The sequence below is a fragment of the Dermacentor albipictus genome, chromosome 5, assembly GCF_038994185.2.
Source record: "Dermacentor albipictus isolate Rhodes 1998 colony chromosome 5, USDA_Dalb.pri_finalv2, whole genome shotgun sequence".
NCBI lineage: Eukaryota > Metazoa > Arthropoda > Arachnida > Ixodida > Ixodidae > Dermacentor > Dermacentor albipictus.
Genome location: NC_091825.1, coordinates 124,155,901 through 124,227,989, shown reverse-complemented (window position 1 = coordinate 124,227,989; position 72,089 = coordinate 124,155,901). Strand labels below are relative to the sequence as shown.

Genomic DNA, 72,089 nt, shown 5'->3' with positions numbered 1-72,089 from the left:
TATTTATCGCCCTATTTGGCATCTACGCATGCGCGGGGAGTGCTGTAGGAAGAGAACGAGCTATTTAGAGCGAAATTTCCGAACCTGCCTGAGATGATATTTCCCTGGGCTTGGTGTTTTTCCAATTTTTCCGAAATAATTATTCTTCGCCTATTCATTTATTTATCGCCTTATTTGGCATCTACGCATGCGCGGGGAGTGCTGCAGGAAGAGAACGAGCTATTTAGAGCGAAATTTCCAAACCTGCCTGAGACGATATTTCCCTGGGCTATAGGCTTGGTGTTTTTCCAATTTTTCCGAAATAAATATTCTTCGCCTATTCATTTATTTATCGCCTTATTTGGCATCTACGCATGCGCGGGGAGTGCTGTAGGAAGAGAACGAGCTATTTAGAGCGAACTTTCCGAACCTGCCTGAGACGATATTTCCCTGGGCTATAGGCTTGGTGTTTTTCCAATTTTTCCGAAATAATTATTCTTCGCCTATTCATTTATTTATCGCCTTATTTGGCATCTACGCATGCGCGGGGAGTGCTGTAGGAAGTGAACGAGCTATTTAGAGCGAAATTTCCGAACCTGCCTGAGACGATATTTCCCTGGGCTATAGGCTTGGTGTTTTTCCAATTTTTCCGAAATAATTATTCTTCGCCTATTCATTCATTTATCGCCTTATTTGGCATCTACGCAATGCGCGGGGAGTGCTGTGGGAAGAGAACGAGCTATTTAGAGCGAACTTTCCGAACCTGCCTGAGACGATATTTCCCTGGACTATAGGCTTGGTGTTTTTCCAATTTTTCCGAAATAATTATTCTTCGCCTATTCATTTATTTATCGCCTTATTTGGCATCTACGCATGCGCGGGGAGTGCTGTAGGAAGAGATCGAGCTATTTAGAGCGAAATTTCCGAACCTGCCTGAGACGATATTTCCCTGGGCTATAGGCTTGGTGATTTTCCAATTTTTCCGAAATAATTATTCTTCGCCTATTCATTTATTTATCGCCTTATTTGACATCTACGCATGCGCGGGGACTGCTGTAGGAAGAGAACGAGCTATTTAGAGCGAAATTTCCAAACCTGCCTGAGACGATATTTCCCTGGGCTATAGGCTTGGTGTTTTTCCAATTTTTCCGAAATAATTATTCTTCGCCTATTCATTTATTTATCGCCCTATTTGGCATCTACGCATGCGTGGGAAGTGCTGTAGAAAGAGAACGAGCTATTTAGAGCGAAATTTCCGAACCTGCCTGAGACGATATTTCCCTGGGCTATAGGCTTGGTGATTTTCCAATTTTACCGAAATAATTATTCTTCGCCTATTCATTTATTTATCGCCTTATTTGACATCTACGCATGCGCGGGGACTGCTGTAGGAAGAGAACGAGCTATTTAGAGCGAAATTTCCAAACCTGCCTGAGACGATATTTCCCTGGGCTATAGGCTTGGTGTTTTTCCAATTTTTCCGAAATAATTATTCTTCGCCAATTCATTTATTTATCGCCCTATTTGGCATCTACGCATGCGCGGGAAGTGCTGTAGAAAGAGAACGAGCTATTTAGAGCGAAATTTCCGAACCTGCCTGAGACGATATTTCCCTGGGCTATAGGCTTTTTGTTTTTCCAATTTTTCCGAAATAATTATTCTTCGCCTATTCATTTATTTATCGCCTTATTTGGCATCTACGCATGCGCGGGGAGTGCTGTAGGAAGGGAATGAGCTATTTAGAGCGAAATTTCCAAACCTGCCTGAGACGATATTTCCCTGGGCTATAGGCTTGGTGTTTTTCCAATTTTTCCGAAATAATTATTCTTCGCCTATTCATTTATTTATCGCCTTATTTGGCATCTACGCATGCGCGGGGAATGCTGTAGGACGAGAACGAGCTATTTAGAGCGAAATTTCCGAACCTGCCTGAGACGATATTTCCCTGGGCATATCGGCTTGGTGTTTTTCCAATTTTTCCGAAATAATTATTCTTCGCCTATTCATTTATTTATCGCCTTATTTGGCATCTACGCATGCGCGGGGAGTGCTGTAGGGACAGAACGAGCTATTTAGAGCGAACTTTCCGAACCTGCCTGAGACGATATTTCCCTGGGCTATAGGCTTGGTGTTTTTCCAATTTTTCCGAAATAATTATTCTTCGCCTATTCATTTATTTATCGCCTTATTTGGCATCTACGCATGCGCGGGGAGTGCTGTAGGAAGAGAACGAGCTATTTAGAGCGAAATTTCCGAACCTGCCTGAGACGATATTTCCCTGGGCTATAGGCTTGGTGTTTTTCCAATTTTTCCGAAATAATTATTCTTCGCCTATTCATTTATTTATCGCCCTATTTGGCATCTATGCATGCGCGGGGAGTGCTGTAGGAAGAGAACGAGCTATTTAGAGCGAACTTTCCGAACCTGCCTGAGACGATATTTCCCTGGGCTATAGGCTTGGTGTTTTTCCAATTTTTCCGAAATAATTATTCTTCGCCTATTCATTTATTTATCGCCCTATTTGGCATCTACGCATGCGCGGGAAGTGCTGTAGAAAGAGAACGAGCTATTTAGAGCGAAATTTCTGAACCTGCCTGAGACGATATTTCCCTGGGCTATAGGCTTGGTGTTTTTCCAATTTTTCCGAAATAATTATTCTTCGCCTATTCATTTATTTATCGCCTTATTTGACATCTACGCATGCGCGGGGAGTGCTGTAGGAAGAGAACGAGCTATTTAGAGCGAAATTTCCAAACCTGCCTGAGACGATATTTCCCTGGGCTATAGGCTTGGTGATTTTCCAATTTTTCCGAAATTATTATTCTTCGCCTATTCATTTATTTATCGCCCTATTTGGCATCTACGCATGCGCGGGGAGTGCTGTAGGAAGAGAACGAGCTATTTAGAGCGAAATTTCTGAACCTGCCTGAGACGATATTTCCCTGGGCTATAGGCTTGGTGTTTTTCCAATTTTTCCGAAATAATTATTCTTCGCCTATTCATTTATTTATCGCCTTATTTGACATCTACGCATGCGCGGGGAGTGCTGTAGGAAGAGAACGAGCTATTTAGAGCGAAATTTCCAAACCTGCCTAAGACGATATTTCCCTGGGCTATAGGCTTGGTGTTTTTCCAATTTTTCCGAAATAAATATTCTTCGCCTATTCATTTATTTATCGCCTTATTTGGCATCTACGCATGCGCGGGGAGTGCTGTAGGAAGAGAACGAGCTATTTAGAGCGATTTTTCCGAACCTGCCTGAGACGATATTTCCCTGGGCTATAGGCTTGGTGATTTTCCAATTTTTCCGAAATAATTATTCTTCGCCTATTCATTTATTTATCGCCTTATTTGACATCTACGCATGCGCGGGGACTGCTGTAGGAAGAGAACGAGCTATTTAGAGCGAAATTTCCAAACCTGCCTGAGACGATATTTCCCTGGGCTATAGGCTTGGTGTTTTTCCAATTTTTCCGAAATAATTATTCTTCGCCTATTCATTTGTTTATCGCCTTATTTGGCATCTACGCATGCGCGGGGAGTGCTGTAGGAACAGAACGAGCTGTTTAGAGCGAAATTTCCGAACCTGCCTGAGACGATATTTCCCTAGGCTATAGGCTTGGTGTTTGTCCAATTTTTCCGAAATAATTATTCTTCGCCTATTAATTTATTTATCGCCCTATTTGGCATCTATGCATGCGCGGGGAGTGCTGTAGGAAGAGAACGAGCTATTTAGTGCGAAATTTCCGAACCTGCCTGAGACGATATTTCCCTGGGCTAAAGGCTTGGTGTTTTTCCAATTTTTCCGAAATAAATATTCTTCGCCTATTCATTTATTTATCGCCTTATTTGGCATCTACGCATGCGCGGGGAGTGCTGTAGGAAGAGAACGAGCTATATAGAGCGAACTTTCCGAACCTGCCTGAGACGATATTTCCCTGGGCTATAGGCTTGGTGTTTTTCCAATTTTCCGAAATAATTATTCTTCGCCTATTCATTTATTTATCGCCCTATTTGGCATCTACGCATGCGCGGGGAGTGCTGTAGAAAGAGAACGAGCTATTTAGAGCGAAATTTCCGAACCTGCCTGAGACGATATTTCCCTGGGCTATAGGCTTGGTGTTTTTCCAATTTTTCCGAAATAATTATTCTTCGCCTATTCATTTATTTATCGCCCTATTTGGCATCTACGCATGCGCGGGGAGTGCTGTAGAAAGAGAACGAGCTATTTAGAGCGAAATTTCCGAACCTGCCTGAGACGATATTTCCCTGGCCTATAGGCTTGGTGTTTTTCCAATTTTTCCGAAATTATTATTCTTCGCCTATTCATTTATTTATCGCCCTATTTGGCATCTACGCATGCGCGGGGAGTTCTGTAGGAAGAGAACGAGCTATTTAGGGCTAAATTTCCGAACCTGCCTGAGACGATATTTCCCTGGGCTATAGGCTTGGTGTTTTTCCAATTTTTCCGAAATAATTATTCTTCGCCTATTCATTTATTTATCGCCTTTTTTGGCATCTACGCATGCGCGGGGAGTGCTGTAGGAAGAGAACGAGCTATTTAGAGCGAAATTTCCAAACCTGCCTGAGACGATATTTCCCTGGGCTATAGGCTTGGTGTTTTTCCAATTTTTCCGAAATAATTATTCTTCGCCTATTCATTTATTTATCGCCTTATTTGGCATCTACGCATGCGCGGGGAGTGCTGTAGGAAGAGAACGAGCTATTTAGAGCGAAATTTCCGAACCTGCCTGAGACGATATTTCCCTGGGCTATAGGCTTGGTGTTTTTCCAATTTTTCCGAAATAATTATTCTTCGCCTATTCATTTATTTATCGCCTTATTTGGCATCTACGCATGCGCGGGGAGTGCTGTAGGAAGAGAACGAGCTATTTAGAGCGAAATTTCCGAACCTGCCTGAGATGATATTTCCCTGGGCTATAGGCTTGGTGTTTTTCCAATTTTTCCGAAATAATTATTCTTCGCCTATTCATTTATTTATCGCCTTATTTGGCATCTACGCATGCGCGGGGAGTGCTGCAGGAAGAGAACGAGCTATTTAGAGCGAAATTTCCAAACCTGCCTGAGACGATATTTCCCTGGGCTATAGGCTTGGTGTTTTTCCAATTTTTCCGAAATAAATATTCTTCGCCTATTCATTTATTTATCGCCTTATTTGGCATCTACGCATGCGCGGGGAGTGCTGTAGGAAGAGAACGAGCTATTTAGAGCGAAATTTCCAAACCTGCCTGAGACGATATTTCCCTGGGCTATAGGCTTGGTGATTTTCCAATTTTTCCGAAATAATTATTCTTCGCCTATTCATTTATTTATCGCCTTATTTGGCATCTACGCATGCGCGGGGAGTGCTGTAGGAAGAGAACGAGCTATATAGAGCGAACTTTCCGAACCTGCCTGAGACGATATTTCCCTGGGCTATAGGCTTGGTGTTTTTCCAATTTTTCCGAAATAATTATTCTTCGCCTATTCATTTATTTATCGCCCTATTTGGCATCTACGCATGCGCGGGGAGTGCTGTAGAAAGAGAACGAGCTATTTAGAGCGAAATTTCCGAACCTGCCTGAGACGATATTTCCCTGGGCTATAGGCTTGGTGTTTTTCCAATTTTTCCGAAATAATTATTCTTCGCCTATTCATTTATTTATCGCCCTATTTTGCATCTACGCATGCGCGGGGAGTGCTGTAGAAAGAGAACGAGCTATTTAGAGCGAAATTTCCGAACCTGCCTGAGACGATATTTCCCTGGCCTATAGGCTTGGTGTTTTTCCAATTTTTCCGAAATTATTATTCTTCGCCTATTCATTTATTTATCGCCCTATTTGGCATCTACGCATGCGCGGGGAGTTCTGTAGGAAGAGAACGAGCTATTTAGAGCGAAATTTCCGAACCTGCCTGAGACGATATTTCCCTGGGCTATAGGCTTGGTGTTTTTCCAATTTTTCCGAAATAATTATTCTTCGCCTATTCATTTATTTATCGCCTTTTTTGGCATCTCCGCATGCGCGGGGAGTGCTGTAGGAAGAGAACGAGCTATTTAGAGCGAAATTTCCAAACCTGCCTGAGACGATATTTCCCTGGGCTATAGGCTTGGTGTTTTTCCAATTTTTCCGAAATAATTATTCTTCGCCTATTCATTTATTTATCGCCTTATTTGGCATCTACGCATGCGCGGGGAGTTCTGTAGGGACAGAACGAGCTATTTAGAGCGAACTTTCCGAACCTGCCTGAGACGATATTTCCCTGGGCTATAGGCTTGGTGTTTTTCCAATTTTTCCGAAATAATTATTCTTCGCCTATTCATTTATTTATCGCCTTATTTGGCATCTACGCATGCGCGGGGAGTGCTGTAGGGACAGAACGAGCTATTTAGAGCGAACTTTCCGAACCTGCCTGAGACGATATTTCCCTGGGCTATAGGCTTGGTGTTTTTCCAATTTTTCCGAAATAATTATTCTTCGCCTATTCATTTATTTATCGCCTTATTTGGCATCTACGCATGCGCGGGGAGTGCTGTAGAAAGAGAACGAGCTATTTAGAGCGAAATTTCCGAACCTGCCTGAGACGATATTTCCCTGGGCTATAGGCTTGGTGTTTTTCCAATTTTTCCGAAATAATTATTCTTCGCCTATTCATTTATTTATCGCCCTATTTGGCATCTATGCATGCGCGGGGAGTGCTGTAGGAAGAGAACGAGCTATTTAGTGCGAAATTTCCGAACCTGCCTGAGACGATATTTCCCTGGGCTAAAGGCTTGGTGTTTTTCCAATTTTTCCGAAATAAATATTCTTCGCCTATTCATTTATTTATCGCCTTATTTGGCATCTACGCATGCGCGGGGAGTGCTGTAGGAAGAGAACGAGCTATATAGAGCGAACTTTCCGAACCTGCCTGAGACGATATTTCCCTGGGCTATAGGCTTGGTGTTTTTCCAATTTTTCCGAAATAATTATTCTTCGCCTATTCATTTATTTATCGCCCTATTTGGCATCTACGCATGCGCGGGGAGTGCTGTAGAAAGAGAACGAGCTATTTAGAGCGAAATTTCCGAACCTGCCTGAGACGATATTTCCCTGGGCTATAGGCTTGGTGTTTTTCCAATTTTTCCGAAATAATTATTCTTCGCCTATTCATTTATTTATCGCCCTATTTGGCATCTACGCATGCGCGGGGAGTGCTGTAGAAAGAGAACGAGCTGTTTAGAGCGAAATTTCCGAACCTGCCTGAGACGATATTTCCCTGGCCTATAGGCTTGGTGTCTTTCCAATTTTTCCGAAATTATTATTCTTCGCCTATTCATTTATTTATCGCCCTATTTGGCATCTACGCATGCGCGGGGAGTGCTGTAGGAAGAGAACGAGCTATTTAGAGCGAAATTTCCGAACCTGCCTGAGATGATATTTCCCTGGGCTATAGGCTTGGTGTTTTTCCAATTTTTCCGAAATAATTATTCTTCGCCTATTCATTTATTTATCGCCTTATTTGGCATCTACGCATGCGCGGGGAGTGCTGCAGGAAGAGAACGAGCTATTTAGAGCGAAATTTCCAAACCTGCCTGAGACGATATTTCCCTGGGCTATAGGCTTGGTGTTTTTCCAATTTTTCCGAAATAAATATTCTTCGCCTATTCATTTATTTATCGCCTTATTTGGCATCTACGCATGCGCGGGGAGTGCTGTAGGAAGAGAACGAGCTATTTAGAGCGAAATTTCCAAACCTGCCTGAGACGATATTTCCCTGGGCTATAGGCTTGGTGATTTTCCAATTTTTCCGAAATAATTATTCTTCGCCTATTCATTTATTTATCGCCTTATTTGGCATCTACGCATGCGCGGGGAGTGCTGTAGGAAGAGAACGAGCTATATAGAGCGAACTTTCCGAACCTGCCTGAGACGATATTTCCCTGGGCTATAGGCTTGGTGTTTTTCCAATTTTTCCGAAATAATTATTCTTCGCCTATTCATTTATTTATCGCCCTATTTGGCATCTACGCATGCGCGGGGAGTGCTGTAGAAAGAGAACGAGCTATTTAGAGCGAAATTTCCGAACCTGCCTGAAACGATATTTCCCTGGCCTATAGGCTTGGTGTTTTTCCAATTTTTCCGAAATTATTATTCTTCGCCTATTCATTTATTTATCGCCCTATTTGGCATCTACGCATGCGCGGGGAGTGCTGTAGGAAGAGAACGAGCTATTTAGAGCGAAATTTCCGAACCTGCCTGAGACGATATTTCCCTGGGCTATAGGCTTGGTGTTTTTCCAATTTTTCCGAAATAATTATTCTTCGCCTATTCATTTATTTATCGCCTTATTTGGCATCTACGCATGCGCGGGGAGTGCTGTAGGAAGAGAACGAGCTATTTAGAGCGAAATTTCCAAACCTGCCTGAGACGATATTTCCCTGGGCTATAGGCTTGGTGTTTTTCCAATTGTTCCGAAATAATTATTCTTTGCCTATTCATTTATTTATCGCCTTATTTGGCATCTACGCATGCGCGGGGAGTGCTGTAGGAAGAGAACGAGCTATTTAGAGCGAAATTTCCGAACCTGCCTGAGACGATATTTCCCTGGGCTATAGGCTTGGTGTTTTTTCAATTTTTCCGAAATAATTATTCTTCGCCTATTCATTTATTTATCGCCTTATTTGGCATCTACGCATGCGCGGGGAGTGCTGTAGGGACAGAACGAGCTATTTAGAGCGAACTTTCCGAACCTGCCTGAGACGATATTTCCCTGGGCTATAGGCTTGGTGTTTTTCCAATTTTTCCGAAATAATTATTCTTCGCCTATTCATTTATTTATCGCCTTATTTGGCATCTACGCATGCGCGGGGAGTGCTGTAGGAAGAGAACGAGCTATTTAGAGCGAAATTTCCGAACCTGCCTGAGACGATATTTCCCTGGGCTATAGGCTTGGTGTTTTTCCAATTTTTCCGAAATAATTATTCTTCGCCTATTCATTTATTTATCGCCCTATTTGGCATCTATGCATGCGCGGGGAGTGCTGTAGGAAGAGAACGAGCTATTTAGTGCGAAATTTCCGAACCTGCCTGAGACGATATTTCCCTGGGCTAAAGGCTTGGTGTTTTTCCAATTTTTCCGAAATAAATATTCTTCGCCTATTCATTTATTTATCGCCTTATTTGGCATCTACGCATGCGCGGGGAGTGCTGTAGGAAGAGAACGAGCTATATAGAGCGAACTTTCCGAACCTGCCTGAGACGATATTTCCCTGGGCTATAGGCTTGGTGTTTTTCCAATTTTTCCGAAATAATTATTCTTCGCCTATTCATTTATTTATCGCCCTATTTGGCATCTACGCATGCGCGGGGAGTGCTGTAGAAAGAGAACGAGCTATTTAGAGCGAAATTTCCGAACCTGCCTGAGACGATATTTCCCTGGCCTATAGGCTTGGTGTTTTTCCAATTTTTCCGAAATTATTATTGTTCGCCTATTCATTTATTTATCGCCCTATTTGGCATCTACGCATGCGCGGGGAGTGCTGTAGGAAGAGAACGAGCTATTTAGAGCGAAATTTCCGAACCTGCCTGAGATGATATTTCCCTGGGCTTGGTGTTTTTCCAATTTTTCCGAAATAATTATTCTTCGCCTATTCATTTATTTATCGCCTTATTTGGCATCTACGCATGCGCGGGGAGTGCTGCAGGAAGAGAACGAGCTATTTAGAGCGAAATTTCCAAACCTGCCTGAGACGATATTTCCCTGGGCTATAGGCTTGGTGTTTTTCCAATTTTTCCGAAATAATTATTCTTCGCCTATTCATTTATTTATCGCCCTATTTGGCATCTATGCATGCGCGGGGAGTGCTGTAGGAAGAGAACGAGCTATTTAGTGCGAAATTTCCGAACCTGCCTGAGACGATATTTCCCTGGGCTAAAGGCTTGGTGTTTTTCCAATTTTTCCGAAATAAATATTCTTCGCCTATTCATTTATTTATCGCCTTATTTGGCATCTACGCATGCGCGGGGAGTGCTGTAGGAAGAGAACGAGCTATATAGAGCGAACTTTCCGAACCTGCCTGAGACGATATTTCCCTGGGCTATAGGCTTGGTGTTTTTCCAATTTTTCCGAAATAATTATTCTTCGCCTATTCATTTATTTATCGCCCTATTTGGCATCTACGCATGCGCGGGGAGTGCTGTAGAAAGAGAACGAGCTATTTAGAGCGAAATTTCCGAACCTGCCTGAGACGATATTTCCCTGGCCTATAGGCTTGGTGTTTTTCCAATTTTTCCGAAATTATTATTGTTCGCCTATTCATTTATTTATCGCCCTATTTGGCATCTACGCATGCGCGGGGAGTGCTGTAGGAAGAGAACGAGCTATTTAGAGCGAAATTTCCGAACCTGCCTGAGATGATATTTCCCTGGGCTTGGTGTTTTTCCAATTTTTCCGAAATAATTATTCTTCGCCTATTCATTTATTTATCGCCTTATTTGGCATCTACGCATGCGCGGGGAGTGCTGCAGGAAGAGAACGAGCTATTTAGAGCGAAATTTCCAAACCTGCCTGAGACGATATTTCCCTGGGCTATAGGCTTGGTGTTTTTCCAATTTTTCCGAAATAAATATTCTTCGCCTATTCATTTATTTATCGCCTTATTTGGCATCTACGCATGCGCGGGGAGTGCTGTAGGAAGAGAACGAGCTATTTAGAGCGAACTTTCCGAACCTGCCTGAGACGATATTTCCCTGGGCTATAGGCTTGGTGTTTTTCCAATTTTTCCGAAATAATTATTCTTCGCCTATTCATTTATTTATCGCCTTATTTGGCATCTACGCATGCGCGGGGAGTGCTGTAGGAAGTGAACGAGCTATTTAGAGCGAAATTTCCGAACCTGCCTGAGACGATATTTCCCTGGGCTATAGGCTTGGTGTTTTTCCAATTTTTCCGAAATAATTATTCTTCGCCTATTCATTCATTTATCGCCTTATTTGGCATCTACGCAATGCGCGGGGAGTGCTGTGGGAAGAGAACGAGCTATTTAGAGCGAACTTTCCGAACCTGCCTGAGACGATATTTCCCTGGACTATAGGCTTGGTGTTTTTCCAATTTTTCCGAAATAATTATTCTTCGCCTATTCATTTATTTATCGCCTTATTTGGCATCTACGCATGCGCGGGGAGTGCTGTAGGAAGAGATCGAGCTATTTAGAGCGAAATTTCCGAACCTGCCTGAGACGATATTTCCCTGGGCTATAGGCTTGGTGATTTTCCAATTTTTCCGAAATAATTATTCTTCGCCTATTCATTTATTTATCGCCTTATTTGACATCTACGCATGCGCGGGGACTGCTGTAGGAAGAGAACGAGCTATTTAGAGCGAAATTTCCAAACCTGCCTGAGACGATATTTCCCTGGGCTATAGGCTTGGTGTTTTTCCAATTTTTCCGAAATAATTATTCTTCGCCTATTCATTTATTTATCGCCCTATTTGGCATCTACGCATGCGTGGGAAGTGCTGTAGAAAGAGAACGAGCTATTTAGAGCGAAATTTCCGAACCTGCCTGAGACGATATTTCCCTGGGCTATAGGCTTGGTGATTTTCCAATTTTACCGAAATAATTATTCTTCGCCTATTCATTTATTTATCGCCTTATTTGACATCTACGCATGCGCGGGGACTGCTGTAGGAAGAGAACGAGCTATTTAGAGCGAAATTTCCAAACCTGCCTGAGACGATATTTCCCTGGGCTATAGGCTTGGTGTTTTTCCAATTTTTCCGAAATAATTATTCTTCGCCAATTCATTTATTTATCGCCCTATTTGGCATCTACGCATGCGCGGGAAGTGCTGTAGAAAGAGAACGAGCTATTTAGAGCGAAATTTCCGAACCTGCCTGAGACGATATTTCCCTGGGCTATAGGCTTTTTGTTTTTCCAATTTTTCCGAAATAATTATTCTTCGCCTATTCATTTATTTATCGCCTTATTTGGCATCTACGCATGCGCGGGGAGTGCTGTAGGAAGGGAATGAGCTATTTAGAGCGAAATTTCCAAACCTGCCTGAGACGATATTTCCCTGGGCTATAGGCTTGGTGTTTTTCCAATTTTTCCGAAATAATTATTCTTCGCCTATTCATTTATTTATCGCCTTATTTGGCATCTACGCATGCGCGGGGAATGCTGTAGGACGAGAACGAGCTATTTAGAGCGAAATTTCCGAACCTGCCTGAGACGATATTTCCCTGGGCATATCGGCTTGGTGTTTTTCCAATTTTTCCGAAATAATTATTCTTCGCCTATTCATTTATTTATCGCCTTATTTGGCATCTACGCATGCGCGGGGAGTGCTGTAGGGACAGAACGAGCTATTTAGAGCGAACTTTCCGAACCTGCCTGAGACGATATTTCCCTGGGCTATAGGCTTGGTGTTTTTCCAATTTTTCCGAAATAATTATTCTTCGCCTATTCATTTATTTATCGCCTTATTTGGCATCTACGCATGCGCGGGGAGTGCTGTAGGAAGAGAACGAGCTATTTAGAGCGAAATTTCCGAACCTGCCTGAGACGATATTTCCCTGGGCTATAGGCTTGGTGTTTTTCCAATTTTTCCGAAATAATTATTCTTCGCCTATTCATTTATTTATCGCCCTATTTGGCATCTATGCATGCGCGGGGAGTGCTGTAGGAAGAGAACGAGCTATTTAGAGCGAACTTTCCGAACCTGCCTGAGACGATATTTCCCTGGGCTATAGGCTTGGTGTTTTTCCAATTTTTCCGAAATAATTATTCTTCGCCTATTCATTTATTTATCGCCCTATTTGGCATCTACGCATGCGCGGGAAGTGCTGTAGAAAGAGAACGAGCTATTTAGAGCGAAATTTCTGAACCTGCCTGAGACGATATTTCCCTGGGCTATAGGCTTGGTGTTTTTCCAATTTTTCCGAAATAATTATTCTTCGCCTATTCATTTATTTATCGCCTTATTTGACATCTACGCATGCGCGGGGAGTGCTGTAGGAAGAGAACGAGCTATTTAGAGCGAAATTTCCAAACCTGCCTGAGACGATATTTCCCTGGGCTATAGGCTTGGTGATTTTCCAATTTTTCCGAAATTATTATTCTTCGCCTATTCATTTATTTATCGCCCTATTTGGCATCTACGCATGCGCGGGGAGTGCTGTAGGAAGAGAACGAGCTATTTAGAGCGAAATTTCTGAACCTGCCTGAGACGATATTTCCCTGGGCTATAGGCTTGGTGTTTTTCCAATTTTTCCGAAATAATTATTCTTCGCCTATTCATTTATTTATCGCCTTATTTGACATCTACGCATGCGCGGGGAGTGCTGTAGGAAGAGAACGAGCTATTTAGAGCGAAATTTCCAAACCTGCCTAAGACGATATTTCCCTGGGCTATAGGCTTGGTGTTTTTCCAATTTTTCCGAAATAAATATTCTTCGCCTATTCATTTATTTATCGCCTTATTTGGCATCTACGCATGCGCGGGGAGTGCTGTAGGAAGAGAACGAGCTATTTAGAGCGATTTTTCCGAACCTGCCTGAGACGATATTTCCCTGGGCTATAGGCTTGGTGATTTTCCAATTTTTCCGAAATAATTATTCTTCGCCTATTCATTTATTTATCGCCTTATTTGACATCTACGCATGCGCGGGGACTGCTGTAGGAAGAGAACGAGCTATTTAGAGCGAAATTTCCAAACCTGCCTGAGACGATATTTCCCTGGGCTATAGGCTTGGTGTTTTTCCAATTTTTCCGAAATAATTATTCTTCGCCTATTCATTTGTTTATCGCCTTATTTGGCATCTACGCATGCGCGGGGAGTGCTGTAGGAACAGAACGAGCTGTTTAGAGCGAAATTTCCGAACCTGCCTGAGACGATATTTCCCTAGGCTATAGGCTTGGTGTTTGTCCAATTTTTCCGAAATAATTACTCCTCGCCTATTCGTTTATTTATCGCCTTATTAGGCATCTACGAATGCGTGGGGAGTGGTGTAGGCAGAGAACGAGCAATTTAGAGCGAACTTTTCGAACCTGGCTGAGACGATGTTGCCCTTCGCTTAATGTTTTTTCTATATTCCCGATAAAATTATTATTCGCCTATTTATTTATTTATCGCGTATTTTGGCCTCTACGCATGAGTTTCAAGCTCATTTATTTATCGTGTTAATCCGCATCCGCCCCGGCGTTTGGTAATCCGTTCATTATTTGTATGAATAGGTGGAACTACTCCAATTGGATGGAAGTTGTGTATATGCCACGAACGAGCGTCTTCCAGGAAAGTCAAAGGACATCACCATTTCGTCATTTTTCTGGGCTACATGTAGGGTTACATTTTTTTTTCGGAATTGCCAATTTTGGCAATCCATTTATTTATCGCGTGAATAGGCGGAAACACTTACCATAGCATTAATATTGGTGTATATGCCACTAACAAGCGTTTTGCATATGTGTCAGTAGACATGGCGGTTTCGTTATTTTTATTCGGGCTTACCTGTCTTCCGGAAATGCCAATTTTCGCAGTCCATTCATTCATCGCGTGAATAGCCGGGAACAGTTCCAATAGGATGGAGATTTACTTGTACGCCAGGAACCAGCGTTTTCGAGAGAATTCAGTAGACGTGGCTGTTTCAATATTTTTATTGGGCATATCCTTACCTGTTTTTCGGAAATGCCAATTTTCGTAGCTTTTTTTATTTCCCGGTGCATAGACGGAAGCACTTTCACTAGTATGGAGGTTGGAGGTTAGTATGGAGTTATGGAGGAGCGCCACGAACCAGCGTTTTCCAGAGAAGTCAGTGGACATCTGCAGCTACTTGCAAGGTTCTTATTCGGGCACGTACTCTGTGGCCTTGGTTATTTGTTTGCTGAACAAGACAGCAGCCAGAACTTACTTAGTGGTCCAATATAGCACACAACTTTAGCTACCGGGTAACAGATGTTAGACACCGCAATGTTGATGAAGTTCCTAAAGAATGCTAATCGCAATTAATAGGCAATGTTTGCGTTCTGGCAAAACTCAGTTAATTCCTTATAGCATTGATTGAATGTCACTGAATAAACCAGTACTCCCAATTTTAGTAATCTATTTCGTTCGGTAGCGAATGCATGAAAGAGATCCTGATGTTCGCCTTATAGCGGATAACATTGTCTTCTCTGAAACACCTGGTGCTCTGCGATTCGCAGCTTCATATGAACAATTAGCACGGTTTCAGGCACTATCTTGCCGTTATTTGGTTCTCGGAAATTTAGACAATTCAATAACTCGACGCAGCCACTTTTCCACACGTGCAAGTTGCGTAAATTCTCTTTCTGATTCTACCTTAGAATCCCGCATGGGCGCCTACATTTCGTAAAGAATGGCTCACACACAATGAGCAGTTATTAACTATCCCCAATTGTTCGTATACGCCGTGGAATTCGGGTCACGCCACTTTGGAGTTGCTGAGGTGCAGAACGCACTGGTTCGAGGGTATGCAGCTGGTTGAGGTAGCCGCTCTTCTAACGCTTGTAACGGCAACTGTGGGCAAGAAGTTCACACGCTGCTCCTTGTCGAAAGAACTTGCCAGGAACGGTATACCCAGAGGGCAGATGGCCAACTGTAAGTTGCAATATGACGTTATGGAACCAGCGTTTTCGGAACCGAATTATTTTTAAAAATTTTACTCTACTCTAAAGACCAAAGTATTACAAAGGGGAGTGGGTAAAAAACAAACATAACAAGTGAATAACAGAGCAGCAAATAATGGTTAGTAATTACAGCAAAAAATCATTTGTTAATTGTATCTGGGAGTGATGATGTCTGATAAGGCTGAAGGAAACTTTGAGTTGTCCTTGAATGCGACAACTGCGCAGGGAAGGTGGTTCCATTCCTGAGAGGTGCTAGGAATAAATTATTCGTTACAGGTTCTGGTGCGGCATTGAATGATTCCAACCTTATGGCTATGATCAATGCGAGAGGAAATGTAGGTAGGAGATGATATAAGGTTATCGCGCAGATAGGAATAGTGGAAATATATTTTATGAAATAAAACAAGGCCAAAGCACTTACGCAGGGCTGAGAAAGGAGCAAGTAGCGAAGAGTTTTCCATGGCAGTTACGCTTGATGTGCGGTTGTAAAACCCGCTGCATTGTCTTGGATTAGTTCAAATGATTGAATAAGGGCTTAGAGGTGCGGGTCCCAAATGGATGAGGCGTACTCCATTTTAATCCTAATAAGCGTTCTGTATAGGATTAGTTTTAATGATGTAGGAGCAGAAGAAAAATTTCGGCGAAGATAACCTAGCTAGCATGTGGTTAGTATTGTTAATTACCTTATCGATGTCCAACGACCAGGAAAGTGACGAGGTTATGTGAACGCCTAGGTATTTATAGCAGGTTACGACCTCTAGGGAAGTATCAGTAAGGTAATAGATCGGCGGAGGAATATTGCTGCGAGTTACACGTATACATTTACATTTAGTTACGTTAAGTTGCATTAGGTGTTTGGCTCGACCTACAGTGCACCTCATCATACCAGGAATCAGGAAAAAATCTGAGCTGTCATCACCCGCTCTTAAACAACTAACTCTGCTCCTTTTGCACGAGAGGTACGCAGCGACCACGTACATATTTATACTGATGGATCGGCAACTCTCCAGTGTTCCTATGGAGCCGTGGTTTTCCCAGCGAAAGCCACCACCATCAGTTTCAAGACATGTCACCCAACGACAGCGATGGCTGCGGAAATTTCAGCTCTTCGCGCTGCACTTCGTCTCGTCAGCCAAGAACAACCTCGAAGATGGTCAATATTCAGTGACTCGAAGGCAGCACTGCAGTCTTTGCTATCAGCCCTGCGACGTGGACCACACGAACAGCTGGTATTCGAGATTAGAGAACTAATCCATACCTTGACTGAGAAAGGACACCACGTGACATTTCAGTGGCTTCCAAGTCACTGCGGTGTCAAAGGAAACGAACACGCCGATAACGCTGCTCTGTCTGCTCTTCAAGGCGACGACGAAGAGCCGATACCGTTATCAAGGACAGATGCCGCTAGAAAGCTTCGAATGCTCAGCCGTGATATCACGTTCTCCTTGTGGAATGCAGGAAGTTTTCACAACTACCGGCTGCACAACCTAGACTCTTCTCTACGCCTTTGGACTCCAGCGGGACTCTGCCGTCGCGAAGCTACCCTGCTTTGTCGAATATGGCTAGGGGTGGCGTTCACCAAGTCTTTTGCTTTCCTAATCGGATGAGCCGACGACGCCTCGTGTGATGACTGTGGTGACGAGGAGACTCTTCAGCACCTTCTCTGTGACTGTCCTCGCTATAATTTACAGAGACGATCACTCGCAAACGCGATAGCGCCCCTTGACCGAAGACTAACTTATTTTAAAATGCCGTCGTCACAAGCCATCGCAGCAGAGGGCGACGAGGGCACTGTTGCAGTTTTTATGGGCAACAAAATAGCATGAACAGATGGTTCATAGTGCTGCAAGTGCTACTGTGCTGTGCGGCGACATTATACGGTGACAGTGACCGACTGTGATTGTATGTCTGTGCTCCTTTCTTTTTTTATCTCTTTGTTATCACTATACCTCTCCCTCCCCTCTTTCCCCAGCGTAGGGTAGCAAACCGGATCTTTCCCTCTGGTTAACCTCCATGCCTTTCGCTTTTCCTCTGTCTGTCTCTCTCTCTAAGTTGCATTAACCATACGTCACACCAGTTAGAGATAGCGTTTATATCGCCTTGCAAGAATTTGTTATCAGATTTGTCCGAGATTTCACGGAGGATAACACAGTCATCTGCGAAAACGTAAATATTAGAAAAAAGACGTCATTGGGTAAACCGTTAATGTAAATTAAGAATAGAAGAGGCTCTATAACTGATCCTTGGAGCACACCAGAGTCTACGGAATTAGGTGGGGACATATGAAACTTTTGCAACATATTTTGCGTTTGTAAGCCTTAAAACTGCTGATGAACACCGGTTTGAGTTTGATAAGCTACACATACAAGGGCATAGTGAGCTCTCTCAAACTCGACTTTCCTGTATTGGTGGAGACATACTGCCGAGCTACGCCTCTCCGAACGCAGCGTGCGCGGCTAGATTTAGCTCCGATTGCGTCATGAATGGCGACACAACTGCACCATCTGCGCACGTGACACATGCACGGTCGAGTAATTGCTTCTTTCCTCTACACAACGATAACAAAGTAAGGTCCGTGGGTAGTATGGTTGTAAATATTTAAGTGATGATGGTGTACAACATGTTTTCGTTACATCGGTTTCGACAAGTGAGGCCCCTGTGATCCCTTTTAATGACGCTTCACGCAAAATTACAAATTAATTATTAGACGCAATTCACTACCACCAAGTCTGGCCGAAATCGAAATTTTGCTTTCAATGCTGCTTTTCAGCCCGTGAACTGTGATAGACGTCACGTTTTTTTTAAAAAAATTTCAGTGTATTACCGACCGAATGTGCACTGGGTTCCCGAAGGACAAAAGCAAGAAAAAAAAGCAATTCCAGCTTGACAAACTAGCTTACAGAGAAGGTCAAAATAAATAAATGTCCAAGACAATGTCCTCCTTCGTGCTTCTATCGACTTAAGCCTGGCTTCTTATGCAGAAGCACGGCTGCCTTCTGTATATTTGCACTGGCTTTTGTGTGGCCTTTTTATTTATGGCTTTATTAGAGCAAGAAAACACTGAAAACGACGACCGAACAAAGGTAAATGCCGAGGGCGCATCATATGCAAGCACTCTTCTTGTCGCTGCGTTTCTAGGCGTGTGGAGCAATATATTGTTCCACAGGCCGCAATACCTTCAATCAAGAGTATCATCGTAGAAACGAAGTTGGAGTATTATATTTCCCGATGTAATACTTGGAACGTGGAATATTCCAGCTCCGACGATCTAATGCTCCACTCGGTAAACACACATACACACGTGCGTTTTTACTGAGCGGCCGCGGTATCACAAACGTAATTCCTCATTTCTCAGGGCAGACGCGGAAATACTTTTGTCCTCCTAAACATCACTGCCTTCTGTCCCCCGAACCGCCGTAGTTGATCTGGAAGATGAGGGATGAACTATTTTAGGACAGCAGATTTGAGACCTAGGCCTCTCTACCCAGTTGACGGCCTGGAACCCTTGGGCCCTGGCGGCCGCTTCGGCCATGCTGGATTGCCTTAAGTTGGTCTTCCGGTGCACAGCTGAGCAACGCGGTATCCCACTGCTCTCCTGTTTTGTGTATTTTATTCTGTGTGGGTGTCCGAGGACAAGCCTACACATTCAAAGTTTACATGTGGAACGCGGCCCACGTGGAATGCAGCTACGGCGGCCGCATTCTACGTGGACTGCAGCTATGGCGGCCGCATTCCACGTGGGCGAAATGCAAAAAAAACACTCGCCTTTCAAGGCTGCGCGTGGAACAACCCCACTACAGATATTTCCTCCAGCGTCACTCACACTTTTGCCAGCATTCTGAAATGTATTCCTTGCTTGAAGACCTCGTTGCGGCAAAAGCGCCTTGGGGCAGTTACGCAAGGCTCATAAGTAAATAGATCCCCTAAACTTGGGCATTTTTAACCTTTCTCAATCCAAGTCATTCCATTGGGGCCATAGAGGTAAATAATTTCTCCTCGCTGTTGTTTCTTACAGCGGTGTGCCTCGTCAACTCCGAAAGTGGCATGAATACGAGGGCTATGAACCGTAACAGAGACGGCAGTGTCGACTACGGGCTTTTCCAGGTGAGCCAATCATATCCAATAAAAAGTATACGTAACCTCTCGTGTACGTCTTAAACCACGCCAAAATAACAGAGATAAATGTATTGGACATGAGAAAACGACGCAAGAAATACAGGGGAATAAGTAAACACGATATTGGCACCACCCTATTAGCACAGGTGTTGATGAAAAAAAGAAAACGAGTAAAACAAAACTCTATATGGCGCCAAAACAAGCACGATCCTCGATGTTCCGACAGGAACTGCGTACTTTTCTAACTTGTCTCAGTTACCATTGCGTTTAGCTGTCATGCAGTAAGTAGGTCGCGGGCTTCAACCTCAGTGGCAACAGGCGCGTTACGCTTAGCAGCGGAATGCAAAAACGCTCGTTAGGGATCCCACATGCATGTACGGTATGCATAATCTCCCTGACACACGTTTACCGTGCTTTGGATGTAGGCTAGAGAATCCTCCAGTTACAGTCGAAACTATTCTTATAACTAGTGCCTCTTCATAAGCTGTAACTACGTGCGTCGCTTTAATACGTTAAGCTACGTAATTTCGGGAACATTGTGGGTCAGTGACGTAAACATGGTGCACTGCTGCGACTTGATAAAGCGTGAGACATGGAAATTGATTGTGTTCGTATACAGGGTGTCCCAGCTAACTTTAGCCAGAGTTTAAAAACATGCAAATGCCACGTAGCTGCACAGAACAAAGCCAATGTTGTTTGCCGTCGCTTGGAGATACTCAAACAATCTTTCTTCATTCCGCCTAATTAGATAATCAGTCTTGATTCGTTAATCAACTTCTCAAATATTATATTTAAATGAAAAGTGTCAATGAGAAAATTGTAGAGCGGCATCAAAGAGTCCCGATACAGCTTTCTGTTCCTCAATACGAGCTGCATAAAAGTGTTCTTCCGAGCTCGAAAGAATCCCGCGAATACACGCAAAGTGCCTCGAGCGGCCAGTCGCGCGAAGAGCGCTTTTATGTAGCAGGTATTGAGCAACAGAAAGCTGCATCCGGAGTTTCAGCTGTGCGAGTCAGCGCCGGTGTCGTGTTCCTCTTAGTGTCTAAGTCCTTATTCGTTTAGTGCTGTTACTTCCCAAAACATAAAAACAGCTATATACTTGAATCTATGTAAAGCAAAGCACAAAGAGCGACGACGCGAACAATGTAAGGCGTCACGTTAAGAGATAGGAAGAGAGCGGGCTGGATCAGAGAGGAAACGGGAATAGCCAATATTCTATAGTTTACATTAAGAGAGAAAAGAAAAGTGGAGCTGGACAGGCCATGTAATACGTAGGGCAAGTAACCGGTGGACCATTAGAATCGCAGAATATGTCGGAGTCGCAGGGAGTCGCAGTAGATGACGTCCGAAAATTAGATGGGGTGAATAAACGAGGAAATTCACAGGCGCAAGTTGGAATCAGCTAGTGCAAGACAGGGGTAGTCCTCGTTCAGCAGTTGATATAAATATAGGCTGGTGATAATGATGATGATGATGATGTGAAGCACAGCTTTCGTTAAGCGGTTAAATACATGCTATACAAGTTCTCATCCTCTGCAAAGAGTTTTGCAGCATATAGCGATTACGTAGCTGGCCAGCGAGACGCAAGATGCGGAGACCGCCACTACGCGACCCACGCGGTCGCGGATTACGGTGCCTCAAAGATAGGCCCACTCTGCTACGACCCCGTCTCGAGTGCCTGCCCACTTTAATATTTACTATGTCCAGGACCGGCCCACTTTACTCACTCGGCAAGAAGCCTACCGAGCTGAAACAAAAGGAAAGACTGCATATGAAGCGTCGCTTTAATAAAGGATTTGTGTGCTGAAAGGCTTATACTTGTAGCATTAAGGATACTTAAGCAGCATTTGTGCTTCCAAGGCGTAATTCTTTAAAGAACGGAGCCAACAACTTGCACTCACGCGGGGGTAGTGCAGATGGTGCCACATGTTATTCGATTCAGTTATGTGCGTACTGTCCTGTGTGTTTGCTTCACTCCAGTTGCGTCCGGTGAAAGCGTCGGCAAATGTCCAGTAGACGTCAGGAAAATGGGAACAAGTGGTTGACGACCATTCCTTATTGTTTTCTGTCTGCCTGCTTTCGATCATTTCTAGATCAACAACCGGTACTGGTGCAGCCCTGGTCCCCACAACCAATGCCGAGTCAGATGCAAAGGTACGTCACTTGTCTTAGTTGTCTGTGCAAACATGCATAGATGTCGAACATCTAGCGAGCAAAACACTCTCGCCACGCAACAGGAACCTTGCTTTCCTGAATAAGGTGACCTGGCGTCCCAGACGTCCCGACTTCACGGACGTGACCCCGCTGTCCCGATGGCATTGGTTTATGTTGTACCTTCCGAGACCCCGGCAGGCTGTGAGAGGTATAGCTTAGAGCATATGAACGAACCCGTTGCAGTGCCATGCACCAATGTACTTGTTGAACCTGGCGTCTATTTAAAGCGGTGCTGCACACCATACGGACCGCGGACCGCATATGTGCAGCCCGCGAGCAGACTTTCGGCGGCCCGCTTCCTAATTCGGGATTCCAAGGTATAGCTGCCGTGGTTGCTCAGTGGCTATAGCGTTGGGCTGCTGAGCACGAGGTCGCGGGATCGAATCCCGGCCACGGCAGCCGCATTTCGATGGGGGCGAAATGCGAAAACACCCGTGTACTTAGATTTAGGTGCACGTTAAAGAACCCGAGGTGGTCCAAGTTTCCGGGGTCCCCCACTATGGCGTGCCTGATGATCAGATAATGTAAATTTCTTTCGCTGCATCTTTTCAAAAGCTAAAACAAAAAAAATGTTCTTTTAGATATTCCGTGTTCGTATATTTCAAACATACTGTTCGAAATTATTCTAATATTTAACTCACCCGCGCAAAAGCGACCTCATCATTGTGTCGACACAGAAAACGTAGCTTTCGTTGACGCTTTTTTATAGATCTGCTCTCCGACAACATTAAAGCAGCAGTAAAATGTGCCAAATTTATCTACAAAAGAATGGGATTCTCGGCTTGGTGAGTACACACTAAGTGAGCTTAACTAGCCGGTAGTGAAAAGTACCCGCTGTGTGGCTCTCGCTTTTCACCGTCGAAACGAAGGTTCGTAGTAACAGCATGCTACGCGTACCTATTATGGAAAAAGCAAACCCTGAGGATACCCTGCAAGGCGGACTAAAATCCCGTGTCTGTCTACTTACGCGGGCCGTCCAGCCAAATTGTGCTACTTATTATCGCCGCTCTTCTAAACCTTGCCGACTGGAACCTCCTGTGAATGAAATGGCTATTATCTATAGGTTGTAGTGGCGTAGTACGTTATGGCCCGCAAGGAACCTTCGCTTCTTGCATTCTCAAGAGAGACCGGTTTTCCAAACGTGGGATGACATATCCCAGTGACATTGTAACGGGCACTCAGGCGGAGCAATTGTACGGCGACCATCGCAAGGCTAAAACCGCCTGTTGCTACAACCCGCCACCACTGTCTTCGGCAATGTTCGGGTCTCTCTCCAGGGGGAATATGATGTATTTTAGTATTTACGGAAACAACTCTGACGCCACGACACCACTCTGGAAGGGTTCGTTGAGATTTGTATCTCGTTATTCAATCAACACTAACGAGCAAATTTTCCTCCTTTCTTTGTTCCACCAATAGGTACGGCTGGCAGGCGAAATGCCGGGGAAGAAATCTGGGAGGATACACTAGAGGCTGCAGGTTCTGAGAAATAAACAGTTTACTCTTGTATTCTGTTTCGGCTAATCTCAGCCGTTGGCGCGTTCTTTTATTAAGTAGGTCTGCATCACAGGTCAACAGAAAAAAAAAACAATCGTAGCATGTGCTACTGCAGCATCGGCACGCAATGCTCACGAAGGCTTTCGAATATCATCACAATAAACAGCAAATAAGCCACATTCAATCAAACTAACCCGGCAACAAATATGTATGCCGAGCACGGCCCTCGTAACTGCGTTACTTTCGCAAACGTCACCAAACATAGAAAAATTATGTCATATACAGATTTCTCCGCATGACGGTTCGGCAGAACAGCAGGATCAGCCGATATCAGCAGGAATCACTCACAGTGGATGGAAACCAGTCTTGAACGCCATGCTATCGCCGTACAGGCCGCGGTAGAAAGGGCCGGTGACCGCATGGGCAGCGTTTTTTTTTTTTTTTTGTAGACCGCCGACTGCGATTTCTTATCCGCTTCGCTTGCCAAGTATGCAGGTCTCTACTTACCGTAAGATGGTAGCTTTGTGGAGCGTGGAATCACATTGCATTAAAGAACGGCACAGGTTAACCAAGTAAAATCACCGAACGGTGCCCACTCCCTGTGTCACATATACAACAGCGCCAGCTATAGAGGGATGCCGATGCCACGACATCAATGAATTCGATAATGACACACTTCGCCCATGCCTTTGCTTTCGCGCGTGATTTATATGTGCAAGCAACATGCTGTGACTTGCCGAACCGGCGGTGATTAAGTCGCTAGTGTTCGAACTATTTAACGCATCGGTTTGACTAGAAAGTAAAGGAGAAACGCGTAAGCTTTGACTTAAACGCCTGCGATAGCAGTGATGGCTTTAAGTGAAATCTGCAGCGCGCTTTCGCCCGAGCGTGGGCCACCCTCCTGCGCGGTGCAGTGGGACGCATGCATAAGCAAACCTCGATTTCCAACATCCATGTAGCACGTGGGCCGAATTTGGCGAAAATCCACGTAACTAGCGCACAAGCGTCCGCGTCAGGCTTATGGTGCAGGAAACGAAAAAGCCCATTCTCATTCGTCGGAAGATAAGAATGGCCATGACAGCATGATGAACATGCTTGTAAAAACGCCAGCCACGACACCGGTATATAATGTTAACGGTCCCGAAAATGGAAAACGATTACCTAGACAGTGCCTTGAACAGAATGCGCAGCTACAGAAGTCTAGGCTCCGGTATTTCCGCACCATACACAGTCATCCTCACAGGAATGCCCTCGGCCGAAGCCTCCCGATGCGCAAAATCAATTATAGCCCTTGTTCCCTGTACTTTGACATGACAGTTCACGAAATGAACACCCTTGTCAGTTCATGCTATCGCAGTTCATGTCATCCTAATTCATGTCATGGCAGTTCACTAACTGTCACAGTCGGCAGGGCCTCTGGGCAGACGTCGGCGGTCAGTTGCGGATGAGTCCCTTCGATCCTCGCTTGACGTCCGCATTTTTCTGCTTTGTGACGCCGTTTCTGGGAGGCTCGCAGTCCGGCGCACCGAAGTTTGGAACCTGTAGGTAGGTTTCTCCGTAGAAGTCCTTCAGATCACCCGCCACAGCCGCCACGGCGATCGAGAAGAGACCGGACACGAAGAGGAAGCCAGCCGACGTGCCCAAGTAGGAATGCCGCAGCCGTCCCAGGTCGTAGAGCCAACAGTTGCCGCTGGTGCCGCAGGTGCTTTCCCACACCTGGCACGACCCGTCGATCACGGCACCGTAGATGAGCGGGTAAGGGATGTACGCTGCAGTCACCACGAGACAGAGTTTGAGGAACGGAAACAGAATTTGTTAATAGCGAAATTTTGGCATTGATGATACAATTCATCTGGCAAAACTTCGAGAGAATACAAATATTCGAGAGACCGGACATAAAGAAATGTGGTTCGCGCACACCCCGAGAACCTCTTATGAAGAGCAATCTTTATCTTATACATTACCTGCGCTGTTAAACTTATCGACAAAATTTTGACCCCTCCAGAAACGGAAACTCTCGCATTAAATGTTTTTGTCAACTTATTTGCAAGACTAGACCATGCCTTCTTATGCTCCTAATTTTGTTCCGCACTGTTGTTTATGTGTGTTGATTATTTCTTGCCGTCTTGTTTCACTCTGTATTACCCGTTGCTTTGTGATGCTTTTTTCATTTCTCATGTATGACTGGCTGTCATCTTGCTGTTGTGCCAACTAACAAGGGGTCGGGACCTCGTCAAGCTGTCCAAGCTTTTAGACTCGTACTCCTCCTTCTTTAAGGAAATAAATAAATTGATTGATTGATTGATTGATTGATTGATTGATTGATTGATTGATTGATTGATTGATTGATTGAAAGTAACCCGCTTTTAACACGGACCTCCTATATGCCACTCGCTCCAACGAAAATGTGCCCGATGTGCATGCGTTTTAATAGGGTTCAAGAATTGGCGAAGTTTCGGAATACACAAATATTCGAAAAGCCCGAGTCACGGATATCGACTCGAATACCAAGTAGCTTTCTGTTTAATTTCTAGAGTAAAGAAAAGAAAGACAGGTGGCGGGAAAGGTAATATAACAGATATATCCTCTAGGACACTCATTTCGACATTGCGGTAGCAGCTTTTGATGAATAAAACTTGAAACGTCATGGCAATTTATGCAACCATGACATGCCGGTCTTCCGCGTGAACACACGTAGAACGCAAGGTAAGATTATTTGCGTCAAGAGCCAAAAAAAAAAGTGCGATCTGTGCAGTACGCACAAGGAAATCTGGCAAGTATAACCTGTCTTTGGAATCGCATTTGCGCAACTGCGGCGTTCGGTAATTATATAGGAAGGCAGCACTTACAGAGCAGATTCGCCAGCGCATTTGCCAGTCCAAGAGCGATGGTCTTGTCGCTGGGGCTTATGCTCCTGGATTAAAAGGGACGAGAAAATGACGATAATTAAGCAGCCGCCAGTAAGCATGAGTAACGCCGCATTATCGACATCAACCTCTGTGCCAGGGAACTCACTGACGCCACAATACACGCGATTTGAAAGCACGACGCACGATATTGCCTTGCCAAAGAAGCGCGACATATGCAGGCTATCCAAGCTAACGTTAGCCAAGCTGTTAGCGAAAACACACACAAAAAAAATTAAACACGATGCAAGATACAGTCGCAAGACTTGAGGTGTTACGGTCGTCAGTGGTCTGAAAAACAAACACAATAGGTGTATAATTGTATATTGCACCGACTCTCTACCCTTTTTTTTCTGAACATCTTGGCTAACGCTAGCTGGGACACGCAGTATACTATCATGGCGGTATGAAACGCCTGCAAGAAACTAAAAAAGTGCATTTGTGTCTCCACATAAGACAGTATGCGTGACGTTATAGTGCGATCCATTCATATACGCTTAGGTTTAGGCCTAGGGATAGAATGCGTTGAGCACCCGGGTATGCTATGGTCACGGATGCCAATTTCAACAAAGCGTTGTTAGCCTAGCGACAGGCTTGCCATGCTACCCCAACTGAGATATTGAAAAGAGAAAGATGGAGAAAAGATGCGCTTTAATGCTGGTTAGGTGCTCTGATTCCTCATCCACAAGGAGGTGTTCTACTTTGTTTCCTCTTACTGGCGTTTAATAGCGTAATACTACATGCGTACGCCAGAAGGCACGCGAGTATACGCACAGTATCACATGCTCGCGGTCTACATAGTACCAGAAAACAAAAACGCACCGTAGCATCGTCTCTGCGAATCATTTAGCACTTTGTGGAGCTTTGGCAACCTACGTATAGCCCTGTACGTCTAGCGCAGTACAAGGGGGGTGGGGGACAGTTTTACGGCATTAGTGTGCTGACAACTGCCGAGCATAAGGGTTCATTGCATGGTATCAGACACCAAAGTATACACGGACGTGAGTTGGCTAGCCATGCAGCTTCAAGAATAGCTCTCATGTGCTGCACGCTACGTAACATAAGTGCGAGTGTGAGTGTTTAACAAAGGTTGCGAATAACGTGCTCCTCGACCTGGAGCGAATGCTAGATTTAGGTTGAGCCGAAGGGTGCGGCATTTCAACATTGCCACCCATCTGTTGACACACATCACTTAAGGATAAGAGTTTGCACCCTCTCAAGTTATTTATTTCAAGGGTGAATAGGAAGTCCTCACTCTTAAGTGGGTCTTTCTCTTTTTTTTCTTGCGACGGTCGCGAGTATTGCGTCGTTGTTTCTATGCTCGAACGTTCGAAATGGTCGCTTACACATCGTGATTACACGGCAAGATCTTCTGTCACACATACTACAAGTTCTGGAACCGAGATGTTGCTAGACCAAAAAAAGCTAGAGGTGTGTTTTGATATTTGCTGCCTCGAAAAGAAAACTGAAAATAAATTGTGCCCACTTCAAAAAAAAAAATGCCGGGAAACCGCCAGTTACACCTCAACACTCCGTTGCTTGAAACGCTACTGACCAACAAACTTTCCTTCATGCTGTGAAAAAAACGGAAGTAAACAAATGATCGTAGTATTCTGCGCGACGTGGCTCTTTGTTTGCGCAAATCTATGCAAGGCCTTTCCGTTTCAATTTTCTTGACTCTCTCCAACTTTTCTTCACCGCGTTTACCCATCCTGATAGCAGTGCACCCAGCGAACTCTATGCTGTTCTGGTTAAGTGCCCTTCTTTCTATTTCCATTTATTCCTTTGTTTCCGATGGTAATGAAGTGCATTTTCACGCAAGGCCTCCTAGCCAACATTTCCCCATTGCATAACAATTGGAAAGCTACAAACTTTTTTGCGATTTCACGTCTTAGCCACTGCAGCCACTTCCCTCTCTCTCTCTCTCCCTTCTCCCTTCCCTCAGGCTAGGGTAGCCAACCGGATTCTTGACTGGTTAACGTTCCTGCTTTCCTTACATCCCTCTCTCTCTATCTTTACACAACGTTCGCATTAAACTCTAAACGCATCCTGGTAATATCAAAGCAGACAAACATTGCGGCAAACTGCGGTATAGGAGCAGCTTCAATCACACTGACGTCCAGGTCCATCGTTCCATATATTTGACGATGTACAGACAGATAGAAACTAGAGAAAATCACATTAGCGATTAATGTGTCTGCCTCTTAAAATTTCTCGCATAATGCCATTGCGTTCCGTCCTTGTTGGCAAACAGCACCGCACCTTCGAAAAACGCTTAAGGCATCGCATCGGTGCTTACCGCAGCATGAAGAGCGTGTGGCTCACGGACGTGGACACGCCCATGAATTGGATGAGTGAGACTATAATGATGAACTGCACAAACATGGGACAGGTTCCCTTGCAGAAGCCCACCACGGCGTTGCCCGAGAAGAAGTCGCTGTCGTCGAACGTTTTCAGGCACTCGCAGTTAGTAAGCTGAAAAAAAAAAGCATCGCGATTCCTTCGTTAAGAACTTCAAGTCCAAGAGTATGCTGACTAACAGTGTTTCACCTTGCGCGATCAAACAAAAATTGCCCCTCCTCCTGTTATAGCAACAATAAATGAATAAAGAGACACTGATGGCAAGTGAAGTACGGCGTCCAGGAATGCAACACCGGGCAGGGCAGACGTGCTGCATCCTGTGCACTGATTGCATTGATAGGCAGAAACGAGTGCAAATATTGTTAGTTGCATGTGTGTATGTGATCGCTTAATCGTTTTAGATTTTATCACTAGGAAGTAGATATGTACTAAACTTTGTAACTCCTAATATATGTACATTGACTATGGGCCCACACTAGCCTTTGGATATACGTGTCCAACAGCTTTCTGCACAATTCGTGTAAGAATGAGAAATAAAGCAAATGAGTTGATAAAAAGTACGCTTCTCCAGTTTTGTCTCCATTCCTTCACCATCACGTAAGGAACTGATTGAGCCCACCGAGTTACAAAGTATTTCATGTTTCACGCGCAGTACGCTACTTATAAACATGGGCATAAGTTAGGACGGTGCGCTTCCTTCGCCCTGTGCGAACGTCTACGACACAGCGGCGTTCTTATGACTTTGCGCGTGTGTTTGCTTCGCCCCTGTGGTATCGTTCCCTCACTAATTTCTTTGCCTTTTATCCTGCCTCCCTCAGTGCAGGCTAGCAAGCCGGACATTCCCTCTTCGTTAACCTCCCTTTCTTTCAATTTATTTCTCTTTATCTCGCTGTGCACTGAAAACATCAAAAACAAATACCGCTTGATAGACGATAAGCACTTTTTTTTGTGTGTGTGCGCGTGAAGGGGAGGAGGAGAAAAGGGGAGTTTTTCTTACAGCAGTGCTTCCTCAGGCTTTGTAACCTTTGAAACCTTGTAGGGGTACTCCCCATCGAAAAGATCGCGTGCCAACGTGGCGTGAGCTAGCAGCTGAGGGCTGCGAAAAGTGTCACTCCTTGACCTTGGGCTCGCTTCAAAAAGAGAGGGCCTGTGGTTTTCCCGGTAGTGACGGAAGAGCTGCTTGTTTTTATTCAAACCTTTCATTCGCGGTTTAGCACTTTCGTCCCTCTCGAATTTCTGGAGTGCCCGAAACTGTCAACGCATGCATGCCCCGCAGAGACATGTGACCAGAACGTGTGACGTCGCAGTCGTCCATGCCCTCCTGTCATTACCCGGACAGTTGAGAAAAGTGAATGAAAAGAACAATGTATGCGAGAAATCAGTGGTTGTAGGATGAGTTAGCAATTGGGCTTTTGAGAGATAAAGAAGTTGAGAGCCCGTGGTAACTTTGTACGTGTTGAGCATTATTACTATTCCTTCTTCCCGCGCCAGACATTGCTGCGTGAACCGTTATTGGCACAAACTTGATAGCTGAGCGTCCTAAGCACTCGGTTCAGTGTAAAATAGGCACGCACGCCTAAGGCCGTGTGGTCATCCATGTTTCGTAAACTAGTCCCATATAAGGGCAGATGCCTACAGCACGTTGCCATAGGAATGCGCTATCTTCTTAACTTCAGGACTGAGAACATCGAGCTTCATATATGCCTTATGATGAAGGTGAGGCCAGCTAAGTTCCGAAAAAGTGCCGAGCGACCGGCAATGTTTTAGTGTCACGTGTTCTGTGCGACCGGATTGTTGCCATGGCGAATAAAGAGTTGCAGTTTCGCGCGAAATGCGAAGCAATGGCAACGGTGGCCAGCGCAATATTGCATGCTACAAGCACACCCGGCTCGGCGAAAACAACATTCAGGCAGAACGCATCCACAGCCACAGCCGAGGAGCTCGAAGTCTGCAAGCAGGGCCGAAGGCGCTCGCTGTCGCTATGCGGTGCAGTAGAGTGCCTCGATCTCCTCCTCGCTCCGCTCCCTACAGAGCGGCGGGCGAGGAGGATATCAAGGAACCCTACAGCAGAGCTAATAGGCCCGCGGCGTTCGCGTGGAACAGATGCGGGAAACGGCACGTGCACTTGACGGCGAAAGCACGTTTTCTTTTGCAGCCGTTCGTGACAAACTCGAGCCACCGCCGAAACGCGTCATGTATGAGGCGTGCACTGCAGCCCGCCTCCTCTCACGCGATCTCCTCAGAAAAAGAGCAGATCGCCGAAAAACCATCCTGGCCGATGTGGCTGCCGGCATAGTGGCCTGCGTGGTCGTGGTTGTGCACAGGGTTGATTGAAATTGCGACGCTCCATGAGGGAATAGACGGTAGTGAACACGGTTGGCTCAATACCTTTGACACCACGCTCGCTGTGCAAAGCAAGCGAGAACCCTCGAGTCCCTATCTCCGGAAATAACGTGCACCTCTTCACTTCTACGTCAAACGCACGGCAATCCTTGAGGACCTCTCAGCGGAACTGCACAGCAGATGCTGAACAAGGACGTCGACTGCTATGGACAATTAATGATATCGGCAAGTACTTATGTGGAGAATATGCGCAAGCTCAAACTGTGCTTATCAGTCCTCAACGGGGCGAATCTGCAGATATGCACTTACACCTCTCCTGACATATATTCCTAGCTGTTACAGTGCGCGTGGCTTCTGGCGCAAAGCGGAATATCGTTTTTCGTAATGTCGTCAGCACTGGGGTGTTTGGTTTCGCTGAATAACTCCCGGTCAAAATCCAAAAATTCTTCTGGCACGCGTCCACTCTGTTCCAGCTTTGCTGTTATCACCAAAAGCATATGGTGCCTTGTGCAAATAACGTTCACAGCTGCTTATCTGTGATAACTTTCTCTGCGAAATTGAGAGGCATGGCCGCGTTGTTGCCTATTATGGGCCGCCTTTCTCAAGCACGACTTCATCGCCAATAAAACTTGCATCACCTCACTGTTACTCCGACATTATTACATCATTAGCGTTATGTTACTCCGGCTTTATTATTACATCATTATCGTTTCATAGGTTCACCTGGCTAGATCCCTTGAGTTTTTTTCGAAGACACGTAGAGGTATGCGGACTGCATATATGTAGAAACCCAGAATTTGCCTCATATATGTAGGTGCTTCTGAGCCAAGTTCTGTAGATCGATAATCAAAATTACCTTAGTGATGTTGGCTCCGAACTCGGCGGCCGGCATTTGGCAGCCGGCAAAGCAAGGCGAAAAGTACACGGTGCCCCCGACAGGTTCGCACACAGGCTGGTAGCTCTGCAGAGTGCAGTCACACTGGTCGTTGCACTGGTTGTACAGGTCAAGCCTGGAAACAAAATTTCGGGCTGACGGTTTAGTAAATTGCCCCAGCCCTATTCACATTTCTTTTTCTCAATACACGAGAAATTTATCCTTATTATTTAATACTTAATTGTTTGGTTTGGTTATGAATACCTAATTTTTTGGTTTGGTTATGATACAGATAAGAGTAACCTTTGGGGGTCAGCTCGTTTTAATTTCACGACAACCAAGCCGAAGTTCGAGGATGCAAACATGAATCAGGCACCGACATACCCTACCACACCGCGCACGACTGTACTCGGGGATTGCGTCCTATTTCGTGACCACGTGGCTGGCTGAAGCAATGTTAATGGATGTTGCTAAGCAGTTTCTGCAAGCACAAAGAATGCTGCTATTTCTGATCCTAAGCATTCCTTTACCAACCGTAGCAAGCAAGAAGACGGGCAGTGTGCTTGCATTTATTTCGAACTCACTGTACGAAAAATAAATACTCCCACAGCTGCTTTTACAGAATATAGATAGATGTGTGAGCTTAGCAGTTTGTGTCTCGTGCCGATGGGGGCAGCAGAATCGACGCCAAATTTGTTCGCTCTACCGAATCACGCTTGGAAAGCAGCACACTCGTTTCGGGAGGCTCACAAAATCAAGAAAATTAAGTTTTCTTCGTTTCCATTAATTAGCACCGACCGAATTTCAGCCTCCAAAGACACTCGCACATTCACCAACAAAAAGCGCGCACTCACTTTCCCTGGACGAGAGAAACTCCTGGCATGGTACCGTACTCGCACTTGACGAGCATCGCCACAGCAAAGCCGCAGGAGGCGGCGAAGATGACGACCACGTTGTACCAGGCCAGCACCCGGGGTGCCGGCCTCAGGCGGTGTATCAGCAAACCGGAGACCAGGAAACTCGCAGTGTTGAACACGGATGATACCAGCCCTTGAAGAGATCGAAGGGCATGCTACAGAAGAGCATCACTGGCAACACAACATGGCGAACAAAAAAAATGGAAAACAGCTCAGGGATTGGAAACGACAGAAAAAGAAATTGAGTACAAATCGGTTTGCCCAGTCCGCACTTAGTACGGTGCCGACGTGGTCCGAAAAAACATGTTTTGAAACCTGAGCGACAAGCGTAGAAACTATTGTAGACTATATTCAGAACACGTGTATTGTACTCTAGCTTGACACGAGAAAGCTAACGAGCATAGACGTACTGGCGCACTAATTACGATGCTGCCTGCGCACGAACTGCTGTTGGCAGGCGTTGCCCATTTGTCTACCGTACACGTAGGGACGTGGATGTGGAAGCAAAAAAAATAAGGATTCAAATTCATCACATGCATTACACAATGATCAGCGTGATCAACAATGGGCGCTTCAAGTTTGATGCCGTCAGGAACTGCAGAAATACAATAAAATCCATGCATTTTCTTACTCGCCATGCATCTCTTTCTCACAGTCTGTGTGCTAACCTGAGTCATACTCGAACTTCGTGTGTCCGTGCTTAGCCACAGCAGTATCTCGTCCGAAGGACCTCACCAGAGTATTCGGCACAATTTTGCTTGGTTTGTGTTCTTCACTAATATTTACTAATTGAACTGAAGTGCTTTAAGGCACATGCCATTAGATGTATGTGTGAAGTTCCCGAGATGGGCTACCATTACATTCTCGGGAACCTTCATTGCCGAGAATGTAAAAGTTGCTAGTAGAAAGGCAAATGTGGTGAAATTAAGGCAGCATTTTGTCAAGGCGATGCCCCCCAGCGGCCTCTTCTCTAACTTATGTCGTAGAGAATCCTAGCGCGTTCCAAAGCTAGGCCAGCTGACTTGCGCAACATGCAGCAGGACTGGTGGAAAAAGAAATGATGTTAAAAGCTATTGCGTTGCGGGAGAGCTGGCAGCGCGAGGTGAGAAAAGAAAGCAGAAGTGTACAGACAACAATTGAGTTAATGCGTGCACTCTATGCACCCCGGCACGCTCGTGCAAGTCAAGGTCAGTGTTTCTTTTTTTTTCAAGAACTAGATATTGACCCGGACGACCGGTTTTTCGATAGCCTTTTGACACGGCCGCTATTCGTGCTGACAAGAACCCTGCTTGTGCAGGCGAGCTCAGTGCGCAATCAACAGCAGCTGCGTACACCATACATTGCTCTCCGGCGCGCTGAATGGGCGTGGTTGCGGTAGCGTGTTCTCGGCGTTCGGCTGTGCTCACATAACAAATGGCGCGATAAGATGTAGCGAACAATACAACTTCGCTCGAGATAGAAACGTAACAAGCTCGCCAGCTGCAAACGAAAACTAGAATCGCAATGCTTCGTCAACAGATAATCTTAGTCTGTGCAACACCACTATAAATCTGGTGCTTTGTTTAACGCGCATTGGCTAGTCGTAAAACAAGATTGTATGGTCGATAGGACTGACATGAGAGACAGCAAGGTCGACCAGAAAGCACGTTACGCTTGATACTAAACGCGACGACTGAGGCGACCTTTCAAACATTGCAGATTGAGTAGGCCAAGGATGAAGCCACACCACGCGTTCACAATGGTGCGCGTGCTTGCTTGTGCACATGCCTGATCGGCATTACTCGCGCCCTAAAGGTAACAGCATGTTGTGTGCCCCACTGCCAGAGTTAATATAAATACAAATGCTTCAATTATATTGTCATCTGAACGAATCGGGTTGTCTTTTGTTGTTGCTTATAATATAACGCCATTACACAATGCAACTTGAGCGGATGTCGTGCATTCGTGCATAGTCATCTCATTGCTCTTTCTTCACTGAAGAAAAACCAGCGAGAAACCCAACGCACAGAGAAGATAAAAGACAGCCAGCTTTCGAAGCTGGTTGCTCTTTCTTCTCTGGAATTCATGCGTGCGTCTGTCTGTATGCGTAGTGTGCCACCCCTTTCCAGCCATTTCTTTCTCGAAGATCGTGGAGGCATGCACAAGATTGTTGTGACGAAATGTCTCGTTATCAGCTCATCTGCCTTCTGATCAGTGCCTGGTCTCTGCAGGCTTAGCGTCGGCGACTCACCAGCGAACGCGCTCGCTCGGGCCGCCGAGTTTCGGAACTGCACCTCCATGTACTTGGCCGAGAACATTGTGTAGCCTTGCAGTCCGCTCACCATCAGCATCGACACGAACAGCTGGAGTACGTAGACGCGCTTGCGCAGCAGCCGGGACAGCGACTTGCCGATCTCTACAGACGAAAAAAAAAAACGGATCACGTGACAAACAAACTCCGGAAATGTCAAAGAACAAGGCAATTCAGCTAAATATTTAGAAAACAAACTCGAAGGGAGAATAGAGCTGCCCGAAATAGTACACTAACACACACATAAAGAAATTAATGCGGTGGACGTTCTACTCTGTGCTGAACAGTTGCACGCAAATACAGTGGACTTTAGTTGATTCGACCTTGACCTAATAGGCTAAACTGGTTCGAATTATCCGATGTTCAAATAAAGAAGTTCTTAAGACACAAGGATGCATTCTGGCACTGTTGAGCATGGTCATATTATCCGACCCGAAATTAACGATAAACGTGCCAGTAGCCTTGCGTAACAGGTGAGTAACGTGACTCGAAACACTCAAAATTCTTGTTCAAGACGTCAACAGCCCATGCAGCATCTATGAAAAAAGAAACATTTCCCACGAGATTAAAAATTACAAGGAGAAAGCGACGTTGTATACATTCGCAAGCTCTGTTGGAATCCACAAGTCACGGGTAATCGTTCGTGAAAACAAATTCGGTTGCTACAGCTAGCACAACGCGAAAAGAGTAGGTTGCGCTGTCTCAAGCTTGTCAACTTCTCCCTGAATATTCACATGTTCACGGACGTTCACGGACGTTCACGGAAAACGAAAACTGAGAAAGAGCTCGAACACTTCGCGGCCTGTGCAATCAGCCTGGAATTACAAGGTTGAATCGAAAAAAAATATATTTATTTACTCCTCAATTGCAAACTTCATGGTATGGCCGTGAACTATATTTAATCTTTCCGCAATTTCTGGACTCCGAGAAGCTTTTACGGCAGGTAAACACTTATTCAAGATTATTTTACAGATGCAATGTTGACGAAGACATCGACCATTCGACCATGTAACCTGCATTTGCAGTGGCTTCAAACCCCAAGAACAACGTTAAAGACACCTTTGAACATACGCCAAGACATGCGCGCATGTCTTCAGCTGCGGAACATCTTTGCACCATGGCAGTACTCTGCCTATAGCCCAAATCCCAATCTGCGTGCCAATCTGCATCGCTCCTTAAGACCTTGCGGTGCACAGATCTCAACCAGCCACTGTAAACTTCATCGCGGTTCGCGTCTATAAAATGTCCCGAATCTGTGTGTACGTTTCTGCTTGCATATTTGTGTACTTCTTTCTTTGATTTTCACACATTTTTGTTCTTTGTTGTGTTCATCTGGTGTACTATTCCAAGCTTTTAGCTAAGCTAAGCACTTCAGTCATAGTTAAGAACACTCCCTCTCCACTGGAGGATGGCCAAACTATAGGGCAGCCGCTGTGAGCGCATTGATACAAAAAGATAATAATAATGCCCCCCCCCCCCCTTGCAAGCGAATGCCCACTTAGTTCACTGTTAATACTTGTCACTTAAAGGGCAACCGCAACGAAATTTCACCATGTAGAAAGAGTAGCATATCCAATATGATAATTTCTAAGCTTTTTGGAGTTTTTAAGAACTATCTATTGCAGAAAACATAATTCTACTGCTTGAGCTAGATTATCCAGAGAGGCGCACGCACATTCCACGGGGACATTGCGCCCCATGCTACAGAACCAATCTTGTGAAAGCTGCAGAGCTGTTAAGTGCTTAATTTTCTCATTAACAGCCTTTGAACAGCACTTAGCGGGCGAAGCGTGTTGATTAGCGCGTGTGACGTAAATCCCAGACCATCGCCTGTTGCACTGCGGGCATCCCCTCATCTCGGAGGTCATGCGATGAGCAGTGCTGGTTCTCAAGTACTGAGCTCGGCATCACTTCAGGCCAATAATAATAATAATATGTGGGGTTTTACGTGCTAAAACCACTTTCTGATTATGAGGCACGCCGTAGTGGGGGACTCCGGAAATTTTGACCACCTGGGGTTCTTTAACGTGCACCTAAATCTAAGCACACGGGTGTTTTCGCACTTCGCCCCCATCGAAATGCGGCCGCCGTGGCCGGGATTCGATCCCGCGACCTCGTGCTCAGCAGCCCAACACCATAGCCACTGAGCAACCACGGCGGGTTCACTTCAGGCCAGTGGCAATAGCCACATCCGTTGTTGTCTTTCTTTTACATTTTTTTAGCTTCAGTATCAAAAACGTAATTTTTGCGAGCTTTTAGCGACGCACTCGCTTGTACTTCAACCCTAAAATCATGCACGGAGATCACCGCATATATACGCTATCTGAAACGCGGTTTCGTTATTTGGTCCAAACTATCGTTAAGGGTGGCCCTTGAAAATCATATTAACCGCATGCTTGTCGTTTCACTTGTTCAGAACACGTTAGATATATATTCCCGACTGCACGCGCAGGTCACCATAGGAACAGTGGCGAGAGACTGACCCGACAGGTGGCTGGAATCGGCGCGTTTCTTGAAAACCAGCGGCGGGTCGGGCAGCCGGGCCGGCATCACCTTGGGGAACAGCAGCACCGGTACGCTGGCCAGGAGCAGCAGGCAGCCCCAGAACACGTAGCCCAGCCACCAGCAACCTATCCATCGCGGGTCCGTCGTCGGAATGTCGGGACTCACTGCGTCGAGGCATATGCGCAATCACCAGGTCAAGAACCTTAAGCTATAGGAGGTCCTATCATACACATAACTTTTAAAACTTCGCAGAAATACTTTCGGCAGTTCCAGAGGCGCGACAACAATGTACACGGAAGAAACACAGAAACGCACCGATCGACAAGTTCCAGCCGTAGTTTACTTTCACTAAAGCTCAGATTACGCTTTACACATACATCTGCCCGAAAACGTTTTTGGAATGCGGAAAGGAAGGAAGGAAAAAGTGGAGAAGGAAAAACAGGGAGGTTCACCAGTTTAGCTTAACCGGTTTGCTACTCTACACATGGCAGCGGGATGGGGGGGGGGGGGAGGGGGGCTGAAAGATGGGGAGAAGAGATAGAGAGAGCACATAACATGGAAACTATAGAAGAAAGCTCCGAAGCATAGCGATCTCTTAACCGGCTTAACCAGTTTGCTACTCTACACATGGGACCGGGATGAGGGGGATGAAAGATGGGGAGAAGAGATAGAGAGAGCATATAACACGAAAACTAGAAGAAAGCTCCGAAGCATGGCGATCTCTTAACCGGCTTAACCAGTTTGTTACATATAACACGAAAACTAGAAGAAAGCTCCGAAGCATGGCGATCTCTTAACCGGCTTAACCAGTTTGTTACTCTACACATGGGACCGGGATGGCAGGGATGAAAGATGGGGAGAAGAGATAGAGAGAGCACATAACACGGAAACTATAGAAGAAAGCTCCGAAGCATGGCGATCTCTTAACCAGCTTAACCAGTTTGCTTCTCTACACATGGGACCGGGATGAGGGGGATGAAAGATGGGGAGAAGAGATAGAGAGAGCACATAACACGGAAACTATAGAAGAAAGCTCCGAAGCATGGCGATCTCTGAACCGGCTTAACCAGTTTGCTACTCTACACATGGGACCGGGATGAGGGGGATGAAAGATGGGGAGAAGAGATAGAGAGAGCACATAACACGGAAACTATAGAAGAAAGCTCCGAAGCATGGCGATCTCTTAACCAGCTTAACCAGTTTGCTTCTCTACACATGGGACCGGGATGAGGGGGATGAAAGATGGGGAGAAGAGATAGAGAGAGCACATAACACGGAAACTATAGAAGAAAGCTCCGAAGCATGGCGATCTCTGAACCGGCTTAACCAGTTTGCTACTCTACACATGGGACCGGGATGAGGGGGATGAAAGATGGGGAGAAGAGATAGAGAAAACACATAACACGGAAACTATCGAAGAAAGCTCCAAAGCATGGCGATCTCTTAACCGGTTTAACCAGTTTGCTACTCTACACATGGGACCGGGATGAGGGGTATGAAAGATGGGGAGAAGAGATAGAGAGAGCACATAACACGGAAACTATAGAAGAAAGCTCCGAAGCATGGCGATCTCTGCAAGAAAACTTCGGCTGAGTGTGTTGCGGGTGGCCAGGCGGACATTACCAGCAAGGCGCATTTCAGAGAACTTCGCAAATTGAGCGAAATGTGCTGATAAACTTTGTAATTATTGCTTTCAGGTCAGATTATGTAAGTGCGAAGCTGAAGCCGGCGAGTATAGTGAAGTCGTGTCCGCGCAGCGGAAACCCTATATGCAGCACCACTTTCACGATATGCGACCTTAAAGTGCGCTACGAAATACGTGGACGTTCCAGTTAACAGTTTCCCAGAAGCGTGCACCTAACAGTTCGGAACGAGCTTAACCGGAAACGCAAGAGATTTTTCTAAGCAGATTTTGGGGATGCGCATCCCGGAAGCGGCGCTATAGTTAAGAAATTTCTGTTAAGCAGACATGGTTTCACTACTGCCTGGCTCCGACTTCGCAATTACAACACGTGAAATGTTACAAATTTTACAAATATTTGCATATTTAATCAATAAAAATTATCGTTGAAACTTTCTTTTTTGCTGCTAATGTCTGCCTAGGCACGTATATAGTCTATCCACAAAAGCGGTATGGAGCTAGATATCAGAGTTTCTTTACAAAAGAAACAGCTGGCATATTGTGAATGCCTTAGCCTATCTGCAAAAACAGTATGGAGCTAGATATCAGAGTTTCTTTTACAAAGAAACAGCTGGCATAATGCGAATGCCCATGCGCCTTAGGCTACAGGGTGACCGGGGCGCCAAGCTGGCGAGCAGCCATTGCACTTACCTGGCATTCGTTATACTTTTTTACCTTAGTGAAGCATACGTACATTCGTGTTTACTCATTCGATCACTTGAAGCGCAGCCGCTACTCGATTGAGAACGGCGTGCCCTCGATTACCCGCCGCAGTAGCCGCCAGTGGATATAAAGCGTTGCGGTGCTCAGCGCGAGGTCGCCGGTTCGACTCCGGCCGTGACAGCCGCGTCGCGATGGGGACGGAATGAAATAACGCTCGTGCATACCGTGAACTGGGTACACGTTAAGGAACCTGGGGTGGTCAAACTCATTCCGCTGCCCCCCCCCCCCCCCCACCCCTCGACTACGACGTGCCTCACAATCAACTCGTGGTTTTCGCATGTAATGCCGCAATATTTATTTCTTTAGAGTCCTTAATTGTAGCCTTAGCAGATTATAAATGACAAGTTCGGATCGAGCACCGCCATTAAGGAACCGCGTGACGAGCTCAAGCGCAGCAAGAGCATCGTGAAAGGAAGCATGGAACATAATATCTCAAATCATATCTCAAGTCATAACTGCGTCTGAATGAACAACTATTAAAGGCGGAAAAAGCAAAACACGATAACACCATCATTCGTCTTCTTTTGTCTTTGACGTTTGGCACCAAAGGGCACCTGTGATTGCAACGCAGGAAGCCAGTTGACCTCCATAGCGTGAAACAATACTACTCCTTTCGCTGCACGTCTAGGCCGTGCTCGGACAACAAGCACAAGTATGTGTATTGCAAACATCATAACGAACACCCCGATAATCACGTTTATCGGCTCAGCCTTACGCGTCACGACCACTACGACTGCATAGCTTGTCTCATTGAGGTTGTCAAACACTGTGAAAAAAAAAGACATAATCGCTATAAGGAAAAGCACAAGAGCTAAAAAAAGATGTCCACACTGACAAAGTGCATTAAGAGACTTAGATGGGCCAGTTGGTTGCTGACTTAATGAAACATGATGGTTAAATCAGGGCGTGTAAGGTCGGCAATTGTCCTCCGTGCATTCTTTCTTTTTCCCGTCCTTACACGAGCCGATTTACCCATGCTTAATCAAGCGACAAAGTGAAGCCCCAATACAAACGAACATGGCCTTTCTCGTGGCCTTGGCCTTGCAAAAAAAAAGAAGAAAAAAAAAGACGTGGCATGGTCTTTAAATTTGCGCGCGCCGAGGTCGATCAGAAGTGGTGCGCCATGGTAATCGCATCCGAGAACGAATGAATACGTATAGCTCGATGGAGCGCGCTGCACTTTATCATGCTGAACCTATTGGCCAGTAACATATATCATGCGCGACCAAGCGCTCTATTTTCCCTGAACTGTCGGCGCTTCGGCTGTCGGTTATGTCGCTGGCTGTCGTGATTGGACAAACCAGATTGGCAGGCCTTGACTGCACCGCATGGCACGGCCTTAGTGGGACGGCGTACAGAGAATTCCTGAACGCTGCTAAATATATCCCAGTAGGCATGTTCCTTTAAGTCCGTACGTCAGCCTGTGTGCGCAAACTGTAGATGTACCGAAGCAATGTGTATCAATATATAACGAAGATACATCTTTGCTTGCTTAATTTCCAGACCAGAACTGCAGTGCTCCTCCACGAAAGTAAATAGCGCCTGTAAAATGGAGGGATTCCTCTCGTTCGATTCTATTTCTTTCATATCCTCCAATGTTGACGGCCTGCTGTTCCCGTTGGTGAAGGAGGAGGGGAGGGGGGGGGGGGGGGGCGTTGCTCTGACCACTCACGAAGCGCGAAGAGATATAGCATCGGAATAAAATAATTGCATTATCCCGGCCTCGGTTGCATTTGTCGGTTCAGATCTCGCAGCCTCTCTCTCTCTCTCTGAAGTGAGACCAGAAACAAAAGATGGCGCACAGAAAAATACGTTGACATAGCGTTGGTGTACAGACTTACGGAAAGGGTCTTCATAAATAGAGAGGCTCAGACTGGCACCGAGAAAACCCAGTGCAGGTCCAATGGATCTGAGAGCGAAGCTTGCTCCTGCATAAAGAACCAAAGAAAAAAAAACGAAGTGATGTTCATCATGCCCTGAAAAAGCGACGGTCCCATACAAAGTGCTTCGCAAGCGTGTAGTATTCTAGCAATTATAACACTTAGTTCGTCGACACCCTACGCGTAATAACATTTTGTTTAACTAAAATGAAAATAAAGGAGAGAAATTTAGTCACGGCTTAACGGCAACGGCTACTCTTTTTCACATAGCAATAATAATAAAAATGATAAGATAAGAAACGATCGACGCTTCTCACACAAGCTTTAGCCGTGTCTATCACTTGCCGCGACTTTCTACGTAACGTTTACAGCCACGGTAAGCCATCCGTGGTAACAACCGCGGTAGTTTCCTGTGCAACAGCAGTAATTTAATGGCTGCGCGCACGAACGAGCAGGGTAACCGGTATGAAAATAGTTTCCTCAAGTGGAGTTTTCGTAGCCTAAGTCTGTACTGGACGCAGGAGACATTTGACTTGATATCGCAGCCAGTGTCATCGGACAAACGATGGAAGTTAGAGGGATTTGATCGAACGAAGTGATAATTTGTCTTACTCTTTGTAGGCCTTTACTGCCCGTTTTCAATTCCAAAGCGATTAGGTATACAAAGTTACGCTTGGCGATGACAATACAAACGACATAGGAGAAGCTGATTGCTGACCAAGTTGTAGATGCTGTTAGGCAATGAAGGGACAGAATTTCCGCGGCTTCCTTCTTTTTTTCACTTGTCCGTTTATTTCTCGGTACAGCTCTCGCGTTATTAAAATGCGAAGCCCAAGAAGTCGCTGGAGAAAGAGAATAACTGCTTCTCTAAGGTCAAACTTTCGCTGCAACTGAACATATAAGTATGAAAACCTCATTATTCAGTTCATATAAACATCACAGCGAAAGCGTATGCCAAGCCCTATTTAATTCCCTGAGTAATATTGCACACACACACACACACACACACACACACACACACACACACACACACACACACACACACACACACGCACACGCACACGCACACGCACACGCACACGCACACGCACACACACACACACACACACACACACACACACACACAACTTTATGCCAGGATATTTGGAGTCATTGCCCGTAACTATTCAGGTAAAAGCAGATGAGGGTGCATCAGAATTCTACCGTCATATCTACATCCCATTCTATCCTACGCTATATGTTTCTTTGTATTTGCGTTTTTTAAATTTTTATCCACCAAGGTTGCTACGTGACACAATGTGGCAATGAAATTGCATAGGTAAGCACGGAGATACGTTTCATACAGACACTGCAACAGCGAATAGTGAAGTGCATTGTCCGTGCATCGCTCAATATCGCCGTGTCGGTCCCGTTCCAAACTTCACATCCCTGTGTGCTTTTCGCTGTCCGGCTTTGTGCCAGTCCAAAATTGATGACGGGCAGGCCAGGCAGACGCAAGCGTGGAACACTTCGGACAGGGGACATTTTCTTTATATGACACACCTCAAGACCTTATACGTCATGCGCTGAACCACCCCACGACGCCACCGATGTAGTCCAATAACCCTGTATGATGTTTCGGCTGGGCGAGAATAGTCAACAGCATCATTGCTTCGCTAAGATTATAGTGCTATGTGTTTGCCGCTTCCGTGTGGCCTTCTGCTCTCACCAATATACACACTGACCGCAACCGCTCGATAAGGCCATTCCCGTTTACGTCGAACCTGAGCAACAGCCGCTTAACTTTTCCTGTCGGTCGGTTGACTCAACCAAAGTCACCCGTCTACATCGAGCTAAAGAGGAACAAGAGGCGTAACAAAGGCTGCTTTTCCCTTTGTTCGTCCACGACAAAACATACGAACGGCGATAGCACTCGAGAGCCCATGCGGCGTCGATATTTCTTTTCTTTGTAGCTTCGGTGCAAAGGGAGTCATATATAGCACATCTTGAAAGGCGGAGAACAAAAGCTCGGACACATTGCCACGGCCAACGACAAATCGTGAGTACCGGCCATGTAGCAAGCGAATGTCTGATTGAGCGTTCTATATATACACTTGCCTGCAAATGTATATAGACCCGGCGATGCGCAAAATCATGCCGCTTGATTAATGCGCTAAACCTCTTTTGCGCACTAGATTGCAGCATTACATGACTACATAGGAGTGTCCGGCCATAACGTTACGGTGAATTTATTATCGTCAAGTTAAGTATTAATATTCTCACTTTGATGACGTTAGAAATTTCAAACAAAAGGCACTGCCCAACAGCACTGAAGAATAAGCGCGTGTACTAGCAGAAAAGCGACCTTTTTCTGGGCTAGTGTCACTCCTACAGCTGTGGATTCAGTACATAGAGTTTTCTGTATCTTTTTCCCTCACGGGGGCCTACAGAATATAAGTAATCCAATACCGTCAATGCTACGTGACAACTGGAATAAAGTTGTACATTTACATTTTACCGTGGAGCTTCACACTGAAAAAACAACAACAGCACAAGACCAGACAGCACAGGTAGGTTGTTGACAACATTACATAACGTCTACTTCGTGTGCCCAGATAGTGTCTGGATGGTGCTAATCAAAGAGATAGGGAAAAGAGCCTAGTGCCTCGGTACACCTCTCGCACGACGGACCGGGAAAATTCAGGCACGATAGAGGATAGTATTTCCAGCACGGGTGGTCTACAAAATTTGCAGAAGTATTGCAGCACATGCTATCCGCCATCAAGCGTAATGCATCCTGTTATACGTTGTACCCCCCCTCCCCCCCCCCTCTTCTTATAGAAGAAAAAGACTCAGCAGTGATGAGCCAACGACTGTGCTAAGTGGTTCCACGTGAGCTGTATTACAGAATAATTTGTCATATGGCATCATACATAAAAACTAGGGGTGCGCGAATAATAATTTTTGAGACCAAATCGAATGCGAATCGAATAGTGCCAGAACCTAATTGGATCGAATATCGAACATTTTCCTAATAGTTTTCGAACAATGAACTGCCATTTTCACAGTTGATATAAAAAGATCTTCACATCCTAGTATTCATAAAAAAAAACGTTAGCGAGTTTGTATCATTACACTGCACGCCGTGAAGCGTTTGTTAAAAGCAGGAATGTAGCATCGGGAGCAAATAAGCTGTTTGTTCGCATACACAATTCTTTGGAGAGCTCGAATTATCACTGCATAGCCCTATATTGTGCCAATCCATCACGAATGTTACAGTACTTTTTCTCACACCTTATGTTTAATTGTGCACAGTGGACGTTTTAAAACATACGAAAGCTATTCGAAATAGATACGTATTGACGAATAGTGATTATTCGACTTTTTAGAAGTTCCGAATATTCTCACACACATAATAAAGATCTACACGGTTTCACATGACCACATGCGACTATCGGTCATAGAGATTACCGTGGTAGAGTTTTCTCATTCTTATTCTTATTATTATTTTCTTTTGATTTATGGCTAGAAGATAGGCAAGCCTATCCATTCTAACAACGTGCACAAATAAAACATGACATCCTTTTCAGAGCCCTATATGTAACCTAGATGTTTCAAAGGACCGGATATCGAAGCAATTAGTCGGACAGACGGAAACAGCACAAACTAGAAACCGAGGAAATAAGTCCGCAGTGCCCACAAAGACGTTCTATTATGCCTACTCTTTTGCCAAGCGCTGGATTGCAGGTTGACACTTCGGTAATTGCGAGCTTCATACGAGAAAACAGTTCCATGTCTACATAGCGGGCCTGCGAGTTCATGCGCGTCGCAAACGTTTTTTGAAGAGCCTGTGCCCTGCCTTGTACACATTATTCAGTAACTGAGAGAGAAAAAGTTGAGTCTACGTACTGCACCGGCAGCCTCAACGTGAGGACAACAGCTCTGTTTGCTAGCGACGAGGAGCGGACTGAGTACAAGTTCACAGATACAACAGTGCTCACAGCCGAAGTCTTATCGATGCATGCATTGCTGCTGTAAAATCACCAGTCAGAGTCAGGCGTTTCTCAGGATAACCTTCAGCACAGCCTTCGGACAGAGTAAACGATCCAAACCAGCAGGCGCAGGACTTACCGAAGTACAACGGTGAGCTCTTTTTCTTGACGCTGTCGTCAATGTAGCTGCTCCCGGCTACATGGAGGACGCTCTGACCGAATCCGTTCAAGAAGGATGCCACGAACAGAATTATGAACGGCAGGTAACTCTCCGCTATCTGGGTCGTGCAGTCGGGACTCACGTTCACCCCACCGCCGCCTCCAGCAGCACCGCAGAACTCGAGGCTGGCAAAGTCCGCCGGCTGTCCGCGCTCGCCTTCGCCGGCGAGCAGGTGGGTCGCCGGCCCGAAGATGACGTAAGGCAGGGCCACGGCCAAGGAACTGCACCCGACCACCATCATGCCCAGCGAGAGAAGCTTCGGCCGGCTGATCCAGCTGGCGACGTAGCCCAGCGGAATGTCGAAGAACACGGGGCTGATGCTTTCGGCGACGAGGATGATGGCGATCGACTTGGAGGACAGGCTGAACCGGCGCTCCAGCGTCGACAGGACTCCCATGGTGTAGGCCTTGTAGGCCGACTGACACATCGCCAGCAGGTTGAGGAAGAAGAACAGGCACCTCGGCGACGCGAACGTTTGCAGCCACTTGGGACGCCACGAACCGAGGCCGCACTGGAAGTCGCGAACATGCGTCCGCATGGGTCTCGTTTCTGCTTCGTCTCCGCTGGTCATATTCGATTTCCACGTTTTCTCTGGCGAACGATGCGTGGCGGCTCACTTGTACAAACTAACGGAGTCATACGTTGAAACGAATTCTGTAGATATGGTGGCCAGTGTAAGAAATTACTTCCTAGTTGAGAACTAAGGATCCCGGAAGTGCAGAATAATTTCTTACAGGTCGATGCTCGCAAGTCCACTCAAACAGTGAGGCTACTTCGTGAAATCGCCCGAAATTTATAGTCGGAGAAACAGAATCGCTTTAGGGCGCCAAAACAGCGTCGGTGGGCTTGTTCTGACTTGTCGGTGGTTATCAAGCTTTTCCAGCCTCATGCGCGACGACGTTCCACAGGTTGCGCAGAAATTCTTGAAAGATTAGAAAATCAGCTGGCGCTTTCAAAAACAAAATGCTGAACTATCATATCAAGACAAGATCGTTTAGCCAACTACAGAAGCTTCGCCGCCTACGCTGAACCGGACAATAGCAACTACTCAGCGAGAGAAAAAGAAAGGGGGAGGGGGGAAGGGGGAGACCAGGAAGCGGCTGCGATCACACAATCTTATACGCGCAAATGTGCTTTGCGGCGGAACCACACACCTAGCGTGACGTAAGCGTAACGTTCGAAGTGTTAAGTCTTACGTTTTGTCGCACATGTTAAGTACACTGTTGCGAACCTAGATGCAAAGCGTGACACACCCGAAGTCCTGATGCATCGACGCGTTCCACAGGTTGGTTCTAGACCGAGACTGTGCCCCGGCGTGCAGCTTACGTAGAGCAATGCACCTTATCGCACATCAGTCTGGAGTGGACGCGACGGAGGCGATAAAGAGTGCGTGTTCTGGATGTCGGAAAAAGAAATGCTAAAGATAAGCAACGAATACGCACGGTTAATGACAACGTAATAATACGCACAGCTTTAGCAACGCAAATGTGAGTAGCCTCAAGACAGCAGGCGGTCTGCCTGTTTCAATTAAAGCTTTAATTGATTAATTTATGGGGTTTTACGTGCCAAATCCACTATCTGATTATGAGGCCCGCCGTAGTGGGGCACTCCGGAAATTTAGACCATCTGGGGTTCTTTAACGTGCGCCTTTAAAGAACCCCAGGTGATTCAAATTTCTGGAGTACCTCACTACAACGAGCCTCATAATCAGATCGTAGGCTTGGCACGCTCTGAGAGCATCTTGCATTATTTACTGCGTGTTCGATAGAACGTCGATGTGTAACGACTTGACGGCAGCGCTTAAACCTCAATACACGCGCCTAGGACTGTCTTTTGTCATGTTTCTGCAACGAGTGTTACTGTGCTGTCGTAGTCACCATCGTCACCTTCAGCACACACATATCCAATGCAAAACGACGGCCTCCGAAACTCCTTCACTCACGCTTTCTTGCGGCAATCGAAGACACCTTATTGAGGCACATTTGCAAATGTTACAACCCGTCGCCATGGACTATACGTTTCGAATTCCTTGGTCAACTGTGTAAATCCAATAGAGTTTCGCTTATCTGATTCTGTTATACGCATTACGTGACCTGACAATCTTCACTGCTTCCTGTTTATCTCAGTCAGAGTGTCACTTATGCACGTTTGACCACTGATCCCTGCTTACATCTTCGTATATTGTTTATGTTGCTATGTTGCTCAGTACGAGGTCGTGGGTGCGATCCCGGAGGCGGCGGCCGCATTCAGATGGGAACGGAATGCAAGAACCCTCCTGTATACAGTGCATTACGTGCGCATCAGAGAACCCCAGGCAGTCAAATTCAGTCCGCAGTCCCCCACTACGGCGTGCCTCATAATCGGATCGTGGCACAACGCCAAAGCCAAAAAACACTCGCATGTATGGCGCCTGTCGTAAGCTAGAAAAACGTTTGCCCACCGCTCTGAGCTCAACTAAATCTATTCGTCACTTCCAGGGCAAAGACAAGCACATATGCCATAAACAACGCTCCACCGCCTGGGTAACTGTAAGAATGCGAATAACAATTTAAAAGAAAAACATCAGCGTTCAGTCCGGTCCCTCGTTCCATTAACGATCCCCGCACGCGTTACGCATACACTTCCATATCTTCCATATCTATGTGCGCGCTGGGTGCGCGAGAGTGGCCTTTGAACGGTTAGCGAACATATGGCCTCGATAAAGCAGGGAAAGAGCAAGGTCTGGATAGATACAAGCGAAAGCGCCGAGGTACCCGACTGGAGATATTGGCCTGCCGACGTAATCGCGCAGCTGGACGCGAGAATCACACCCCCCTCAGCACCTGCCAACTCTTCGCGAAGTGGCTCTGCCTTCGAGGGGCAGTCTCGTTCGCCAACTTGCACTGGTCTGCTCAGACTGTCGCTTGCAGTGAACGTTTAGGGCTTCCGACTGGCACGTCTGTCGAAGATGCAAAAAAAAAGGGGAAATAGATGAAATAGGTGGGGCTATCTGAGGATCGGGTGGAGAAGGTGCTGCTAAATTCCTGTTCTTGAATGCGGCCTTTGGAACGTGCGCTGTAAGGTGTTACGAATGCTTAAAATGATTGAAAAAATAATGTGCACGCAGAAGTCCAAGATGCCTATAGGAGGCAAGGAATAAGCGCCAAATCAGCAGACTTCAGGGATTTCTCCGCCTCCTAACTTATCCATCGCCATAACAGCAGATTCGGCCATATTTTGGAGAACAACTTACTTGCAGGGCGCACAAAGTTGTCTTTGTCCGTTTCAGTATTGTTGGGGCCTCCGAAATACATGTGCAGATGCCACTAATCTCGGAGTCTGCGTTGCGCATAAACCCCCGCAGAAATTACCAAGATCAAATGTTGCGCGGTAGCCCTTTTTCGATAGTTCGTTGCAACATGCCCGAAAAAATACATCACGACAAAAGACGCCTACAATGTCTGACGGTATTTGGTTCATCCCATTAAAACAGGTCATCAGTAGTATATCACATGATTTGTTTATGGTAGTGGGACTATAATCGTTACGGAGGAGCCGCATGGTCTACAGGCGCGCTGAGCCACTTTGCTCGACATGGTCCGTCTCACGAGAAGCCGCTGCTCCAGTGCGTAGCGTGGACACCACCTCTTATCTCGTTCCAGAGTGGCTTCTGTATGCTCGTGCTTGTTTGTCAGAGTTTTCACTTTTCATTGGACTGTTGAACATAGTATGCGTTTATTGTTTGTGTGTTTCGATAAAGTCTCTTGTCTGGCGTTACAATCTTTCGGTGAAGCCGATGCGTCTGTGCCTAGATGCCATGGACACTCGAGGATCAGGTGTGCCAAGGTGTCCGGTACGCCACACATTGGGCAGTGGTCTCCTTGTAGCGTTGGGTATAGTCTGCGCATGAGTATTCCGTGGGTGTGTTAGTCTGTAGTCTTCTGAGTGTGGCACTTCTTTGTTGAGCTGTGGATGAGGTGGTGGGTACAACCTGCGTTCCAGCCTGTGATGTTGAAGGATCGCTGAGTAGGTGATGGGTAAGGTCTCTGCCCCCGCTGACGCAGCACCAGGCATCTCGAAAGTATATAGGAAGGGTTGGCCCGGCAGGTGCGGCCTCGGGCCGCGGCGTGTGCCGCTTCGAGTTCCCCTGCAGCCCCTCGTGCCCAGGAACCTACGTCACGCAGGTGTAGGGGATCGGAGTGCTGCGGTGCTTCAATATCTTTAGTGCTTCTGTCGACACGCAACCCTTAGAGTAGTTCCTTACAGCTGCTTCAGAAGCGGAAAAGAAGACAGCTGCGTCCATGCACGTGGTAGTTGCTATAGGGTGATCGCCGTCTCTTCTGCAGTCTCAGGGTTCTGTGCACGGACTGCGGCAGACGCCGGCTCTATGCCCTGAGAATCTACGACGCTCAGGGCATAAGCGTTTCTTATGCCTTTTTTTTTTTACTTTTACTTGCCACCTTCTTCCTTCCTTTCCGCTCGGCTATCGATTTCTCTCCCTTCTTTTACGCCCCCCTTCCCTTTCCTCGTGCAGTGCTGTTGAGGTGACCTCGCCTGAGAATCAGTTACGTCGCTGCACTTATCTCTTCACTCTTCCTAAAAATCACTCACACATACGGGTATTTGGCTGCGTCGGTGTATCTGGCGTCCGGATCTTGCCTGTGTCTTCGCCGTAGGGCATTCACTTGGGCTTGTCTTCTTTCCTTGTGGTACGTGGGTCGCGTGTTGCATGGAATCGGTGCTATGGACAGAGATTCGCGGATGTTTGGAGGAATTTTTTTCTTTTCGGTCCGTAGTGGCATAAAGGTTCCACCGTAGCTCATCCGTTGCAGCACTGATCTTCCGGTGGGCGTGAGCTTCAGTCGGCATAACTGACTGGCTTTATGAGCTTCAGTTCATAAAGGGAACAGAAAGAAAGCATAGGAGCCATGCCCATTCCGCCGGATTAAGAGAAGCTTGTGAACACTTTCACAAATGTATACAAAATAACTATGTGCAAATCACCATACAACAAGTAAATCATCCTCGTCGTTTTTACTTTTATTCTGTCAGGAAAAGCACTATAATTATGATAGCTAGCAAAAGTTTCTCAGAAAGGTCGGCAAGATGGAAAAGTAAAAGAAATGCTGAAATGAAAAAAAAAGAGAAATCGCTAGATATAGGCTTCCAAACGACTCCATGCAAATAGTTTGTTAGGAGGCAGTGAGCGAATAGGCATGTTCGCGAGCTTCGCTGCGAGTCGAAGTGTGACCTGTAAAACACAAATGAGGCTAATTAACGGCTGAGAAAATTCGGTTGCATAACGCTCTGAACGAAAGCGAAGAAAAGTGACGTGCATTTTCAACCACGTAATAGTGGGGAGACACAAACTGAAAAAAAAAGGAACAAAGAAAAAGAATTTGAGATTTTACGTTCCATCACCCCGATACGATTATGAGGCATGTCGTTGTCGGGGAATTCGGGAATAACTTTTACCAGCTAAGATTCTGCAAAGTACAGCAACGTTTTCTGAATCTCGCCCCCCCCATAAAAATTGGGCTTCCGCGACCGGAATCGAACCCACGACCATGCGCTCAGCATCGCAACGCCATAGCCACTGGGATACAGCGACGGGCGTGCAAGGGCGTGGCACGCTGAAAAATAGTAAGCGGCAAGAACCGATAACGTTTCGAGCCGTTATACGTAGATCGCAGCAGATGTGCAGATTACGCATCGGGCTAGTTTCCCTTCGCACTCTGGCTCCCCTGCTGCACTTGGCCTACTTAAATTTCCCCGTTATCTGTAGCATATAACGGACTTTAGGACCTGGTGCAAGTAATCCAATCTTTTCATTTGCAACAGAACTGTAGACATACATGTAAAGTGTTATCCATGAAAGTAAATTATCCAGCAAAGTAAATCATTCAAAGCTTTCAAAAATAACATAACTACGTATCTATTGTCACTGCAGGCATGACCACTCCTTTCTTTTCTGTTGTTTCTTACAGCATTTTCCCAATTGTACATAAATGTTCAATATGAAATAACTCCCGTTTCAATGGTAACCAACCACTCTGTATTTCCATCTCGTTTACTGTTTATTTTATGCGCTGAATGTCTTGTGCTCTCGAATGGGAGCAAGAAGGGCGCAGACTCCTTGTCAGGCATCCACTTGCCTTTTGGTCTGCGCCCTAAGCAACTGTACCATACGTTGTCTGAATAAACTCTTTGACTCTAAGACTATTTCGTAATCTTTTGTTTACGTTTATAACATCATTGTACTATTTAAGTTTCATCAAGGACGTATACGTAGTAATAACTTACTTTGTCATATTGACATTTTTTTAATGAATTAGGGCATAAGCAAGTATGACGTGTCTCTTCAGCGGACATGAATGGTTGTTAATTTGGTTAGCAATGAAAAGAGATGTCCCTTGCTGTTTCGAAACAGAACCACGGTTAGCAGATAAGAAAACGACATAAGAAGCACTACGTGTTATACTTTCGACTTAACTTCAGGCTGTAGAGTATTGCTAACCTAATCTACCGCTCAACACTCAAGTGAATCGAACTTGAAAAAAATACGCTTATGAGGCCCAATAGCGACTGCCTTATATATCCTATAGCAAAGATTTTAGTAATTAGAACAGGCGTTACGAAGCATCGTCACAAGAGCTCACACTTGCGAGCTCATTATGGCTCATCAAGGTTTTCCCAATAGCCACAGGAGTGTCCACACATTCTGGTCGTCATAAACGTTTGGATACCATTGACAAGCTGCACACGCAGTTTGGGCACATGTGTTATAGCACAACAAGGCAACCTAACAATGATAATAATAGACAAAACTTCGCGCGTCAAGCTGCAACAGGGATTTGTCGTGCACCTATGGTGAATCATGGCTGCTCTATCTTTTCCTTCCTACTCGGTGGCTTCCCGAGTAGGGAAAGACTTCCCTGCTACGTTGACATCGCTCGCGCATTTGCGCAGGTGGAACAGGGGATCGTTAATGGGTCGAATAATCACCTTCCGGGGTCTCACTTACAACATCTATTAAAACGGACGCATGAATACGTCGCTGCGCACGATGAACCCACTTACACTCTACATTTCCATGCCAGTTTCCATCTCAAAAGCTGATCAATTAATGCCCGATGTTGCTCAACGTCGGTAATACGGCAAGAGCCCGCGTGACCAGCATGGCATGGCGAATGGCCATAAAAAGACAAATATTTTCAAGCAGATAATGCTCCTTCCACTCGTAACGTCCATGCTTGATTTTGTTACAAGGTTTCGCACGAGCTCCGCCGCAAATTACGGCTATGACACGCGCGTGAAGCACAGATTCACTCAACCGCGACCAATGTCCGGCTCTCCCTGCAGAAACATCGCCAACCACGGCCTTTTTTTTTTTTGGCGGTGGGGAAGCATATGCACCGCACGGCGATGTTCTGTCACTCGCGAGGTATAGCTGTCTTACTTTACGCGTGCTCTTTATTACTAAATCCTTGCAGTGTTGTGTACCTGTCATGGACGCTCTACTACATGTGGTAAGGAGCCTTCTGGCTTTTATCGAGACGCCAATAGAACAGTGATGCTGCGCAAAGGCACCTTCCAGAAACCTCCAATTAACCTGCCCTGCGTCAAATCGAAGCAAAGCGATGTAACCACGTACTTGAAAACCCCGCGATCACCTCAAAATTTGTGCCTTCCCTGGCGCATATGTTATTGTATACCACAAGATAACACGGCATCGGCTATCCATTCGAGGCGCTACAAGACCTTCCAAACTTCAGTTCTTTCCTCTTGATCTCAGATGTAGTAGAATAAGACATTTTTGCGTTTGATAGTTAATTTTGCCACTTGGCATTGCGATTGCGTCTCGGCTGCGCGCCAGCAGCATTCTACAGAATCGCTTTTGGGTTAGCTGACAACCGCACTTCGAGCAGCGCACCATTTCCTTCGCAAGACGCAGCTGATAACTATTTCATCCTCCGTCGCAAAATTGCCCCGGGGCCTTTTGCAATGGCGACGGAAGCGCCGCGGTTACGCCGTGGCACGCACCCGCTTTACAATGTACGTTAGTACGTACAATGTACGCGTATCGTACAATGTACATGTATCGTACGTGGTATAGCACCCAGCTTCAGCGGCACGTGCCGCCTCCGCAAGAAGCCATTAGACGAACACAATGCGTTTAATGCTTTTGTTCTTCTTCCTCCGAGGAAACGTTCCGCAGCCATGAGACAGGCCCGGGGGGATTGGCCCATGCCGCGTATACGCGACGGAAAGACATGCCTGCTCGAGGAAGCGGAACGACTGGATACCCCCCTGATGATTACACCGCGCCTCTTTCGTCGCCCGCGCTGCACCCGAGGGCTGTTATTTTGTCACCAGCTTCGGTACGGGAGGGACGTGTAGCGAAAAGAACGATTCGCGGCAGAAGCAGCATTCGCCCGACCCAACAGTCACGTAAGAATCTACTCGAGGACGCCGTGGTCTGGCGGTCCATGGCAGTTGCGTGTTCTTCACGGTTGTTTAGCGCGCGCCAACAAAGAAACAGGAAAAGGAAACAGAAAATAGAAAAGGAAAAGTGAAAACATATAATCAACCGTGGTAGAGGGCCAGTAGGCCGGGGACAGTTTGCACGCCATCGCATCTTAGAACAAGAACTGTGGGTGACCTTGCCGTATTGTCACTCTGTGCGCTCTCGACGCATGTTACTCGAGTATTGCGCTGTATTTGGGGGAAAGGAGGGGCGAGAACCAGAAAGCGCACGCATTCATTCGATTGTCTTTCCATCCAGGCGCCAATTAGTATAATTGATCGATACGATTTATCGCCGAGCTCGCCACAGGCGTTGGTCACATGCATTTCTCTATTGAGACACCAACGAAACGCTCGAGGCTTCTCCCCATCAGTTCTTTTTTTTTTCTCTCTCTGGGCGACAGCTCACCTGTCTTTCGAATCTTCCGAGAAGAGACAAGGTGTGCGCGGGTAATTCCATGCATGAACGGTATAGGACTCGGCACTGGCAAGGTAAAGAATGTCGCTGTCGCGTTTCCCCCCTCTCGTTATTAATACAGCGGACAGGATAGCTGCGCCGAAGGCGCATTGCGATGAATAAAGTGCTGGGTTTTACGTCTCGTGTGACGTCCATTACACACATCGCCTATCAGCGCTTCCTGCTAAAAAGCAGACTTCGTATATATTTGTATATACGCGACATGTGCAGCAAAAACTATAGCGAGTGCAATACACGTGTCCTCTTTCGCATCGAGTTCCTTCATCCTTCGCGAAACGCTTCAACAAACGCAACGGCTGTCTAAAACTGAATGTCCGTTCGAACGGACTTGTAGTATCAGGGTAATGAAAATAAAGTAACCACGTGCTAGTAAAGAGAGGTAAAGAAGAGCACTACAAACAATACACAGGAAGCTTAGCACGATAACTAATGTGGTTTGCTACCTTAGGCGTGAGAATTCGAACACAGGGGTGGGACCAAGGGAATGAATAGACTTTATTACGGAGACCAAGCTGTTGATTCCCGAAGGTGGGCTGCCACCCTCTCCCAGATAGCCGTGACCGTGTGCTGATAGTCTATAGACCTCTTCCCCAGTCATAGCTGGTCCTCGGGTCTTGGGCTTCTCAGCTGGGCCTCCCACTGATCATCTGTTGGTGCTTGGTATTTCTTTATCTTTGCCTCCCCTATTTACTTGGTCTGGGAATACAAATAGGGAGCCAAAGACAAAGAAATAATGGAAAAGAGCGCGTCCACCGGAACTCAATGACAGCCCTTTTATTTGAGCCTTCTGTCTATAGGAAACAGAGTAAGGCTTTTCAAGCCTCCTACACTGTCGTCTGTCGAAACCAGCAGCTTGTAACTCTGTACTCAAAAAGTAGATGTCCATGGCGCGCTGTTCGTCTTATGTTGACGCATGGTTGAATGGTCATTCAGAAATATCAGTATCACTCGGAAAAGTAGCCAACTTAACGCTAAAAGCGCCGCAAACCATATTATGGATGCACTATGGGAGGAGGAGGAAAGAGAAAAGAAGAAGGCAGGGAGGTTAACCAGAATAACGTCCGGTTGGCTACCCTACACCGGGGGAATGGGAAAGGGGAAAGCAAAGATCACAGGGAGAGAGAGGAGGGAAGGAAAGAAGGAAATTGCGGCAAGTGCGCTGACGCGTGTGGTTTTACAGAAACTGCCTTAATAGTCACAGGTGGTCGCACAAACCCGTAGTCCTTAAGAAACACAAAAGTGCCTTTACCGCTTTATGGGCCGACGGGCGATGGGGGCGGTGTTCCAGCAGCACCTGCACAGAAAGCGGCCGATGCACTATGAAATTCACCACGGAAATAGGACCTCACTCCGCATAATATTGAGGGCTAACAAAACAGCAGTCAGGCTAAAGGCGAAACACCCCCGATTGAGTAACTGCCAGTTATATCACATAGAAAATAAGCTGCACCTGACAGTTACTGAGTAACCGGCAGTTCTGTGCTGCAACATCGTCTCCTCGAACATTCGGGGTCAATACTAGAAACAAAATAATAATAAACACAGTTCAGAGAGTGCGCTGGTGATTTGGTTAGCCAATCTTTCCAGCTAGCATTTCTTGCCTCTACCCATGGTATGCACAATGAGGGCTACGCCACTCTAAATAAGTTTGAATCTCGTTTTTTTTCTTACGTTCATTTTAAAGATTTCGTAAACTTACGTGCATGTTTTACAGCTTTCTTGTGCATACTTTCACTTCTAAACGGAACTGCGTGTGTCTCTGAGCGTCCTTTCACTTAATCTACTTATGTAGATTAAGTGAAAGAAGAACAGCCGTCCGATCGAGAGCTAATCACTCGGCTTCTTGCAATGGAAAGTAAGATTGACTCTCTCCTGGCCTTGTCTGCCAAGCTTGAGCCTCTCGAATCATCCGTCCAACTACTCTCTGATAAGTTTGACGACTTTCAGACACGCCTTCTTGCCCAAGAAAAGTTAACCAAGGAAGTTACGAAGCGAGTTGAACAGCTCGAGAAGCGGGAAGGGGCCAGCGAAATTGCACAGCTCAATCTGGATATACATAATCTAGAGTGGCGCAGTCGTCGTCTGAACATTGAATTTCACGGCATCGCGGAGTCTGATGACGAAGACTTGATGAAGAAGGTTAACGACATAGGTACGACACTGGAGCTTAAGCCACTGTGTTCGAGTGACATAACAGCCATTCACAGGCTTCCTGCTAAGCCGGGTAAAACACGGGGCGTAATTGTTAGCTTCGCAAAATCAGAAATTCGCGACGCTTGGCTGGAAAAAAGGAAGGCGTTACGAGACGCTAATACCAACATGTTTATCTGTGAAAATCTGACTCGTTTCTCTCGTACTCTTCTGGCAAGTGCAAAATGCTGGGCGAAGGAATCTGGCTACGCGTTCGTTTGGCACACGAATGGAAAAGTACTTGTAAGAAAAAAGACCGGCGCACGTGCAGTTGTTGTCCGTGATAAGGACGATCTTGCAAACCTGAAATGATAGCATAGTCCTCTGCTATACTTGCATGAAAGCGCCACACCATTCATGTCAAATATCGCTTATCATACTGTGCAGCTGAAGGATGAGCAAAATCTTTCAATATTTCATTTGAACTGCCAAAGCTTGCGAAATAAATTTGATGAGGTTACCTTATTTTTATCGAGCCTAAACCATGAATTCGATTTCATTTGCTTTAGTGAGACATGGTTCACACCGGATGACTGTTTTTTACTACCTGGATATGACTGTGTGTCAGCCTGTCGTTCATTGAAGCGTGGAGGTGGCGTTGCCCTGTATGTCCGTTCGGATCTGCCGTACCAAATTCCACCAAATTATAATATTGTGAACGAAAATTTAGAATGTGTTTTTATTCACTGCTTTAACATAATTCTTGCTGTCGTGTACCGCCCGCCATCTGGGTGTATAAGTGAATTTATGCAGTTTGCAGAAGAAGTATTTGTGCGCAGTATTGAAATCAACCGTGAATGTGTTTTTGTCGGCGACTTTAATATAGATGCTTCTGAAAATAATGCTACCTTCTTGCATTTCAGAGAACTTTTCGAATCATATGGTTGTACAAATGTAATTAACGAGCCTACCCGTGTCACCTCAAGTACTGAAACAATATTAGACCTGTGCATTACAAGCTTTTGCCCTGATGAAGTGAAGTCAGGTGTAATCACTTGTGACCTTACCGATCATTTACCAATTTATTGTCTAATACCATCGAAACAAAAGCGTACATTAGTAAAAGAAACACTGGTTAGAGACTACTCGGAACCAAACATGTTAAGGTTTAAAGAACTCATGGAACAACAGAAATGGGATAGTGTCATAAAAGAAAACGATCCAAATGTTGCTTATAATGTTTTTCTGAAGTGTTTTACTTCTGCCTACAATGCCTCCTTTCCGCTAAAAGCCCCTAAAAAACACAAAAAAACAAGAAAACCTTGGATATCACATGAATTATACACCAGAATTAAACAAAGGCAGAGACTTTTCCAGAAGTTTTTACACACGAGATGTGAAGGTGATCTTCACATATTTAAGAAAGTGAGGAACAAATTAAGTGCTGATATCAAAAAAGCAAAACGAGAATTCTACATGAAAAAATTTTCTGAAATTGTGGGAAATTCTCGTCTTGTATGGAAAGCGATCCGGGATATTATAGGAAAGACAAATTCGCCAAAACGTGTTTTGTATGAAAGTGAGTCCATGAGTGACATTGAGGTCGCAAGGAAGAGGAAGACGAAGTGCTTCTCTTGCGGAACACATCTCGCCCGTCTCTGTGTTTTTCTGGACTTCTTACTGCACCTGTGGGGTCTACCGCCCCCTCCATCGCGGTGATGGATGTACAACACCCCGAGGATCCTCCCGGTTCCCGTTCACCCGCGGACATCGGTTCGAGGAAGCGAGGAAGTACGTCGAGTGGTAGCGAGGACACGGAGCTGTACTGCGCTTCAGGTGACGAGTCCTCGGAGGACAGCTTTCGACTTGTCCAGTACCGCAAGGCCAAACGAAGAATTATCAACTCATCTTCGGCGTCCAGCTCGAACACTGTGAAAACAGCTCCTCAGCGATGGCCTCACTCCATCCTGTTTGTGCCACAGAACGCTACCGACAACCTGCGCGTCCTCAACAGGCAAGCACTCTCCGTGTATCTAGAGAACACCGTGCCAAATGAGATCAAGGATGTTAGGATAAATACTAGACGAAACATCCTGGCAATCGATGTGATGAACCCGAGTGCACTGACCATACTACAACATGTCGCGCAGCTGGGAAACATCAAGGTCCGATCCATCGTGCCAACGAATGGTGCCACAATAACTGGAGTCATCTATGACATTGACAATGAAATATCTAATGCGGACCTCCCAATTCTCATAAAACCAGCAAGCGAACACAACGTGATTGTGCATGTTGGTCGCCTCGGCAACACACGTTGTGTGAAGATAACCTTCAAAGGCGACTGCCTTCCACCCTACGTGAAGGTCGGCCACTTTCGCCACCAGGTTCGACCATTTATTCCAAGACCAATGCAATGCTTCAATTGTCAGAAGATTGGACATGTGAAGGGTGTTTGCAGAAATTCGGCCGTGTGCCCTCGATGTGCCGAACCCCACTCAGAAGACAACTGCAACGCAACCACGTTCAAGTGTCCGAACTGTCAAGGTGATCACTGCGCCTCTTCCAAAGACTGTCCCCAGATCAAGAAAGAGTTCACCATTCTTAAGCAAATGGTGAGAGACAACTCTACCCACAAAGAGGCCGCTGTGAAAGTACGGCGAAGACGACGTCACCGACAACGGTCTTCACGGCGAAAAACATCAAGCTTTCAGGAAAAGTCCCCTCGTCAAGCATCATCATCAGCGGACGTTTCCAGCACTCCGATCACCAATGTTGGAAGGGAGCAAACTGCCAGATCTCTCTCCACAAAGGAATGGCCGCCACTTCCACGTACACGACCGCCAGAAGAGCCGCAGAAGAAGCCGCCCCCAGTACAGCAAGGTGCTGTATCCGAGGAGTCGCGGAAAACAGATGAGCAAGTGATAGCACTTATTAGGCCTTTAATGAATGCCATTCGCGTGCTGCTAAGCAACATGCACACACCGTCTGCCAGAAGTGCGCTTCAAGTACTGGACGCTCTGAGTCCGGTGCTTGCAACCCTTGAGTAGATCATGGCTGCACAGCCACGGTCTTTTAGGGAAGACGTCCGACAAGCAGCTATTTTTCAGTGGAATGCCCGCGGACTCAGAGCGCGCCTTTCGGATTTCCGTCGCTTCGTGTTCGCCAATATGTTTCCCATTATCGTCATTTGCGAGCCGAACTTATCGAACAAAATCAGGCTTTCTGGATATGAATCATTTATGTCGTCAGCTGTTTATGAAAACAGTAAGGTTTTGGTGTTCATTCACCGTGACCTCACCTACACTCATCAGCCTGTACCACCTAATGACAGTAATCAATATATATGCCTCAACGTAAGGAAAAAGAATCTGGCCTTCACTTTTGTGGGCGCCTACCTATCTCCGTCAAGTCGATTTGATTACAGAAGACTACGAGACATCCTTTCCTCAACTTCCAATCCCTGGGTCATCACTGGAGATTTCAACGCCCATCATACACTCTGGGCAAGTCCGATCATCAACGCAAGAGGCAGAGCTCTGGTATCTTTCGCCTCCAGTAATGAACTTTGGCTGCTGAATGATGGAAGTCCTACGTTCTTACGTGGCTCCACGTACAGCAGCTGTCTTGACTTGGCTTTCGTCTCACGAAGCCTATTCAGGCGTGCAGGGTGGTTTGCGGACATAGAGACGCACGGAAGCGACCATATCCCCACGTACATCAAGATCAGAGGATTGACCGCTTCCAAAATACGGGATACGATCCAAAGAGTGGACTGGCCTAAATTTCAGTCTATTATAGAAGAACACTGCGACGCCAATCCATCTTTCGACCTGGAAGAGGCAATCAAGAGCGTGGTGCAAGACACTATGCGTACTCTAACATGCTCCTCGAAACTTAATGATTATGATGTGGAACTAGAACGACTTCGAGCAATCCGACGACGTGCCGAACGAAGATACCGACGTACGAAAACAATGGACGATCTACGGACCGCCAGGCGCACGCAAAAGAAGATACAGCGCCGGTTAGACAAGCTCGAATCGCAACGTTGGGCTGCCTTCTGTGAGTCGCTAGATCCACGCAAGCCTTTATCGCAACTATGGAGAACGGTGCGCGGACTGCGGACACTTCCCGTACAGCGATTCCCATTCAAGGCACTTGCCCTCTCTCAAAAGAGATCGGAGATTGACGTGGCAGAGGATTTCTGCGCCAGATTATCCGGCCAACTCACAGCTACCAACATTCCATCGCCTTCGAGCAGCTGTCCGCCACCACGTGATCACCGGTTGGATCTACCATTCTCGATCCACGAACTTAAGGCAGCATTAGCTTTGTGTAGCCGCACATCAGCGCCAGGACCTGACGGAATTTCCTACCGAGCTTTGTGTCACCTGGGGGAGCGAGCGAGAGGGGTTCTTCTTGAGGTGTACAATGAATCTTGGAGAAATGGCACGCTACCAACAACCTGGAAGACAAGTCGCCTTGTTCCACTGCTGAAGCCTGGCAAGTCGCCGTTGGAGCTCTCCTCATATCGCCCGATCGCTTTGGCGAGCTGTGTGGGCAAAGTAATGGAGAGGATGATCCTAGGACGCCTGGAGTGGTACTTGGAGTACCACAACACCTACCCAGATGCCATGGCGGGCTTCCGACGTGGTCGATCATCGATCGATAACGTCGTCGACCTGGTCACCTACATTCAACATGAGAAACGCCGTAAGCGTCTCTGCGCATCCTTATTCCTCGACGTTAAAGGGGCGTATGACAACGTTACGCATGAAGCCATCCTCTCTGCTCTCGCAGAGGTAGGAGTGGGTGGTCGCATGTTTCAATGGATACGGAGCTATCTATCCATGCGATCCTTCTTTGTAAGCACCGAGGAAGGCCATACTTCTCTACATTATAGCTACCGCGGCGTCCCCCAGGGCGGTGTACTTAGCCCCGTGTTATTTAATCTAACACTAATTGCTCTCCTTGAGCACGTGCCAACCACAGTCAGGCTATCAATGTACGCGGATGACATCTGCATATGGACATCTGCAGTAACACGCCTACAGCTGCGAGCGAGAATTCAGAAAGCCGCGACACAAACTGCTGTCTACCTCCGTAATCGAGGCCTGGAAATTTCCTCCGAGAAATGCGCACTAGTGCCATTTACGCGCAAACCCATGGCAAACTACAGTGTTACGATAAATGGCCAAGTAATACGACGGGTCCGATCGTACAAGTTCCTAGGTGTCATAATCGACAGGGACTTGTCATGGAGCCCACACATATCTTACGTGAAAAAACGGTTGACAGGCATATGCCACCTGTTCAAATTTTTCGCTGGCAAGACCTGGGGAATGTCGCCTAGTGCCATGTTACAACTGTACAGGGTGCTTTTTCTGGGATTTCTGCGATACAGCTTGCCAGCAATAATCAACACAGGCAAAACGAATCTACGCACTATACAAAGTCTTCAGGGTCAAGTGCTCCGGATCTGTCTAGGCCTGCCTCAGAGTGCTTCAACAGTGGCTACGATAGCAATCGCTAGAGACCACCTTGTCAAGACCCACATTGACATTGAAGTACTCAGGACCCATATAAGGCATCTAGCCAGGACTCCTCGTCACCATTTAGCCTCTCTACCAGCGGACAGGCCACACACATCTTTCAGCCAAACGATAACTGCATATGATGAATCATTGCCAGCTTGTTTCACTCCGGCTGCGAGACCTTCGATCCCTCCATGGTGCCTCGCTCAGCCGAAAATCAACCTCGCAATACCTGGTATCTCGAAAAAAGCTGATCTGTCATCACCAGCCCTTAGACAGCTCACGCTACTATATTTGTACGAGAACTACCGTGACTCTACGCATATTTACACTGATGGATCTGTCCTTCCAAGCAGCTCCGCAGCGGCAATCGTCATACCAGCGCAAGCTACAACAATCAAATTTAAGACGACCCACGCGACAACATCGACAGCAGCAGAGCTCGCGGCGCTATTTACTGCTCTTCATCACATTGGTGATGAATCGCCACACAAATGGACTATATTCTGTGACTCGAAGGCGGCACTGCAGTCTCTACTGTCACCTCTACGACGCGGACCACATGAACAACTAATATTCCATATTACAGAGACATTACACCATATCAGTGATGCAGGCCACGACATAACCTTTCAGTGGCTTCCAAGTCACTGCGGGATTGTCGGCAATGAACGGGCGGATCACGCTGCCCGCTCAGCCCATACTGAGGAGCGCCACGTCCCCATTCCTCTTTCTAGAACTGACGCTGCACGGAAGCTCCACCTACTTGCTCGGCAGTGCACCGCGTCGCAATGGAATGAGCCACATTTAAGAAATCCGCGACTGCACTCACTTGATCCAACATTAAGTCTTCGAGCGCCATCACAGCTTCGCCGTAGAGACGCCACGCTTTTATATCGACTTTGGTTGGGCGTTGCCTTTACTAAAGCCTATGCCTTCCGCATAGGGATGACCGACACCCCAACCTGTGACCACTGCGGCCATGAAGAATCAATTGGCCATATTTTGTGCACCTGCCCGCAGTACAGTCCACAGAGGGCATGCCTCAGCCAGGAACTAGACCAACTGGACGACCAACCACTATCCGAAAAAAGAATTCTACAACATCGAAAGGACCTACCGTCACAGAAGAAGGCCGTGCAAGCGCTTTTGCGCTTCTTGCGATCTACCGGCCTTTGTGAACGACTTTAACTGGAACGCCTTTTGTGTGTATGTCTCCATGTGTGCGCGTTCGTTTTTTTTTTCTCTCTCTGTCATCTTTCTAACCCCTATCCCCCATCCCCAGTGTAGGGTAGCAAACCGGAGACTCATATCTGGTTAACCTCCCTGCCTTTCCTCTTCATTCTCTCTCTCTCTCTCTTGAGGTCGCAAACTTGTTTAACGAACATTTTATTAATGTGGGTGCTTCGGCAGATGACCGCGCCAAAATGCCTTGTGAACATTTTGTGAAAACACATTGTCAAAATACTATATTTATGTCACCCACTGATCAATATGAGATAACTGATATCATATTAGCTTTGAAAAACGATTGTGCCGCTGGAGCTGACGATATTAAAGCTAGACCACTGAAAGCTGTCGCGCCGATGGTAAGCATCCCGCTTATGCACATTCTCAACCTTATTCTTTCAACCGCAGTGTTCCCAGACGCAATGAAGCTAGCCCGTGTTGTCGTAATACATAAAGGTGGTTCCGTTAAAGACAAGAACAATTACAGACCAATATCAGTGCTTCCTATCTTTGCAAAGATAGCGGAGAACATAATACATAAAAGACTTTCTGGCTTTCTGATGGCAAACAATATAATAGTAAGCGAACAATTCGGGTTTAGAAAAAACAAGTCGTCTGAAAGTGCCCTTCTTGAAATAAAGGAGCACATACTAGACAACATCGAAAAGAAAATAGTTACCCTGGGAATATTTCTGGATTTTAGAAAAGCTTTTGACTGTGTCCAACACGATGTGCTCTTAAAGAAATTGCCATTGTATGGAATACGGGGTAAAGCTTGGTCTTTGATAAAAAGCTACTTAACTTCGAGAGCTCAATTCACATGCATAAATGGCGTAAATTCGGACTTAAAATTTGTAAAATTTGGCGTACCACAGGGATCATTACTAGGACCAACGTTATTTTTATTATACATTAACGATATTGTAAACATTAACAAAAATACAAAGTTAATTTTATACGCAGACGATACGAATGTATTCTTCACAGGTGCTCATGAAAGAGAGGTATTTCATCGAGCTAACGAATGGCTAACAGGTCTGGATTTGTGGCTTCAATCTAACAGACTTCAATTAAACATCAGCAAAACGAAATACTTACTCTTCCGGCCGCGAGGACACCACCCGACTATAAACTTGGATTTAAAATTTCAAAACGTTACCATCGAACAATCTGTATCAGTTAGATTTTTGGGGGTTACATTTCAAGAAAACCTCTCATGGACGCCTCACGTTGACAAGCTCCGAAGTGAGCTAGGGCGAGCTGTTGGAATCCTAAATAAAGTGAGATATTATATCCCATCTGCGGTGAAAAGGCAGATATACTACGCGCTATTTCATTCCCGGTTATGTTACTGTTTCTTAGTATGGTCAACAACGACTAAGACCAACCTAGACAGTCTTTTTTGTTTGCAAAAGCGAGCGGTGCGTGCAATCGGAAATTTAGAACTTTCTGAAGACACTACACCCTTTTTTAAATCTAATAAAATACTGCCTATTCATAAATTGTATAAATACAACTTGGCCCTGGAAATATTGTATCAGCACCAAACAACACCTATTCAAACCAAATATCAAGTGAAACCTGGTCCGTACAGCCTACGAAAGAATTTAATACCCAGGCCACGTTCTCGTACAAAATATGGCGATCAAAAACTAAGCTTTACGATACCAGACCTTCTCAACGAATATCCGGAAATTGCTGAAGCGCTCGTTACAGCTACCTCAGTGCACATTTTCAGAAAAATGCTCAAAAATTTTTTCCTTAACACAGACTAAAAATCCTGCAGGTCTGATCCCAGTTGGTTTCCTCTTACTCTGTGTCTTGGCTTTTTATTGTTAAAGTCCGATATATTTTCTGTACTAGGACGATAGTTTTCGACACACCTGTGCAATGTATCTAATTATGTGTATTTATGTTATTGATGTGTATGTGTATTTATGTTATTATGTTACTGATTTATGTTATTGATGAGGAACACTTATTGATGTTTAAGTTCTACCGTGTTCCAAATTGAGCGTATTGTAGTGAATACTTTTGTTATTATTGTTCTTGTGTGACTGCTGCTGCCAAGGGTGGCGAGGCCCAGTCAGGCACGTTCAGTGCCTTTTGTCGCGTCCCCCAAGGCATTTCTGTAAGGAATGTCTTAAATAAATGAATAAAGAAAGAAAGAAATGTGCCTTCCTTTACTCCTTTGCGGAAATTCGTAAACGTCAGCTATTCACTTTCCTTTTTTTTTTTTACCGTCGTCAGCGCTTTTCAGAGCTTTCCGTGTTTTTAGTTTTGTTTGGTGTAGCCGACACCACTAAGGACGCCAAGCTTTCGTTAAATTTATTTAAACAATAATGATAATAAAAAACACTTTACGTCGGGCACGATCCTTTCTTTCCATCCACGCTATGTCGACGGCCTATACTTGAGATGCGCCAAGGTTTTTCATCTACGGGGAACGCCAACTGTATACGTCGTTTCGTATGTCACCGTTGCCGTGTAGACTATAGCATGTCAAATTTCATAATACTGAGTTTCTGTCTCCACATGTCCCTCTGAGGAATCGCCTTCAAATGCACACACATGTGCAGGTTTCACAACCGTTACGCCTGCGAGCGCGTTTCCCTCTCACGAAATAAAACGGCACCGAAATATCATTGAGTAATGTGTCAGTTACGGCTGACGTTAAAGAACTGCCTAAGCAGCAGCTGCGTCGCATAATGGTCAAAGTTGGATCGGCGACTCCCTCCTCGACACCATATCAACGACACTGGGGTATCCCTGCTCATTGCGTAAAGTCATTAAGTCACTTTTACGTCACGTTAAGCGTCACTGCGTGCGCTGTTGTGGGCGTCGAACCGTGTCATTAGGCGATGCTTTCTCCTTTACTTTTCGAGCGAACGGAGGCAAAAAGTTGAAGGAAACAATACAGAACGATCACAGCAATATTGTCGAGTAAAGAAAGCTGAAACCAGTACAGCAAACAGAAGTATACGCTTGCTCGAAAGGAAGAGCCAAATGTTCAAAGCAGTGTGCTGCTTTGAACATTACATTCAAGTGAAAAACTTAATGTTTATGACTAAGGTTGGCATAATATAACCATTTATAGAATTTTCCAAAGATGAGACTATTAAACACCTTCTTTGTGACTGTCCTCGATATAGTCTACAGAGACAATCACTCGCAACCGCGATAGCGCGCTTTGACCAAAGACCTCTCACAGAGGAACTTATTTTAAAATACCGCCATCACAAGCCATCGCAGCAGAGGGCGACGAGGGCACTGTTGCGGTTTTTGAGGGCGACAGAATTGGACAGGCGGCTGTAGCCTGAAATGATGTTGACAGTGCGGCAAGTGTCACTGTGCTGTGCGATGACAGTATTCGGTGCCAGTGACCGATTGTGATTGTGTGTCTACGCTACTTCCTTTCCTTATCTCTACTTTGTTACCGCTTTACCTCCGCCTCCCCTATCTCCCCAGTGTAGGGTAGCCAACCGGATCTTTTCTCTGGTTAACCTCCCTGCCTTTCCCCTCTCTCTCTCTCTCTCTCTCTCTCTCTCTCTCTCTCTCTCTCTCTCTCTCTCTCCCAAATGACGGACCCACGCCGGTCCTCTCCAATGCCTCTTAGTTTATCGAGTGTATATATAGCTGGGTCTAAACGTATTTTATACATCAGCAGGATACACGCTCCGCGAACACTTGAGCCATCGACGTGCAGGTCGTCGGCACTTGTTGATGGAGCACGTGACTTTGTGTCCTAACTGCTGTTGTAACGGAGAAAAAGGGTCACCGGCGACACGCTCGCCGGCATTGTTGGCCAAGCTTTTCCGCGATGCGATGGTGCCGTAACTGTTTCGAGACTTCTGGCTTTCGTAAACATGATGGACTGCACGATCGCTTCTACGCGACTGGAATTGGGCAAAGCGTAGCGGAATACAAAACAAACCGTGCACTTGATTTCAAATTATCTTATGATTCTGCTCTCAGAAGTCCCTTAATGTGACACTAGAGATAAACATTAATATTAGAGTTCGATTGACAGAGAGAGCTTGTTGACTTGCAACCAGGTCGATGTTATACCGTGAGCGCTGCCTTGGTTTTGCCAGAAAGAATCTGGGAACGAAAGACGGCTGGCGGCGGTAAACCTGGGGATTCCCACGTCAGCTGTCCCTAACGTTATAAATTTTTACAGTGAGCTTTTGATTCGAAGTGTTGTCTGCTGTTTATCAAAATGTTCCGAAGCTGGGAAAATAGGCATTTATTTGTATATCGACCAAAAGATATGGATTACATCACACTCAAATGAAAGCAAAGAATACAACCTGACAATTTCTGTTGAGTTGATCTGCAAAAGAAGAAAGAAAGGTGGGCACGCGAGTAATGTTTCTTAAAATATTATTAGAGAGAATTGTGACGTCAGTGTTTATAAAAGGTGCAAGTATATATTGAGGTTCATCGAGCACGTGAATGATGGGCAGCACATGGTTTTGTCTAAACTTGGTTCTTTTGGCTTCAAGTGGCTTTGTGGCTTTGCGAAATTGATCATGCTTTATAAGATATCGCGTTATAAATGGCAACGATTCCTAATCATTACGCATGTAGGTAGGGATTATTCACCTTGCCGTATCTGGAAAGCTACGAGTGCCTCGGCATTTAGGAAGATAAAGCGTAATAAACAACGTCACAAGAACGTTTGAAGCCACAATCACGAATATTAAACACATTGCTCCATTACTTTGGTCGTGCCGGAATCCTCCATTGACGCTCCCAACGAACCGGAACTTACTTGATGTTCACGTCGACGGGTGTCCCTTTGACGGCGTTAATTGATACTGGAGCACAGGTGTCCGTAATGAGTGCTTCATCCATCGTCGACTAATGAAGGTTTTCACGCCTGCTCCTTCCTGAGCCGTAGACGTCGCCGATGACAGCACTGTCGCCGTCATTGGAATGTGTACTGCCCGCATAAGCACCTCTTTGATTCCTCTTTGATCGACTGTTCCGCCGGTACCCTTTGCCCCAACCTTCCCCTTCTCCCGCATATTCGGGCCGAACTCCCGAATAACTTTAGCACGGCCGCCTTCATCCACCTGCCGCCTAAACGTGCGACTGAGAGAACACCTGGCGGCATACAGTTAATCCGGAGCGACACAGCTGGCCGCCCACTGTAGCGAATGTGGTTGCCCCCATCCTGTTTTGAAAGATACTCAGATTATCTAGAAGAGCAGCGACCAGCTAAACCGTGATATGGAATATTTTTTTTATGTGGTTTTACGTGCCAAAACCACTTTCTGATTATGAGGCACGCCGTAGTGGAGGACTCCGGAAATTTCGACCACCTGGGGTTCTTTAACGTGCACCTAAATCTAAGCACACGGGTGTTTTCGCATTTCGCCCCCATCGAAATGCGGCCGCCGTGGCCGGGATTCGATCCCGCGACCTCGTGCTCAGCAGCCCAACACCATAGCCACTGAGCAACCACGGCGGGTGTGATATGGAATAGGTCGACCACATAAAGTGGAGATAACTGCACCAGCCACCCTTTGGTATTGCTACATGATGAGGAATTTAAGTTTCTTGATAGTTAGACTTTAATTTTAACGTTGCCTTTAACCCGTGATCCTTGACACGCACGCGCAGCCCCCCTACTCCGTTTCTGCGCGCATATATTTGTTTCCTTTCAATATGCAAGTAAACCAACTAGCTCAGTTGTCCAGTCTGTTATAAAGCATTGACGTTCGTCGATGTGCTATCATCTTTCCCTGTGCCCGACGGTGATTACGTCTCACACCTGTTCCTGATGTCCTTTTGATGCGGCATATAACTCTGCCCCACTACGTCGTAACCACTGCCGATAACGGGACGTGCCTCCCCCATCGTATATTTTGGCCTGACCAAGCAAGTTCTACCCCAAGGCATGTCGGTTGCCAGGCTGCGTGCTATAGCAGATGATCACGTCAGGACTTTTTCAGTAGTCGTCTGCTGCGATTCTTCACCATGGATGCACTATGCCTCGACGCGACATTTAGTCCCACGATTGCTGCGGACCTATTGGTTGAACAAGCAGCAGCTCTATGTTGCCTTTTGGTTTCCTACCGCGACATCTTCTACCTCAACAATCGGCAACTGGGGCAGACTTCACTTGTTAGCATCACATAAATACTGGTGATGCTAGTATCATTCATCGCCGACCATGTCGAATTTCTGCATCAGAGTGTAAGGTTAGTCAAGATGAAGTGAACAAGATGCTTGCCAAAGGCATTGTTGAGCACTAGTCGAGCCCTTGGGCGTCGCCCGCTGTGCTTGTTAAAAAGAAAGACGGCACGTGGCGTTTTTGCGTAGATTATCGTCATCTAAACCGAATGACCAAAAAGGACGTCCACCCCTTGCCTCGTATTGACGACGCCCTCGATGGTTTCCGCGGTGTCAACTACTTTTCATTAATAGACATTCGGTCTGGTTATTGGTAAATTTCTGTGGATGAAGAAGACCAAGAGGAGACCACGTTCGTCACCTCTGATGGTTTACATTAATTCAACAATATGCCATTCAGTCAAAGCAACGCCCCATCAGCGTTCGAACGTATGATAGACTATTTGCTTCAAGGCTTCAAGTGGTCAACATGCCTCTGCTACCTAGAAGACGTTCTCGTATTGTCCTCTGCATTTGAAGCACTTTAAGCGCTTATCATCTATTCTTCAAGTTTCCTTGTTCGCGTAACAATATCCATGTACTACCCATAATTCCCATAGAAGGGGAACGATCACGACGCTAGAGTTCCCTCTAGTAAATATTACGAAAAGTGTTCCAAAAGCCAGGGGAACTCACACTTCAATGTTCTTTTTTTTCTTTTTTTTATCACAAGCTTTACTCAACAATACAGTGTAACAAAAACAGACGTTTCGCCACCTATGCGGATGGCATCGTCAGCACACAAATGGCGACAATTCAGAGAATACATCCTATAGAGCCTAAAAAAAAAGATAAAAAAGAAAAACTGTTGAAGTAGTAATTCTGTTTGTTGTCAGCACAAGTTGTCAGTACCGCTTCGTTTTGTCCCTTCCTTCAAGTCTCGTGTTTTGCTTGCGGCAACTTCCCAAAATCATGAATCACCAACTGGCCTACACCTACGCTCTATGTTAGTAATTATTGTGTAGAAAGTGTTATGGGCCAGGATGCGCCATACTACGGAAAAAATCAGTCAGACTGGCATCGATCATCGGCGTCGTGGTTACATGCGGTGCAAAATTCACCAAAGGTAAGCTTGGCTTTAACTTTTTTTCTGCCAACAATTAACTTCTTCCAGCAAAGAAGTGAGAATAAATTTTTGTGAAGATGAATCTACAAGTGTGAACTGACTTAGAGCTTCGTTGTAGTGAGCGTCCCTTCAGCCTGCGAGCAAAATAAAGGGACCACAAACCCGCCAACCCTTACTGCACAGCGTCACTTTTTTGAGCTGATGTTCTCGCGCAGTAAGAAAGACATAAGCGCGCCTGTGATACTGTCGACAAACGGAACACGAACGGGATAATTCAAACCAAAAGAACAAAAATATATTTTAGAAGAGCATGCTTACGGAAGAGGCTCTATTGGTGTGCTTTATAATTAGACTTCGATTTGCCATACAGCGTACTTTGCACAGAACAACTGTTTCCGTACATGAAATCTAGCAACGGAGCCATTGCATATATATTTTTATCCGCGTTCATGTTTCATCTTTCATTTGTCCAAAATATAATTGCTTTGTGTGGCTTACTTGTCGAGGTAGAGTAGTGGCTATGGCGTTGTGCTGCTAAGCTCGAGGTCGCGGGATCGAATCCCGGTCGCGACGGCCGCATTTCGATGAGGTCGAAATGCAAAAACGCCCGTGTATCGTGCATTAGGTACACGTTAAAGAACCTCAGATGATCAAAATTAGTTCGGAGTCTTCCAATACGGTGTGCATCATAATCATAGTGGTTCATGCAGGTAAAACCCCAGTATTTAACATTTTTTATTTTTTGCTTGCTTTTCTACAGTACTTTTCATTTTTGCGTCACAAAACGATGCAGTGCCTTTAACTTTTATAAACCCATCTTTTTCACATTCACCATCATTAAAAAATTAAAGCATGAGGT

At 45.9% G+C, this 72,089-nt stretch overlaps 1 protein-coding gene across 1 annotated transcript; it reads right to left on the bottom strand.

Moving 5' to 3' along the window:
* Positions 1-23,416: 23,416 nt before the first annotated feature.
* Positions 23,417-47,420, bottom strand: LOC139060062 (solute carrier organic anion transporter family member 74D-like). Its single transcript, XM_070538846.1, has 9 exons — positions 46,024-47,420; positions 41,875-41,961; positions 37,608-37,793; positions 35,065-35,229; positions 32,772-32,967; positions 31,900-32,053; positions 28,639-28,814; positions 26,283-26,347; positions 23,417-25,202 (listed from the first exon to the last, which is right to left on the bottom strand). The coding sequence occupies exons 1-9, from the start codon at positions 46,673-46,675 to the stop codon at positions 24,868-24,870; spliced, it is 2,016 nt and encodes a 671-aa protein (XP_070394947.1). The 5' UTR covers positions 46,676-47,420; the 3' UTR covers positions 23,417-24,867.
* Between the last annotated feature and the right edge of the window lie 24,669 nt (positions 47,421-72,089).

Coding starts and splice junctions, on each gene's coding strand:
- LOC139060062 (XM_070538846.1), bottom strand. CDS start 46,675: ATGACCAGCGGAGACGAAGCAGAAACGAGACCCATGCGGACGCATGTT. Junction 41,962..46,023: donor GAGCTCACCGTTGTACTTCG/GTAAGTCCTGCG, acceptor TTCTTTATGCAG/GAGCAAGCTTCGCTCTCAGA. Junction 32,054..32,771: donor GTTTCTCTCGTCCAGGGAAA/GTGAGTGCGCGC, acceptor TTTTGTTTCCAG/GCTTGACCTGTACAACCAGT.